Here is a 72089-nt window from a genome sequence, read left to right as displayed (position 1 = left end):
GAAATATAAGTTATTACACCTTGATGTGTAATGAAGATGCTAAGGAAATATTAAATAAAAAATGGTATTTTATTAATTGTATAATATTAATATAGACAAATGATGTATCAAAATTTCCTAAAGTAGACCACCCTGGATACATATGTACTTGAAAAGCCTAATTACTTAATTGTCAACAGTAGATCATATCAATTCCAGAGTAGAAATCAAAAAAGAATCATTCAGAATTGATAAGGTAGCTGTAGGAGAATGACAACGGGCAAGACATCAAGGATACTGATAATATCAGTGTGATGTATAAGTCTTCTTTTGCTGCTGTAACAAATTACTGCAAACTTTGTGGTTTAAAACAGTACAAATATATTCTTACAGTTCTGGAGGTCACCAGTCCAAAATGGATTTTACTAGGCTAAAATCAAGGTGTTGGAAGAGCTGTATTCCTTCTTGGAAGTTTTAGGGGAGAATCAATCCCTTTTGTTGCCTCTTCTGGCTTCTAGAAGATCTATGCATTCCTCGGCTTGTGGACCCCTTCTGTCTTCATAGCCAGCAATGGCTGTTTGAGTATTTCTCACATCACATCATTCTGACACTGACTCCTCTGCTTCCCTCTTCCACATTTATGGACTCTGGTGATTACCTTAAGTTCCTTGGGATAATCCAGGATCATTTCCCTAACTCAGCATTATCTGATTAGCAACCTTAATTTGATTTGTAATATTAATCCCCCCTTATCATGTAAACGAAAATATTTATAGGCTCTGTGTTTAGGATGTGAACATTTTGGGAAACTATTATTTTGCTTACCACAAGTGATGAGCTATAAAAACTAGTATTGTTAGGCACAGAAGAAAAACTATAAAAGGCTGACAAAATGTATATGTTAAATATTAGTGCCTTCAAATATCTTGAGACGAGAAAGCATATAAATTCTGAGTTTAGGTTGACTTTCTTCTCATATTTCTTAGCTTTCCCTGTTTGTTTTCACCAGTTTAAGTTTTAATCTATATGGTTTAATGTATGATATCTAAAATTCCATTATTATTGATGGGTGGGACTCTTTGTTAGTCTTCTATCATCTTCCTCTGCTGGCCAGGGTTATTAATGTTTAAAGCAGCCAGAGAGAAAATAAAAGTATCATATGTGATCCCTCTAGTGTAGAATAGTTTGGAATATTCATTTATCAACTTCTTTGTCAACATTTTGACCTAATTAGTTGGCTACTTTAAGAGATCCCCAAAACTAATGAAATTACAGCTGCTCTTGATAATGATGTTACATTATCTCCAGGAGTTTATTTAAGCACACCTTATTTGTATATGGTTGAAAGCTAATATTCAATGTAAACTACATCTACTTTACTTCATAATTTTTATAAAATCAAGTTAAAGGGGATAAAAATAATTCAAGGTCTATGTCCTTTGTCAGGTTACCTTAACACCTCCCCTAAAGGTCTCAGCCATGTATCATATTAGAAGACATTCTGTATCTGGAAAACATGTATAGTTGTTTTTTTTACCCCACACAATTATAAACCATCAACCATTTATTATGTATATAATGGATATTATATTATCCATACAGAATAAGAGAATTTCAGGATTTAGGTACTGAAAGAGAAATAATGGAGTAACTAAGCTTAACCTAATTTAGAAAAGAAAAGATGTCTACATCAAGCTAAATTTAAAAAGTTATGCTTCACTTTCTGAGCCTATATTGTGTTTTATTCTCACTTCATCTTAAAAAAATAATATCATTCCAAAAATGGAACCCTCCTACACTGTTGGTGGGAGTGTAAATTGTGCAGCTACTATGGAAAACAGTATGGAGATTCCTTAAAAAACTAAAGTTACCATATGACCCAGCAATTCCAATTCTACGTATATAAGATGAACACTCTAATTTGAAGGACACTCTACTCAATATTCTGTAATGACCTAAATAGGAAAAGAATTTGAAAAAGAATAGATACTTGTATATGTATAACTGAGTCACTTTACTGTACACCTGAAACTAACACAACATTGTTAATCAAGTATACTCCAATATAAAAAAAATTGTTTTTAATTTTAAAAAGATACATGCACCCCAAGGTTCAGAGCAACACTATTTACAATAGCCAAGACATGGAAGTAACCTAAATGTCCATCGACAGATGAATGGATAAAGAAGATGTGGTATATATAATATATACAATGGACTATTACTCAGCCATAAAATGAAATGAAATAATGTCATTTGCAGCTTCATGGATGGGCTTGGATATTATCATACTAAGTGAAGTAAGTCAGACAGAGAAAGATAAATACCATATGATATCACTTATATGTGGAATCTAAAAAAAAAAAAAATGCTACAAATGAACTTATTTACAAAACCAAAATAGAATCACAGACATAGAAAACAAACTTATAGTTACCAAAGGGGAGGTGGGGAGAGGAATAAATTAAGAATTTGGGATTGACAGATACAAACTATTATATATAAAATAGATAAACAGCAAGGGCCTACTGTATAGCACAGGGAACTATACTCAGTATCTTTTAATAATCGTTAGTGGAAAAGAATCTGAAGAAGAAATCCCCACCATCACAGCTTACTCAGACATTGCATTAAGTTCTTGGGAAGCAGCAAGAGTTACAGAGGTCTTACAATCACACATATTTGAAGAGATCTGAGCTAAAGGCAGAAAAAATTAACTTGGATATTCTTTCTTTTCCTCTCTGTCCAAATGTCACACCTACACCAAGACAGGTAAGTTCATATACTCCTTTGTTTCATAGTGAAGTTGTCTGACATTAGAGAGTGCAGATCTGAAGTCCTTTTAGATTTTTGCTTGGGTTTGGTTTAGGCTCCTGGACTTAGATTATAGACAACAAAAAGGTGAAAACAGTTATGTTTTCCCTTGCTGCCCTAGGTCTTGATAATTTATGGTTTCTGATATATAGATGCCAGAAAGGAAGATTTAGAAGAAATCACACTTAACATTGGCTTTCTGGAAGGCACAAGTATCATAGGCCTCCTGAATTTGGTAGCATAGACTTGTGATTTATTAGATAATAGAATGGCAGTGTGACTCTAGGGACCCCAAAAATGGCAAACTTTTGTGTGTGACTCCAGTTGCTCATTATGGATTGTACAAAAACACTGGGGCAAGATGGGACCTTTGGAATTGAGAGGTAATTGAGAAAATATTTTAATACAGGGAAAGGATCATTTATAAAATCTCCATAAATTATATTTCCTATTCTGAGTCAGGTTTGAGACAGAGCAAAGCCTCACCTATGAGTAAGCTGGCAGACATATGAGGTCAAATACCTATGATAAGTTTTTCTTAGACAGAATGTTCTTCTCTATTGTACCCCAAGGTCCCAAAGGGCAATGGTTTTAAGAGCCAGTACTGGTGTTGCTAACTAGGTAGTGAAATGAAGATGTTCTTAAAACATGTGAAATATGTTTGAACGGAAATAAAAATACTTAATACCTATGTATCCTTGGTCAATTTACTAATTTTCTCTAAGGCTCAGTTCCCTCATCTAGAGAATAGAAAAAAAACAAAAAAACAAAACAAAAAAACTATTGTTCTTATACAATTTTTTTTAATAATTAAAGTTAATAACTATATAAAACAGTATGGATATTCCTAAAAAAACTAAAGATAAAGTTCTGAGTACTTACCCAATACATATTTGTTCCAATTTATTGCCTCATTTTTTTAGAACAAGTGATTAGAAAAAGACATTAAAGTAGGGTTCAAGGATTTCACAGGGTAGAGAAAAGAGTCATTTGAATAAGTAGGAGGAATTTAGGATAAATGAATTTTTAAAAAAAAGAGAAAAGAGGAGAAGGAGGAGAGAAAATGAAGGAAGAAGAGATCATAGATTGGGTACAGCTGAGGGGACGATTTGCCAGTACAGTAGTCTGATTCACCTATAATATAATGAGTATTTGGCAGAATAATTGGAAACCACTCTGGGATGAACGTCTGGGGCCAAATTGTGAAAAGTCCTCATGGTATATACATAGGCAAAAAATATGTTTTAAAATCTGACTGTGTTCTCTGAACAGGAAACAAAATAATACTGTTATTTCCTTTTTCATTTGGCTTCAGAGAATGCTTTGGGTCTCTCAAGACTGCTAGCAAACACCCTACCAGGTAAAAAGAATAGGCTCAATACAATTTCGGTAAATGAATGAACAGATGCTAATGGAAAGAGATTTTCCTTTAAATAAAAGTAGGTTGCACCGTGACAAGATGGTATCTTATTTAAATAGCTCTGTGATCATAAACTGTCCCAGAAGTAGTAGGAGCCCAACCCAAACACCTACACATGGCTATTTAAATTTACATTTAAATTAATTAAATTAAAAAATCAATTCCTAAGTTGCACTGGCCACACTTCAAGTGTTCAATAGTCACATGTGCCTACTGTATTTGAAACTTTAGATTATATAACATTTCCTTCATTAAAGAAAATTCTATTGGGTAGGGCTGAATTTATAATAATATAGCTAGTCTTATGAATGTAGGTGCATTCCATTATGCCCCATAGGAACTCCTTTTATCCATTTATTTGTTCATTCATCCATAGGGTGACCGACTTCTCCCAATTTTCTCTAGACTTTCCCTGTTTTAAAAGGGAAATGACACAAATCTCCCCAGCTCTTGTGGAGATTTACATTGGGGATTTGACAGTGATTAATTCTTGAGTATGTCCTTGTCTACTTCCGTGCTGGTTTACTCTACAGTACGAAGAGTTTACATTGATTTCCTACCTTGTACTTTGATCTTTCATTTTGTTTGCTACTGCCTCATTTCTCCATTGTTCTATGAGAAATAGGGCTTTTCTCCAAAGACAAGATTGTGCCTGGGATGTAACATCATCTTCAGCCTCTTTCTCATGGGGCTTTAAATTTTTGCATATATTTTATACAATGATATATTAGTCTTTTCATGAATAAACTAACGTTTGTAGATTTGACCATTTTCTGGTGTTTACTTGGAATATTGCATAGTCATGTGCAGCTTGAATAATTGCTCTTGTAAAGAAGATTGCCCAAGTGATACCAAAGTGCTTTATTCCCATGGAAATTAAGGCTTCAGAATTTCTATTTGACTTTGCCTCTGTAAATGTTTTCAGTCTTTCTTGCATCAAATCAAATTGAGTTTTTCTCTGTTCCATTTTGATGTGATGGTGTGAAGTGTTCTATCACTGTACCATTTAAGTAGGCAATTTCACAATGATTCCATGTGTTCCACTTTGGTCACAGGTAAGACTTTTCTTTATAATACCAATAACACATAAGGTGTTCAAACCCTCATAACCTATATTATTGGAGAAGAAGAAGATTTTGAGATGTCCTAAATCACCAGAAAGTGAACTGCATATTGGAATGGGATGGACAATGGCTGAGCAGAATCTGGGAATATAGACTGACCATCAACAGTAGGGACTTATTTAGAGTAGACTAAGTTGCAGGATAATAAAATAGAACTACATATGAAGTGGCTTAATAGGATAACATTTTAGTTTTGCTTTCATAACTCTCTTAGGGGGTCTCTAGGTCTATAAGCATTGGGGTGTGGCTAGAGTTTATCATCAACTTATTTAGGCACCCAAATAGGTAGAGGTTCTTCCATCTTCAATTATCTTCCAAAGTCACCATATTTGCTCTGGTTATCTATTGCTAAATAAAACACTATCTCAAAACTTAGGGTCTGAAAAAAAGAGACAAAAACACTCTCACAATTTACCAATAGCCTCTGGATTCACCTGGTAGATTCTTCTGCTGGTCTCATCTGAGCTCACTCATGTGACTGTTGTCATCTGTAGTCTCAATTTGGTCTTCATTCACATGCCCAGTAGCTCAGATGGAATAGCTAGAGTAGTTCAAGGCCAGCCAGAAATCCATGATGGCTACATTCAAATATCTGACAGCTCAGATGGGATTGCTGGACCAGGTGAAAACTGGCCAGAAATTTCTCTTTCTCTACATTGTCTCTCCAATAAGGCAGATGAAATTCTTTACATAGAAGCTCAGGGTTCCAAGAGGGTAAATGTTGAAGTTATCAGGACTCCTAGATGCTAGGCCTTGAAATGGGACACACCATAGCAATTGTATTTTATTTACCCAAGAAACTCACATGACCAGCAGAGATTCTCATCCTGATGAAAAGCGTGGCAAGGAATTTGTGACCAGATTTAATACCCCAAGGCAATTGTCTCTATCCAGCTAATTGAAGGGAGAATGACCATGGGAAGGACATAAGAAGTTTTAATGAGTAGGTCTGAAAGTGGCATGTATTATTGCTATTCATTTTCTGTGACCACATATTCATCCCATTGCTGTCTGCAGATCCCCTTTGCAATGAGAATTATCAGCTTCTTCCACTATGAGGTCAATCATATTTCTATGAATCTTAAATTTGGACTTGGCTATTGGATTATATTTTGTTTTATTTTTTTGAACAAGGGACACAGGGAGAAACCTGAAAAATGAGTGAGCTTTGAGTTTACCTTCTCTTGCTGCTCTTGAAAGATCCTGCTTCCACTGCTATCTGAAGTCCCAGATAATCTGTTGGATGCTGAGAGACAGATGGCTCAGAATTTCCCATTACCCCAGATAACAGCTAAACAACTTCCAGAAGGAGATCCACAGATGAATGAGTGAACCCAGCAAAATCAAGAAAACTTCACAGTTGAGTCTCATCCAAATTATTAATTTATAGAATCATGAGCTAAACAAATGGTTGTTTTAAGCCACTAAATTTAGGAGTGCTTGGTTATATATCGAAAGCTAACTGAAACATACTCTATTATTTAGAACTCAGTTCCACCTAACTACAAATGAATCTGAAATGTGTATATTTTAGTTGTGTGCCAAGGACGAAGAGGAATCTGGTTTAGATGAAGTTAGCAGTCTGCCACAACGCAAACTCCTGTTCATCAGATATCCATTTGTACCCTTCTTTTCACGCATTCAGATAAAATACACTCAGTCTCTTCACTAGTTCCATCCAATTACTGCATTCATCTAAAAACAACCAGAGTTTTCTGGTACTAACATGTTCTTTCCATATTGCCATGATGTGGTTTTTATAGTAGGCCTACTTATAAAATAAAAATGCAAATTATGTCTCCCTGCAATTTACCCACTTCTGATATATAATGGCAGAGCAAGAAAAGATGATACATAATAAAATTTCTTATTTATAAAAGTAATCAAAATAAACACATAATAGTCATTCATCCATAGAGGTGATGCAATTCTGCTGAGAAAACATTGTGTGACCCTGATTTTTTTTTTATACCTTGGATTTTCTTTCTATATGAAACTTGCTTGTTCATGGTTTTCTGTGGCCACTGGCTCCATATTCTGGGTAGTTCTTTCTTGTCCATAATTTGTATGGTTACGTTCGAAGTGGTCCATTAGGAAATAACTTGTACCAGTTTTACTCTATTTACTACCCAGGTTTTTACCATCACAGATTTTTTAATATCAGGCTCATGGTTTGTCTCAAAAACACCTCAGTAAGCTTCTGATCTTTTTTGCTTACATTTAGTACCATATGCAGTGATTTTCACTGAATTTATTTCTAGGAAAAAGTTCTTAGAATTATTTTTATATTTGCCTCTTTTTCCTCATTGTCTGTCTCATTTTAATAGGAGTCATTCAACTTTGAGGTCATATAAAACAATATGACTGGATAGAAAACTTTCTTTTCTATGTTTTGGGATCCAAGGGCAGTTAAATTTTATGCTTCTGCAAAGCTGTTAATTCCTTGACTCAATCCTTTATAGCTCTGCTCTGAAAAAGCCAATTCTTATCTAGCTAAGTTATTTTTGTTAAAACCCTGCTACATGCAGCAATTAAGTAAACCCATACTAAAATTTTTTATCAATAGGTTCTATCCCATCATTTACCCTTGAACTACAGAAATGGTAGAATCTTTGCCTTCTGAGTTACTGAAATCATAGTGTTACAAAGTGTTTTAAATCAATGTATGTCATGAGAATTCCTTCAAGTCTCTGATATCATTTTAATAATTGCCTACTATATGACAACCAAATATTAATACTGATTTATGTATTAATTAGTGTAGGCTAGGTAACAATGCCAATTAGATTCAAACTTATTCTATGCAATAAAAATGTATTTCTTGCTTACATAAGAATCTTGGGTAGTATCCAGGCAAATAAGGCATCTGCTTCACATATTCAGAGACTCAGGATAAAGACTGTATTATCATCTTCAACATGTGACTTTCTACCTCACCATCATTTTCTCTGTCCATTCAGAAGAAAGAGGAAGTAGCATGAAGAACTTTTTATGGGAAGTTTATTTGGGGAAAAGGGAGAGAGAGTCAGGCAACTTTTATCTTTCATTGGCTAGATCTGGAGGACATGATTACACCTAACATCAAAGGGGTTTGGGAAATGTAGTCAAGCTGTGTGTCCACAAGGAAGAGCCGTATTTGATAATTGCTAATCTCAATTACAAAGATCCTCACTACTAGGGAAAACATAGGTCAGCTTAACACTTGTTCATTCGGTTTTCAGAACATCTGTCAAATACTGCTTGCCAGGCTTTTCCTTCTCTGGCATAAGCTCATGGTTGCTCAATCTACTATGCTATTTGCCACGTAATCCTCCTCTCTCTACTTTTCTTCCTGTGTTAATTGTAATCCTGTACTTGAGGCAGTCAACTTCTTACAAACCTTTTTATCTTGGCTTAGTCCAGAAGATTTTGCTAAGAGTCCATCATATGAGTTTATTTATGGTTTTACAGTAATTAATTTATCTTCCTGCTTGCACTGAGGGAGTATTTGAACCGAACTTATTCAAATTGAAATGATATCCTGACACACTGCTTTCATCCTCCTTGGTGAAAGCAGTGATGATCTTCCTGAGCAGAAGAATCAGTAAATGTTTTCCACTCATAAACTATGAATTAACCTATCTTGTAACACAGATCATGTGCATTCCCAGACTACAATATTAGCAGTCTTGCAGGACAATTTCACACCATTGGGGTTTGCTGGCTACTTACTGAATCTTTTAGCAATTTAGGATTAAAAAAAAAATCACACTAAAGAACTGGCCACTGGAGTCATAGAGTAAAGAAAATATGGCTTTGTCAATGAGATTTTTTTCTATTTGCAACTGTAAACCAAAGCAACTGAGTGAAATAATGTAGAACCTCTCAAAGTCAGAAAACTGTGGGAGGTGGGAATTTGTAAAGGGATAATTTAGGACTCCAGGAGAAGCCTAGCCCCATAGATCGTTCACAGCCACCTAATAACCCTTCTCTGCTTGTTAAATACCACTATTTATGATAAACAGGATCATTATGACAATGCAGCCTGAATTCCACATAGGGACAGATGCAAATTATTGGCACTTAATTCAAATTTCCTCCAGGCAGAGACTAAAATGGTAAACTCCAGGAAAATGAAGTCTTAAGGAATGGGCGAAGAACAGGGATCTAATACTTAAAAAGATAAATTCAAATTCCTCATTCTGGCTCAAAATTACAACTGAATACCTCAGAAATTGATCAGAAATGAACAGAACAGAAACCCATTCAGTTTTTCTGTAGGTTCTATTGTCAGAGACAGCTCAATTCAGACTGTTAGGGTATGTGATTGCTTAATTCTTAAAACAATCCCTAAACCTTAAAACTTAAACAAACAAGAAGAGGCTTCTTGAACAGCAAGAACAGAATGATGGCATGCAGATGGAGGCAGTTATTCAAAAAGCTTTTCCAGGAAAGGAGACTCACCAAGAATGAAGTGCAATGGTCAGGCAGATTCTTTCCTAAAACACAACTAAAAGCCTCAGATTGTAAAACCAAAAAAATTAGACTTCAATGACAGCTCAGGAGTAGCTTGTTTTTCCTTTCCAATTCACAGTGATACCTGTTACGAACTAGTGGCCATTATGTGTTTACAAATGGAAGTTTTTATTACACTTGCCTTATACATTGTCCATATAAATATATTGAATATCCTGGGCTTAGTTTAACTTATCATTTAATAATAAGTTGTCATCCTTTGGGAAGTTACAGCCAGATTTCACAGAGGAGCCTCCCCATCATCCAGAGATCATGGGTATGAAATTGAATGCAATAACATCAAATTTTGCCTTCCTTTTAGGAGGAGTTAAGTATACATATTTATATCCTTTGACATATTAAGAGTCATTAATAAGAAGTATTATTTTTAATTGGGTGATTAAAGAATCAGACTGAGATTGATATTCATTGGCTGCCTTTCTCTTAATAACAGTTCCTTTCTCTTAATAACATTTTCCAGACATGCTGCTCTATTGAGATTAATCCTCCCGTCCATGTTCGAAAATGTGACTGATTGCCATAATCCAATTGAAATGCTCCATCCCATGATTACAAATCCAATTACATTTATGAAACTTTAATATCTCTTTACTGCTAGATTTGAATATGTGAGCATGTAGCCTTAGGAAACACCAGAAAGATATCTATCAGAAGTAAGATAGGAGTTTTCCAAGAAAGGATCCAAAACTAGCTGTTGAATAGAGATCAAGATGGCCAAGTAGGAGGACACTGGACTCACCTCCACTCACAAACACATCAAAATTACAACTAAATATATAGAGTGACTCTTGATGAAATCTACCTGGGGACTTGCATAACAGCTCTTCTACAACCAAGGCTATATAGAAAGATCCACATAGAACCTGGTAGGAAAGAAGAATAAGCAATCTGATTGGGACCCACAACCCAGAGGGGGACACAGATACAGGAGGAGAATATCACAGACTTGATGATCCAACATTTCTATTCCTGGATATATATCCAAAGGAGAAAAAAAGCACTAATTGGAAAAAAAATGCATGCACCCCCAATGTTCATAGCAGCATTATTTACAATAGCCAAGATAAGGAAGCAATTATGTGTCAATCAACAGATGAATGGATAAAAAAGAGATGTTTTATACATATATATATGCATATATATACGCATACATACACACACACACAATGGAATATTAGTCAGCCATAAAAGAATGAAATTTTGCCATTCACAACAACATGGATGGACTTGGAGACTATAAATAAGTCAGACAGAAAATCAAACACTATATGTATTCACTTATATGTGGAACCTAAAAAATAAAACAAATTAATGAAAGCAAAACAGAAACAGACTTATAGATACAGAGAGCAAACTAATGGTTACCTGTTGGTAAAGGGATGGAGGGAGGGGCAAGACAGGGGAAGGGGATTAAGAGGTACAAACTACTATATTAGTAAATAAGTTACAAGGATGTAATATTCAGCACAGGGAATATATCCAATATTTTATAATAACTTTAAATGGAGTATAATCTATAAAAATGTTGAATCACTGTGTTGTACATCTGAAACTAATATAACATTTTAAGTCAATAATATTTCAATTAAAAAATTTTTTAAAAAGCTGTTGAGCTAGGAAACATTGCTAAAACTCACACCTGATCACATTGTTGATTTACCCAAGTTGTAATTAAACGTTAAAATTTGTTTTATATATTAAGTTTCCATTATTTTAAAAAACTGATTTCAAAGTAGTTTCTGATATCTGCAACCAGCAGTATTCTAAATGGAACAACTGATGAGAAAAGGAGAATGGTTAATGGTTAGACATGAAACAGATATATTGTTAACATTTTACATAACCAAAAATATCTAAACTTTTAATTAATATTATTGATCATATCTAGATTTGCCTGAAAAAAAGCATCTAAATATAAATGTTGTATACCTGTTAAAGGTTTCTCTACCTATTTCAAAAGAACACAATTTTAGACAACCTTATGAATTACTCCTCTAGAGACCCAGTCATTTGAATAAAAAAATTGCCAAAAAGCCAAAAATATAAGTAACTCATGTAGATGAATTAACATTAGAGATGTGAATAAGTGCAAGCAATCTAGGTATCTGAAGAGTTTTCGTGACAGAAGGAAGAAACACAGAAGGGAAACTGAGACTTAGTGACAATTTCCAATTGACATGCATTATGTTTACTTTTTTTTTTTTTAATTGGGGTATAGTTGTTTTACAATGTTGTGTTAGCTTCTACTGTACAGCGAGGTGAAGTAGAGTTCCCTGTGCTATGCAGCAGGTTCTCCTTAGTTATCTATTTTATACATATTGGTGTATATATGTCAATCCCAATCTTCCGATTCATCTCACTCCCCCTTCCCCCCTTGGTGTCCGTACGCTTGTTCTCTACATCTGTGTCTCTGTTTCTGCCTTGCAAACTGGTTCATCTGTACCCTTTTTCTAGAGTCTACATATATGTGTTAATCTATGATATTTGTTTTTCATGTTACTTTATTTCTTACACTTGATTTCTGATATTCCTCACTATAACCCTCCAAGCAGGTGTGAGGATTTTCTTTGTTTGCAGATGCATACAACAAATAGTTGAGCCCTTACTTGTGTCAGATATTTTTAAGGACATATAACTGGGTACACAATAGTTATCAGTCCCTGCCTTTTACATACTATGTTAAACTTCAGATGGTTAATTACCTTGCCCTAGAGTACAGAGTTAGTATTTAAAAGAGCTGAGATTTAAAGCTAGATTTCAATGACTCCAAAGCCGAACATCTTTTTACTCCCCCTAGGATATCCAAAGAAAACCATGAAGAATATTGAAGTTCACCATAGTGTATGTACCCTAGAACATCAGAGGACTGATCTTAAGGCTACAAGGACTAAAGCATAAGCTTTAAGTATAGACTTCAAAAGTAGAGATAAACTATGAGAGTTAAATGCACACAACTATCCAGAAATGACCCACAACTTTGGCCTTTTTACCTAATAATTGAAAGGGAGTTCAGGAAAGAAATTTAAATATTATTATTTTTATCCACTGTATAACTTCACTTTTTCAAGGCAGTTGCATATATATTAATGCGTGGTAATTACAGTTATTCTTTCTTAGGAATAACACAAGTACTGAGCATTGTAATTAAACTTCATTGGCATTTTCATATAATGAGTTCACTAATATCCCCCAATGGCTGTTATAAATATGTTATTAGATGTATATGATTCCAATAGCTGTTGCGATGTTAGAGAAAAATAAAAATTTCATGAAGTTTTAAATTTTGGGAGCTTTCATTTTTGTTTTTGGATATTCAGTAAAGAGGGGAATATTATTATGCTGTATGTGAATGTTACTGACTCTGTAAAGAAAATAACTTCTTATATTTGCATTTGCAATTTAATTATATTATCAGTCTAGTAGGAGGTTCAAAGCAAAGCTAAAGGTTATCATCTTTTTCTGTTGTTCCTTAGGAATTTGTTCTAAAAAACTTACTAAAAGTAAGTAGAAACAACTAGTTCCTGTCCTATTATCTTTCAAGTATCATAGAAATAACCCAGTATTTTAGTCTCAAGGATTTATTTTACTTGGGTCAGATCTTATGTTCTTAAATTTCATGAATTTAATCTGTTCTTTAGTAAAGGAGAAGATCAATTTAAGGAAATAGAATTTTACAATGAAGACAATATATTTAGCATCTTTATTAATATTAATACACAAGGAATCTTGATATCTATATTTATGTAATTATAGCTTATATTAGCAACTGACATTTTATAATGCATTGTGAGTAGATTAATAATTAATTCTATAAATCTATTTGCTTATGTAGAAAGCTGCTCATGGGGGTTCTATTTATGTTCATCTAACTTCTGGATGACATAAATTTTCTTGCTGCTAGAATTCAGTTTGAAATAGAAATTCTCAGTGAATTGACACTTTTACATGACCTGGGAGTATAAGGGGTTTATTGTGTCAAGATGGTCCTTTAAGAAAAATGAATGTGCAAATCTTAGGTTTTACACTTAGTAGCTGCACCTTCTTAGACATGTGATAACTTTTTTAAGCCTCAGTCTCTTCATGTGGTAATGACCTTAAAGAGCTGGTGTAAGAATTAAGTAAAAGAAAACACATATTTGACAACGTCTGGGAGTAGGAAACACTCAATGAGTATATTTTCACATTTACACTGAGATGAATGAATTTATATATTTTTTTAAATTTCTTTTTTAATTGAAGTATAGTTGATATACAATATTATATAAGTTACAGGTGTACAATATAGTGATTCACAATTTTTGAAGGTTATCTCCATTTATAGTTATTATAAAATATTGGCTATGTTCCCTGTGCTGTACGATATATACTTATAGCTTATTTTATACATAATAGTTTGTACCTCTTAGTCCCCTACCCTTATATTGCCCCTCCCCCCTTCCCTCTCCCCTCTGGTAATCACTAGTTTGTTCTCTATATCTGTGAGTCTGCTTCTTTTTTGCTATATTCACTAGTTTGTTGGATTTATATTTTTAAATGATGAAATTTTACTGGGCTAAAGTGAAGAAAATAACAAATGTTTTCTTTAAAAGTTTGTTATTGAATTAACCCAGACAACAGAATTATTCTGCATCCTAACTAAATAAAATACATTATACCTAAGTTCAATAGTAAAAGAAATCCTTATTCATTTCCAGTTTGATAGCTTCACATAACTTATATGAAAGTATTCTATGACATACAAATGACTGTAAAATGTGAGAACTTTCATAATTATGAATAAAATTTTAAGTATATATGAACCAGAACATGTAGCTTTTTGACCGACCAGAGGTCAATGAATAAAAAATGCCCTTAAAAAAGAGCTATATTTTGCTTTATTTTTTTCTGTTCTAAGAACCATTATTTCTAGCTGCTTAATGTAGAACAGAGAGTAGTGGCTCCTTTTGCAGATGAGTGGGACAATTTATACATCTGAAATGTTAATATTGCCATTCTCTTGGAATCCACCTCTCTGTAGCCTTGAGCATTCTTGTCTACATTTTCTTAACTACTCCTAGATTGCTACTGTTATCTGTGTCAAGGATGTGGAAGTCATAGAATGAAGCCTTTTCCTTTTAAAACAAGTATTAATTGCTTTCTTTTCTATTTTAGACTTCATTCATCATGAGTATAAAGGAAAAAGGCAAAAATAAGGTCATTGATTTTTGTATTGAAGAACTATTAGTACCAATGATTTATATCACAGTGTTATTATTAGAAAGATATCAAATGATGTCTGTAAAATAATACAGAATGGTTTAGTCATTTTCAGTTTCTGGCTCTATGAGGGTGATGTTTTTAGGTAACATAAAGGCTAAATATTGTAGACCACACATACTTATCTCCTGTTTCAGGAAATCTTCTTTTCTAACTCCCCTAAGTCATCATGGAAAGAGAAAATAATTTTTTCACAGGAAATAACGACAACACCCTCATTAAGACATTGGATGCTGATTAATTCCCAGTGTCAGCTGGTGCTATTTGAGCTGTGCCTGAGTCACAGATTAGTTGTTATTAGTTATTAGCTTGTATCACTCATATCTATTTGACAAGTTGTACTGTGGATTGGTCTGCAGTACAGTTTGTCACCTTGAATAAATATATTCACAGTAATCCCTGATGTGGTAAAATGGTCTGTTTTGTATATCAGATTCCAATGAAACTAAATGCCATTCTCAGAGAGATGTGATTTTGAACTGGCAAGACATGAGAAATTGGCATTGGGAATAAGTAGCTTTTATGTCAAAGTTGTCAAACCAAATTTTTTTGCCATTTTTTGGCTGGAATTCTTCTTTATACCAGATGGCTTTGTTTTTTAGATGTTTGTGAAAATAATAGATAAATATTTTCCCCCTGAAATTTTTCTTGCACCTTATCCTGTGATGTACCTTGTCCAAGTTTCTAAACAAGTGAGGATAATTAATTTGATCTTATAAAGACTTCTTAGTTTATTTTGTACTAAATTAAATTGTATCATCATGCAACTTGATTTAACTGTAAACTTACTTTATTCATTTCTGTAGTAGTTTATGATGTGCTAGTCTATGGAAATGTAAAGATGAAAGGACATAGTCCCAAGTTACAAAGTTTGTGCACATGAAACACAGTAATTATAATATGTATGATAACTCTACAGTGGCACTCTGCATTGGATTTAATACATGTATGGAAGAGTAAGAAGATATAATTAGGTATGGAATGATGAAGAAATAAATGCCTTATCGGAGGGAGGTTAACTTGAGATTTGAAGGATGAAGGTGTTTGACAGTCATGACTGAGAGGGTTTAGAAGGGAACAACAGTTAGAAACATATTAAGGACTAAATGAATTCATAAATGAGTTAATAAAGAAGTCTCTTTTTTCTTTTAATATTCTTAAAATATGCATATTAATTTTATATAGATATAATCAAACTCCCTATTTTCATAGGGAAATAAAATTATATTTACAAGAAATGGCTTCTTTAGAATTGAAACCTTGGAATTTAATAGGGTTTTGGGGAACATTTATAACTGTAACTTAATTAATAGAAATTTACAAAAATGTGACATATATATCAATTATTACAATTGGGAGTAAAAATATCCACAACAATCCAACCATACTTGAGGTTAAATCAGAATTTGTCCAAAAATATCTTTATATGTATTATTGTTCTGTGTGCATGTTTATTTTTCTCAAAGGATAAAAATATCCTTTGAGAACAACGAAAGATCAATAAGGCCATAAACATTTATAAAATGAACAGGATATTGTATGGTCATTTATGAATGTATGTAAGTTATGCTTGCGTTATTCCTGGCAGAATTCATCTGAATCTCTTCATTCAGGCTGTGTCTGATTCAGCTGTTCTAGTGTTCAAAGCCAATTCTATAATCCTAGGCTTATGTGAGATGTGTAATGTGAACTCTAATAGCTGGAAGAAAGTGTCCATGTTATCCAAATATCAAATTTCTTATTTGTTCCAGCTGAGGGGTCACTTTCTAACAACTTTTCCCATATTCACCATAAAAAAATTAAAGAAAGCAATAAAGAACTAGGGACCTGTAGGAATTTCCACCAATTGTTTTAGCAAATTCCTACAGATAAATTTATTCATGATAAGAATCTGTTCGCCTGAGCAAACAGCCCATTTACCAAATAAAAGATTTTCTTCAGATTTTGTGCAATCCCAGTTAGCTCCCAAGCTAAGACTCTGTCAAGGTCATGTTCTCCCTTACTACAACAAGTTTGAGTTAAGTTTTGCTTTATTAACAGATTCCCTAGTGATAATCTGGAGAGTTTAATACAGGGAATATGATGAGTGCAGTGTGGGACATATTTGATTTGAAAGATCTGTGAGACATCAGTAGGCACTTGAAAATATGTGTGGAGAACAAAAGAGTTGATAGAGATAAAGATGATTTTTGACAGGGCTTTCATTAAATCAAGATCATATCATTCAGATGAACAAAGTATGGGTTCTGGTCAAAAAGTTGTAAACTAATAATGAGTACATTTTTTATAACCTCCCATACCAAACTTCACAGACACCTTTCCCCTATGAACATCCTCCACTTTATGAAGGCCTGCCATGTCAAGCTCATTATCAGTTTATCATTTCCATGATTTGGCTGTTAATCAGGGTGCTAGCAGCACATACATTATTATTTAATTGATTTATCAGCTGGGTATTATTCTATTATATATATGTAACATGATTTATAAAGCCAGTCATCTATTAATGGACATTTGGAGTGTTATCAGTTTTTTACTATTACAAACTGTGCTGTGATGAATATTTTTGCTTATATATTATATATATATCGGCTTATATTTGACAATGTATCTGTAGAGCAAATTTCTAGTGGTGAAATGCTGTGCCAGGTTTGTGCATTTAAAAATGTGATATATGTTTCCAAATTTCCCTTGAAAGGATTAAGAAATTGTACTGAGTGACATCAATGATGTTTGAGAGTGTTAGCCAGCAGCACCCTCAGAAAAAAGGAACTAGGGAAAACACAGATTACTGAAATTAGAAACTAAGTCAGTAAATAGAATAATGGAAGATAATAGCAAATTATCCAAAAGTTGGAAATGAAGTTAGCTTGTGTGATTAAAATCAAAATATGTATGATAAACTTACCATTTTTAAGGGCAGTGATTTCAATGTTGGTTAGTGACTGCAGTTGACTATGATAAAATTTTACTGGTCTGTACTAGACAAAAAATTTTTGAAAAGATTAAAGATGACAATGTCAAAGCATTTAGCTCTAAAATAATATATTGTATATTGATTTGATTTTCTTCTTATTTATTTGGTGCGAAAGTGTTGACATTAGGTGGCATTTATTTGCTGCCTTACATTCCTATTCTCATTATAATACCATCCTTCATCCCACTTTTTTTTTTTTTTACATTTTTCTTGGCCAAAAAAAATTCAAACAAAGAAAAATCACTATCACAGGAGAGAAAATAACACAGTATAAAATAAGTCATTTTAGAAGTCTAATCAAATGAGCAGGTTTTAGTGTCAGGAATCCATAATGTAACTTTGTTTAAAAATTATAGGGCACAGTTTCCCAATGTGGCTCTAAAGCCTCCTTCATCATAATTGAGATGCTGCTAAGAAATATCCCTGAGAACTCCCTCAGAATTACTAAATCAGCATCACAGTGTGTGTGGTCTACAAATTCAAAGCATTACCATATGATCCCTTTCACACTGTAGTATATAAACTAGTGATACAAAAAAAATATTAGTTAACATATATGAAGAAGGCGTGATAACAAAGACATCAATGTGAGACTCAAATAACATGATTTATCAATATCTTCTAGCACCACTGGTAGACAAAGGTAGAAGTGGCCCATATGCATATTTATATCTGGCCTTATTTTGGGACAAAAATAGATCATCATGCTTCTCTAATTACAGAATATATAGTCCCGAGATGGAAACAGGAAGCAATGCAAAAAGCACACCTTTTTTTACAATAATTTGAATATGGCAAATGAATCAAAATGAGTGTCAAGATGATCATAAGTGGAAAATAAAACACATTGGCCAAAGAGAAAACTACCATCTAGAAAAATTAAAGTTTACAGTGGAATTAGTTTTTGAAGTGCTTGTAGAAAATTTGCATGCTTATTATGGTCATTAGGAAAGAAAGTAATAGGAAGAGACAAATATGAAGGTAATAGAAAGAAATATGACCCAGAGAGACTATTGGGCCATTCCATATTTTGAGACTGGAAGAAAGAAAGTAACTCAAGAGAGTTGTAAAGCTCTCAAAAAAAAATTTCTGGTTATGCAATTATAATTTGCTTTTATGTTGGAAAAGAAGAGGAGGTGCCTAAAGCATTAGGATGAGAGGCCAGGGTGCTCTCCAGCAACTACAACTTTTATAAACTTAAGTGAAATGTATAAAAGATGGAAATAAGAACTAAGCATAACTAAAAACAAATATAAATGAGAAGCACACGTCTCAGAAAAACTAAGGGTTACAGAAGTTTAAGAACAACAATGAAAAAGTTATTTTAATCTCTGTTCTGACAATAAGGTGGAAAAAACTGTAATAACCGCACTTAGAACAATGTTCCACAATTAATGGATGACAAAGAGAGAGTAGAGCTATTCAATAATAATGTGTCCATCTGTTGTTGTTACCTGAAAAGAGAAAATGGACTATTAACAAAAGAATTCCCAGAGACGAAAATAACTGCTAAAAAACACCAATGTGTCCTAGAGCCCTAATTCCATGCTCTGAATGGGTTATATTCCACAAAACTGAGAAGAAAAGATGTGAACTGATATATAATTTAAAATACTATATTCTTACTCAGCTTGTCACCTTATTCTATCACAGTATTCCATAGTAAATATGCAAAGGAGAAACTCCAGAGCAAGCCTTAGAGTGGGAAGTGATTAAATAATTTTAATAAGAGCACCTTTGTAAATTACTGAGCCATAATCTGAATCAGGGTTGTTTTGATTATCCCCAGAATCTGTCCGTCTGTTCAGCGTTAGGTCACTTTGCTATGCTCAGTGGTTGTGACTGATATACTTACATTGTGTTTATATTCAGGAAAGTCATCTCTCATTGGAGATAATCATTAACATCTGATGTATTTTTGAAGAACCCGTATATCTGGTGAATACAAAATATCATGGAATACAATAATTTTTCTTGAAATTTGAATTTGTATTTCTGGATTTCTTATAAAATGCCAAATTTTCATGTGAGAAAAATAATCATAACTCTAAAATAACTGTTTACTTCCTGGGATTTTTTAAAATAAATATATTTTTATCCATAGCTCTCAGGTTCAATATACATTCTGTTTCAAGTGCAACAACTAAACTGTAGATTAAATATTTCCTTTTGTTTTAGCTTCCTTCCTGCTACTTCTTGTCTCTCTTACATATTCAACTTTATTGTTTTCATTTTATGTCAGACGTTTCATACAATTATTAGATTATAGCACATGGACAATTAGCATTCTCTGAAAATATTTCAAGAATTCAGCAAAAGATGTGATGTTTAGGATCTTTGCTTTTCCCATATGTCTATATGCATAAAAAGTTTTATTAGAAGAATTAGCTGTAATTTTGGATTATGTGCTATAAATACGTATATACTTATATTTATAAAATGAAAGACTTGTCCAACCCTGAAACTCAATCCATCTTACAGATATCAAATTGTTAAACAAAGTTTCTCTTAATTTAAAGATTTTGGGTCATTTTATTTTATGATTTCTGACTTTGTAAGTTTTTTTTTTTTCTTTCTGAAATGAACTAGTGTTTTCAGGAGATGGAAAATATATTAAATTCCTATTGCAGCTGTGACATATTAGCACAAACTGGTAGCTTAAAGTAGCATAGATCTGGCTTTCAGAAGTTCAAAATAGGTTTCATCATGTTAAAATTAAGATGTCACTAGGCCACTCTCTCACTTTGTCCCAGTGGGAAGCAGCTGCATAGCCTAGGGAGATCAGCTCAGTGTTTTGTGACCACGGAGAGGGGTGGGATAAGGAGGGTGGGAGGGAGACACAAGAGGGAAGAGATATGGGGATATATGTATATGTATAGCTGATTCACTTTGTTATAAAGCAGAAACTAACACACCATTGTAAAGCAATTATACTCCAATAAAGATGTTAAAAAAAAGAAAAAAAGATGTCACTAGGGCTTCATTCCTTTTTAGAGGCTCCAGAGGGGAATCTGTTTCTTTGCCTTTTGCAGTTTCTGGGTATTTCTCACATTCCTTAATTCATGATCTCATTTCATCTTTAAAGCCCACAAGGACCATTCAAGTCTTTCTCCTACAGTATTACTCCTACACAGGCTCTTCTGCCTCCCTTTTCCACATTTAAAGCTTCTGTCATTACATTGAACCAACCCAGATTACCTGGGATAATCTCCTTATTTTAAGGTCAGCTGATCAGTAACCTTAATTTCATCTGTAACCTTAATTCGCCAGGAAAGATACAGAACTCACAGTTTCTGGCAATCATGGATATCTTTGGCATGCCTTTCATTCCTGTCTGTAACAGAAGAAAATGATTGTTTTGTTATCTTCTAAAACACATATTCAAACTTTGTATTGAAATTATTTTAAATATAACATGATTTGAATGAAAATATTTAATAAACGTGAGTCACAACAACCGGAGGGAACAGGACTTACTCACAGAATGACAGTGTAAGTATCTCAGTTAACTCTTGCCACACAAAGCAACAATTTAACCAGTAAAATTACAATTTTTAAAAAATCTTTCAAAGTCCCTAGAAATTTGCTCAGAATAAGCAAATTTACATATATGAGAAGTATATTAGTGGTTGCTTAGGACCAAAGTCAAAGTGAGGCAGAGAGGAAATGGAGATTGACTGCTAAGTGGCCCAAGATTTCTTAAGGGGAATGAAAATGTTATAACATTTGATTGTGGTGGTGGTTCAATATCCTGTGAATTTACTGAAAATACTGAGTTATATAAACTGTGAGTTATACAGTATATGAATTATATCCTTCTATTTCCTTCTTTACCATGGTACAAGTCTTGCATATTGAATTTTATTGCCACTTATCTCTACACTATATTTTAACTTTTGATATAATTCATCATTTCTGGTTCTGATACAGATGATTTCTTATTTTAACGTCTACTATTTATTTCCAAAGAATCAAATTCAAAGTAGATTTTGACTTAAAAGAGTAGAGAAAAGGCAATAGTGATATTTTACTATAAAAATTAATAAGTTCTGGCCTAATACAAAGGCAATTATACTTTTTCAATTATGTGTGAGCAATTTAAGTGCATGTGAGCCAGGTTTGCAATTCCTTGGGGTAGAGAGAAAGTTTTGAAATAACTCAAGTACCTGGACCCACACAATTTTCACTTACTTTGTCCATAAAAATCCCTCAAATGGATGCTACAATATTTTTGTTGTCAGTGTTTTGTTGTTAGAAGAACTACATATTAAATAGGTAAATAAAGTGAACTATTATATAAAAATATTTGGTAATGTTCATTTTAATACAAGTAAGTATCTCATCCAAATAATTTTCAGTTTTTGTTAACTGATATTAAGCTACTTTTTTTCTTACGATACTGGAACAATTCTTAGCTGTTCATATGATGACTTCTGAAGCAAAATTTTCTGTAATCAGCAAAAATAGCATAATTTAAAACCACATGATATGGCAAATAATACTGAACTAATCTGAGAACTGAAATAAATATGAGAACAGAGGTTAAGAATTATCAGATAATTTCCCAGCACCAATTATTTGGTAGTATTTTTAGAATATTCGTTTTTAGAGTATTATTAAACTGGTTTCTAGGTCAGCATTCCACTTTTCATTTAATTAAAAGATAGTGAGTGATAAAACTATTATGAGAAAATTCTTACATTGCTCTTGGTAGTTTTTTATATTAAATAAAAAATACTGAATAGTGATCAATATTGGATTATTTTTCTAATAACCTACTTGTTTATAAAAGATATTATAGAAGAAAAAATAATTGTAAACACTTTCAGAAGAAACCTACCAAAGAAGTTTGAATGAATGTTCAACCAGGAAAATCAAGTGATTATTATTATTATTATTATTGGTTTACTATAGTTAACTGGTCAAATTTACTAAAAAATCTCAAGAGCATAGAGCAAAAAAGAACAATAACAGCTGAAACCTCTCACTTGAACATGAATATTAATCATTTATCCTTTCTAAAACCCACTGAAAAGGTACTTAAAGATGAAAAAGGCATTAGACATCAATAGCAATAATCACATCAGACCAAATACTTTGTATTTTTTTAAATAAGTAATTCAAATACAAGAATGATAACCGACTTAAGAATGTGAAGAAAGGTATAATTTAACTGACTGCAGAGGAAGAAAACAGCGTGGACTCTGTCAAATCGCCCCACAAGATCTCCTTAGAAGCTCAGCTTTTATGCAAACCAGGCCCCAGAGACAGCAGAGGGAGGACACTAGTTTAAAAGCAGAAAGATCATTTGAAACTTTGTATTCTGAACAGTGGGAAAGTCAAGTAAGCTGTGGAAAAACCCTGATCTGCTGCTTTTCTATCTTATGCAGCCAACTATTATTATGCCCTCCCCATGCACTCAACTCATTTTGCAACTTCCCAGCTAAAGACCAGAAGTAAATTCTCTAGAGAAAGTGAACCAGAGAGGCACAGCAGACTTGTTTCAGCAGAGGTTAGAAAAAGGCATGGGATTGAAAGGCAGGGAATTCAGAAAGGGTGTCCATCTAAATGGAGGAAACACAACCTCCTACCTTTTCAGTTTACTTTCATAATGCAGCTAAATATATACCAACATTTACACACACACACACACACACACACACACACACACACACACACACACACTACACTCAAAGCAGGGGAGAGAACTTTTTTTTAAAGAAACTGAAAGTTCCATCACCAATGTCAGTATTTGCCAAATTGCCATCTCTACTACTCTCTCTTGTGCCCTCCTGGAGTAGCACACGTATGTAGGAATATCGCTCTCAAAAAAAAGTAATAATTCCAGACAGGAAAGAGGGTATGCATTTTCTGTATTCTTGCGTGGTTTTGCTTAACCTTTATCAAGTCCACAAATCCTATCTGTACCACATTTATTATGAGTGTCTCATGTATCACTTCATGTTGCTTCTCAATTCCCTTTGAAAATGCTGTCTACTCGGCCATGGAAGAAAAACCTAATCTGATTCTTTACATGTCTATGAAAATCAGTTCTATTTAGGTGCTATCTGTTGTATATAGGCTATGAATATAGGCTAAGAATGTGACTTCTCTTTGGTGGACTCTGTATAGGAATACATGTCCTCAACATAACTTCCATGTATTTTAGGGTCAGCAGTACACCATATACAGTGACAATATCAATGCTATCCTATCATGTTTGTTTCAGGACTCAGAAAAAGGGAATATACTAGACATTAATATTTCCATGAAAACAATTACCAGGGAGAAGTCAATGGAAAAAGTGCTTTGGCATGGAACACATGATTTTCATGAAAATTATAATACACTGAACTGCAAGGGGAATGGAATCTGTGAAGGGAAAGTAATCACATATGTGTAGCTAATTGTCTCACTGTTTAAACCCTATGTTGTTTCTTTTTCTCCTTTCAACATATTGCCCATTCCCTCTTGTAGCTACTCAATTAAAGGAGTCTTGAATGATTACTACAGTAGCTAGTTATGGCCCCCAATGAACCACCCACCAGATGAATGGTGACACTCATCCAATTGCGTAGTCCTCTTCCATGATGAATGTTGCACGATCCTATGACTTTGTTTTAATCTGTAGAAGGTGGTGATCAAGCACTGTGTCAGTTTTGCTTATAAAGCTTAAAAGCCTGGACACTTCCATTTTTGTGCTCTTGGAATCTCTGAGTTACCATGTAAATAGTTCAGCTACCATACATACAAGGAGAGGCTATGATGCTACATAGACGGGGAGAGAGGCCCAGTTGCCCAGGGTCCAAGTGGTCCAATGGAACCTCCAGATGACTCCAGCCTCAGCTGCCATTTGACCGAAACCAGAAGAGACTCACTGGATGAACCCTTCCAAGCCCAGTCAACCACTGCACTTTGAGACAGTTAGTAATGTAGCAATAGATAACTGCCATAAATCCAAAAATCATGTTTGCCTTCTTAGGATCTTAATCTCTTCCCAATTACTCTATAACAAATATATCCTTACCATTTAGACTTAATCTGTTTTTTTTCAAAAATCTGCATTAATACAATGATACTACACTAGCTAATGTGTAAGTGGGTCACTTAGCTAGCAACTCAGTTTCCTTATCTCTGTAATAGTGTTCATTTTAACAATGTTTTTGGCATAAACACCAAGTATGTCTAATTTAGGGATTGAAAGGTGGAGAGGGAGGAAAGGGGGGGCATTCAAGATTTTGACATGCCCATCTTTCCTTTTCCCCATGCCTCTCCCTGCAGTTCTACACAGAAAAAAATTACTATTTGGTATATACCCAGGATAAGCCCAGGTAAAACCAGACTCAATGGTTCTGACTTGATTCCAAACATCTACTGGGAGCAAACATCCTAGTGTAATATTTTCTAGTTACAGTTAGATTCAATGCTTGAATTCCATCCAACTTAGCAAATATTTATTGAGAATTTATATATGTTGGTCCAGATTTGTATTGAAGAGGAGATTCAAATATGAGTATGGCACCATATATACCTTCAAAAAATTTCAATATATAACCTAATATTTCCTAAACCAGGAAATATGACTTTTTCCTGGTTTAGAAAACCAGGAAATGATCATCATATGACTTTTCCATATATTCTTAGCTTTCCAGATTGCCAGAGTAGACTTATAATCTTAACTGAGAGTTGGCAAATACACTTGATGATGTTTTCACACGTCCTTATAACTATCAATACTTCTGCACAATAGTTAAATTTTTCCAAGTACCATTACAGCAGAAAACATGAAAGGAGCACAGTTACTGATGTTAACTAATAATCAAGCTAATGGAAATGGATGAAGTCTGTAATGAAGCTCACTGTCTTTTGCACAAAATCACTTTATTTTTTTAAAATATTTTTATTTATTTTTGGCTGCGTTGGATCTTTTGTTGCTGTGCGCGGACTTTCTCTAGTTGTGGTGAGTGGGGGCTATTCTTCATTGCGGTGCACGGGCTTCTCATTGCAGTGGCTTCTCTTGTTGCGAAGCATGGGCTGTAGGCATGCAGGCTTCAGTAGTTGTGGCTCGCAGGCTCTAGAGCACAGGCTCAGTAGTTGTGGCACACAGGCTTAGTTGCTCCACGGCATGTGGGATCTTCTCGGACCAGGGCTCAAACCCGTGTCCCTGCATTGGCAGGTGGATTCTTAACCACTGCGCCACCAGGGAAGCCCCACAAAATCACTTTAAATATTGATATGAAGATTCAAAAAAAAGATGGGTAAGAAATACGGGTAAGCACAAGAATGCATTAAAAACTTTCAAGCAATTCAGATATGAGTATGAAAAATTAGATATAATTATTATTGTATAACTCTAACTTCCATATAGTATAGATGTTTCTTGGCAGTCAGCCTGGGGACGGGCAGTTAATGGGATGTGAGTCATCCCTCAACGATGTATTATTTGACCAAACACATATAAAAATAATTGCTGAACCCTAAGATACTCTGAGTTCCATTATTTTTCTCCATGAGAATTTTGGCAGACTCCAAATTTTGGCAACATTTTCTTTAGCGGTCAGCACAGTTAATGACTGAAATCACCATTTGAGTCACGTTGAGTCTACAATGCCACTGTTCCCCATGTGGCCACTTTCTCTCCTGGGTCTTCACTGAAATCCCCTGCCACTGTTGTGCCATCTTGGCATTTCATTTACTTGATGCAGTTTCTCCTTGCTCTGTGCTGGAAGAAAATCTCTTCTTTCCCCACTCTCCCCACAGGAGCAACAGACCCCACCAGTTCTCCCCTTTCCTTTTAAAGGAGAAAATAACTTAAAAAGTCTCTTTTTGCCTAGGGAGAATAGTTACTTTCTGCTTCTTTTCCCATTTGCAGGTTAAAGGGACTAAAGTATTTCCCTTTTGAATGGTGGGATAAGTTCTCTCCTCTCTGTCTCTCTCTTTCTATCTCCATCTCTCTTTCTCTCTGTGTCTTTCCAGTTCTACCAAGGAATTTCTCTATCTGCCTCACGGCATTTTCTTCTTGCACTCTCTCTCCCATCTGTTTCATGTATTTATACACATGAATATTTCTTGTGTTCTCATGCACTTTGTGGCAAACATCAGGCCAGGTACATTCATATATATTAGTCTCAATTAATCCACACAACAATCTCGGAGAACTGTGTGTAGGATTATTCTACAGAGAATATATAATATCAGAAATAGAGCAATTGAACATTTTATGGTGTGCAGTCTGGCTCAAGCTAGGAAGTATGCAATCTAGTATGAAAGAAAAATATATAATTTGTTTAAAATCTTAAGGATGTGAATGGTTCAAACCAATGTCCTTTGATAGTTCAGAAAAGGAGACGTCCATCTAGGCTAAGCTGTACTGTAGCTATCAATACAGCTTGAGTTAAATCTTAAAGAATTGGTAAGATATGATTGAAAGAAGAGGGCATTGAAATGAAGTGAGGTGTGGCATAAATTGAGTTGGGAATGAAACCACCACAAAGAGTAAAGGTAGCATAGTGCAGTGGGAATAGGCTGTTGCCTTAATAGGAAACTGAGCAAGGATATGGTGCTATTTGTCAGAGGAGGAACTAAGATAACTTATTTATCAATCTGACCCTTCCTTATCTTATAGCTGAAGTATAAACAATTTTATAAATACTAATTCTCTAACACTTCTTGGGCAGCATTATGATCATGGCTCTACTCATTATTTTAGAATATTAGAAAACATTGTCTTTACTAAATTGTTTTTTATTTTGTTTTGTGTTCTACCTAGTCTGATGAGGATGGAGAATAGCTGAACTGTTGGGAAATCTGTATAAAGTATTTGCCAGAAGGAGACAGCTTGTGAATCACTTCACCCACTTGCCCTGCACAAACTCATCTTCTATTCAGCCCTGTTCACATAGCATACAGCCTCTGCCTGTCCAGATGATAGACAGGTGGATGGATCAATCTGTTCTGTGTGCTGACCAGGGCAGGTTTCCACAGAAAAGAAACTGGACAGCAGACCTTCAGTCCTACGTTACATATTCAATTATCTCTTCATCTGCTCTCTCTGAGAACCCAAACTTCTTAAAAATTTTGCCTCCCACCTCACAAATACACACAACACACTACATTTATAAAGGATGTGCTTTTTTCTAAATATAAAATATAAACTTATTGAAAGGAGTGGGAAAATAAAGTGTGAAATAACAAATGGAAAAAATGCTGAGACACCATCCCTTTAAAACTGTGTAATCCTATTGTAATATCAAGTGAACAATTAATTTTTTTTCCACTCATGCTACTCTTTACCTTTAGCTATTGGGAAGATAAACTTGGTAATAAAGATAAAAATCTTATCTGTAGCTGAATTAAATCTGGCAATTATTTTTTATTTCCTGCTAAATCTTGACTTTTAGACTATCTTTGACCAATTAGTATAATACAGATAGACTGCTGTCTTTCTTGTTCTTAGCAATGGAAGATCTCTGTCTTTAACAGAGCCCTCAATGCCTCTAGCTCTTAAGAAATACTTCTTTATGATAATATTTTCAAAGTATTACTAATAGAGACAATTTTTCTGAGCCATGTCTAATAGTATTTGAGAAAAGTTTGAGAGCAGAGGACTGATCAGGTTTTTTGGGTTTTTTGTTTGTTTGTTTTTTGTTTTTTTGTATTTTTCATAATATTCAGTGTTGAATTTAAATCTGTGTAATGTAGTTCCACTATAGTAATCATTTAGTACCTTAGTATCTTAGATAGTTGCCGAGGTAATTGCATAAGGCAGATTGTTTCAAAATTATTTTGAAATAAATACATTGAGGTAGAATGTATTAGCTAAAGTATAAATTTCTACATCTAGATTGATCTCAAAATTTTCAATGAAGATGGGGGAGCATGATCATTCCAGGTGGGGGTTTCTCAACCACACCAATATTGGCATTTGGACTTGATAATTCCTTGTGTTGGGAAATTATACTGTGCATCATGGGATGTTTAACAGCATCCCTGATCTCTACCCACCAGATCCCACTAGGATTCCCTTTGTAGTGACAATCAAAAGTATCTCCAGACACTGTCAAATATTCCTTGGAGGGCAAAATTGCCCCTTTTTAAGAACCACTGATCTAGATAAGAATATGACAGTAGATGTCAAGTCTGAAAATTATCATAAGGGATAGTGAGCATCCCTTGAATAGCAACTGTAGGCCCATCTCTTGTGCTAGGCATTTTATGTACAACTGTCATGTGGAAAATGACTTTGATGCACTGGTGTCCTCCACACAAGCTATCCCAGAGGAACAGAACAGATTTTGGGGCCAAATTAAGATACTCAAATTATACGGTTAATTAATTCAACGTAAAACAGCTAGTGAGGAAACAGGGAAAATGAATGATATATGCTAATATACTTAATATAGGGTCCAAGTATGTAGACCTGAATCCAAGGTCATGCAAAGTTCTTAGGTACTTTGTTTATTTCTGCCATATCTCAACCTTCCCTGTTGATGAAGCAGTTAGTAAGATTAAGGTTGAGGTTTGTGCATGGGGGTTCACAGATAGAAAGCACTGTATGGGAAAGAGGTGACTACAGACATACCTCCCTAGTTAGCTGCTAAAGAGTTATGGGTTTTTTCTGCATTGTCTGAACAGAGTACATATGGATCCACAATTAAACTGTACTGGGTGTCATCAATAGGTGACTGATTTAAGAAAAACATAGCTAGTATCTCAGAACTATCATGATAGAACATTATTCATTCCATTGTTTTCTTTCTAAAAGTTACACATTTGTTTGTCCCATCATAATTTTATTTTCTCTTTAGGATGTCTTGCCAATGACTAACTCATTTATTATTTAGGTTTCTCACAAGCTACTCGATTTTTTGTTATCTATACTTTTTAATATAGCCTATGAGTTAGGTTTATTAAAAGCTACTAGATTTATTTACTGTCTATGCTTAACATTTCCTATAAATTTCATCTCCTCTGTAAGTTTTCTTTTCTTTAAACAAGATTGGATAATCTAAAAACAAAAAAGTCTTACATTGTAATTACTCCAATAATAATAACTAATTTTGGTGGAAAATTAACTCACCTTGCTTAATGTTGGCAAATAGTACATTTTGTATCGGATTTGGGTCCATCTGTATCTAAACTAATTTTTGTTTGCTTTGCTTCTTTTTACTCTGACGCATTACCTTTTTGAACAAGGATCACTAAAATAAATCCTAGTAATGTTTCTCTGGGATTCCCCCCCAAATACTTTTTCCCCCATGTGCATTAATTATGAAAGCTTCTAGAAGCAAACAAATCCACAAAATTAATACAACATATGTATAAGAATGAATCTTATAATTAACTCTTCCATGTTTTCTGAATATATATATACCAACACAACCTCAGCCTTAAAGTTTTCTTCAGTTCTACTAAGTTTTAGACAAACTTTTTCCTGACTGTAGGTCCCACCCTCCCTCTTCTAAGAGAATTACTCTAGAAAACTCATCATTGTAAATTCTTTCTTTACCTCTTTAAGATGTAAGTCTTCTAAAAGCCTGGGGCCAGTTTTACCACCCAGGGAAGTCTTTGTCAAGGACTTGGGAGCCATACCTTTGAAATGTAATCATCAAGGAAGATAGTGCCCCTATTGCTAGGTTTCTGTGGGGGGCGAGGGCTGGCGGTTAGGAGTGTAACATGGTGAGCACTCTACTCCAAGTTGTAAAACTGCTTCCTGTCATGAAGATAAGAGTTTGTTTTTCCTCTGGGTAAGTCTCATTAGCATAAACAGATGGTTTCAGATTTCCTCAGCCCACCCCATCCCAGCTATTCAAAACTCTCAGCAACATGGATGTACCTAGAGATTTTCATACTGAACGAAGTAAGTCAGACAGAGAAGGACAAATATTGTATATCATTTATATATAGAATCTAAAAAAATGGTACAAATGAACTTATCTACAAAACAGAAATAGAGTCAAAGATGTAGAAAACAATCTTATGGTTACCAGGGGGGAAGGGGGGGAGGGATAAATTGGGAGATTGGAACTGTCATATACACACTACTATATATAAAACAGATAACTAATAAGGACAGGGAACTCTACTCAATACTTTGTAATGACCTAGATAGGAAAAGAATCTAAAAAAGAGTTGATAGATATATATGTATAATTGATTCACTTTGCTGTACAGCAGAAACTAACACAAAATTGTAAATCAACTATACTCCAATAAAAATTTTTAAAAAATACTAAAGAAAAACTTTAAAAAACCCAAAACTCTCCTATCCGTTGTTTCAGCAGAGTTGAGCTCAGACTGAATTTTGGTCTCTTTCTCCAACTGCAGTAAGCTTGAAGAAAATCATCCTTGCCTGATCAAATAGATAGCTTGGTAGACAGATTAGATTAGATTAGATTAGATTAGATTAGATTAGATAGATGATAGATAGATAGATAGATGATAGATAAATAGATAGGGAGGTAGATAGATAGATAGAGAAATGCAACATTATGCCAGGAGTTCAACATTCCCAAGTTTATGAACATCAGAGGTAAGGTTAACAGCATTCATTCTATCCAACTGCTCTCTGACCAGGAAGTTGATGGAGTGACTCAGGGTTTGCCTCTCCTTCAGTGACTGCATGTCTTCAGTCAAAATCTTGTGGATGTTCTGAGAAGCAGTCCAAGGACCAGCTGATATACTGGCCCCCACACAGAGGCAGAGTTGCACAAGCCATCCACAACAGAGAAGCTCACCACTCCTGGCTTGTGCCCTCAGAATGATGCCCAGGACGAAGGAGATCTTGAATGATGAAGCCCTGAGCACTGCTGAGCCCAGCATTAACCTGGCACTACCAGCCATCCTGCCATGAGACCCCTGAAAGGTGTGTCCCAGGCCTTTCTCCAGCAAATTTAGGCTAATGAGGCTCAGAAAAAGTTGCTGCAGATGACTGGGCACCCACACAGAGCAGAAGCAGTGGTTACAGCTGCTCAAGTGTCTGTGGAAGCTGGACCACTGCCATGCAGTGTCTTCATGTTGGAACAGAAGCCAGTGCTCATCAGGGAGGTGGCCTGGTCCATCATGGGCGGCTACTGCACCTCCATGAGCCCTGCGCAGGTGGAGAAGCACGCGCAGCTTGTTTCCAGACTGAGTTGCTCCCAGACTGCCTCAGCCTCCACCATATCTTCCATTTCCATCTCCACCAAGCTGGAAAAGTCTGCCAATTTCATGGGCATCACTGTGCTGCTAGGTTTCTTTGCTCATTGGCCATTGCCATGTGAGCAAACATCTGAGCTGGAGACACACCAACCTGGGTCCAATTCCATGCCTGTGTTTTAGTCCTTTTTGCCAATGTGATACAATTTGCTCATACCTTGATCAGAGTCCCTATGAAGGTCAAAGGTTAGAAGTGGGCTCTGGGCTGTAGGTCCAAGAAGGTGTTCCTCTAGTCATGGTGATGAGTATGCCTCATGGGGTTCCTGTAGAAATGTTGATATTATACTGGTTCCTCTTGGTGTTTAATATTATGAAAGATGGCAGGCTAGAAATGTAAGATTCAACCTTAGTTTGAAAGTTTTACTTCTCTTATTACTTAATTGAAGCTTGTTATGATCATCTAATCCACATTATGTAAATTAATTATTACTCAAACTCCAAAAGTCAAATACCTCAGGAGGAAGTAAGGTTTTTTTTTAAGTACTTTTTTTTTCTTTTCTCTACTCTTGTATCCAAGCTGTATATCTGCTACTATAACGTAACTTCAATTCACCTGTCTGTACTTCTGATCAGTATAAAGGGCTAGGTCAACAATTAATATCTAATATGAAAATATCATTAAATTTATCCAAAATATATTCTATCATGATGATTTTCTATAAAACAACAAAAAAATTATTTCATATGAATGAAAAAATGTTGTAGTGTGACCCCCTTCTATTCAGAACCCTGAATCAGTACATCTGTCTAAAGCCCTAATGAGTGCTTAGAATTGGGCTATACACTAGATCCTGGGCAGGCTGCTTGTGCTTAACCAAGTTTCAGAAAATAAAATACACTATTGGAACTCCTCTTCCTCACTAGTATATCTGAATACTGATTGTAGCATTGAGATGAACTCTTCAGTTATTTACAGTTTGTATGTCTAGTTTTCCCCTCAGGGATTTTCAGTGTAATACCATATTTCTATCTTATAAATTATATAGATAAAAATATTGGCAAGAAATGGAGAATGTCCTTGGCATCTGCCACAATAGTGGGAACACAAGACCTTTGCCAAAGAAGATTTAGAAGAAAGCTGCCAACAAAAAAATAAATCTGACATTTCCTCAAAATGCTGAAATCCTGCCTACAATAAAGCAATTAATCATCCAGGTCTGCACTGAGCACCTATTTAGTTGCATTCACCATTGCACTGGGCATAGTAAGCAGAAGTGAAAAAAAAAAAAATGAGGTAAGTCCTCCACTGAGATGCTTAAAATTGAATTCATGAAACACAATGCATATTCAATAATTAACCTCATTTGTACAATCCTGAATAGTTCAACATTAGTTACAAGAAAACAGACATTAGCATTCTCTGAAGTAATTTTCTGAGACAATAACTTTATTGCAGTTTGGAGTATGGACTGAAGTGAAGAAAAGATTAGTTGAAGAGATACCTCCCTATAAAGGAGACTGTTGCAAAGTTCCTGGGAAGAGATAATGAAGGCCTGAACTAGGGCACTGGCAGTGGAAATGGAGAGGAAAAGTCAGATTCAAGACATATTTATGAGGAAGGATTAATAAATGAATAACTAGATGTGTGAGATGGAGAAGACATCAGGAGTCAAGGTTGGCTCTAAAGTTTCTATCTTGGGAAACTGGGTATCTGTGATACTTCCTGAGATAAGACCAATTGACTGTCTTCAAGATTTCCATGATGTGCAGGTTCTCAGGCAGTTCTACTGTGCTCATAGGGTGAATTCATCCTTATACCTCAGTTACTGTAAGTGAGGCAGGATCTGTCTGTTACAGCAAAAATGATGGCTTCAGTTCCAGGGTCTCTGCTTAAAAGTGGCAGCATATTTTCACATTGCCAGAGCTTGAGGTAAGCATAGAGCAGAAAGTTTCACATCATTTGACATGCAGTCTTCATATTTTATTATTTTTCTTTCCTTGCCATGCATGATTCCATAGATTTGATTCTTTAAATAGATTTGCTAGACCTATGTCATTTATTTTATGACTGTAGGGGCAGATTAAGCCAAGGCTGTAGTTTTACAATTATATGGCTACTATTATATAATAATTTCTACTGAAAGGCATTTGTTCGTTTTAAGGATTACTTATAGAACAAACAAGTAAATAATTCATTCAGATTAATTTATGACAGTAGAGGAACAAAATGAAATTTTTACAGCACTGGAGTAAGAGGATATTTCAGTGTAAGTGTCACTTCTTTTGCAAAATACCTATGCCCTTTGGCTCTCAGCCATCACCAAAATCCACTATAGCTTCAATTTCTTCTCTGAGAATTATTTTTATCTTTCTGTACAAAATGGAATCTAGTTTCCATTGGAGGTGCTTGGGGTCTGCTAGGACACTAAGCATGAAGTTGGAGTAGGCGGCTGCCTTAATCCTCTTTGTCACTTTTAAGCTGTCCTTCCAGCCTCCTTATGTCCCTTGACCTTTTAATCTCATGTCACAAACTAAACTATCTACTTCACTCTCTCTTATCTGTCATCTTCTAACCCTTAGGGTACTCTACTCCTTTAAGATTTTACTTCCTGGCTCAATCACTTTTTCTCTCCAATACCATTCCATCAATAATCAATATCTAGATCTCTGATCCAGAATCTCCTCCTCTCCATATATTTTGTCCTCTATTCACTCACTCATTCTCATTGTTATACCATAGGTCTGGTGATCACTAATAAAAGTGATATCTCAACTTCAAGCCTCAAATTTCTGACACCATCTCCTTTATTTTATCTCACTCCCTCAGAACCTCAATCCACAATCCTCTGCTCAAAAATGTCACATCAATTGATATAACCACTTTTTAACCATGCCATGTCCTCTTTAGCGTTCTTCTTTAGCTTTACCTTTCATGGATTTCATATTAAATAATTACTGTGAGCACTCACTCAATTCTTTGCTCCCATCTTGTTTTGGCATTTTCACTTAGCAAAGTCATAATCCTGGTCAAACCAAACTCTTTCCTATTCTGCATCAGCAACCGTGGAGATGAAGATGTTTGGAGAAAAAAAGCACAAACACACGGACCAGGCTCCACTAAATACTGAATCACTAATGACAGTGGGATGTCCAGCAATAATACAGGATTTCCCTGCCTTTCTCTTTCCCACTTTCCCATCATTGTTTCATGATGTTCAGTCTTCATTCAGACTTCCTGTACTTCCTCATCCTTTCTCACATGTAGTGAATTGGCATCATAATTCACTGAAGCAGTCAGAAGAAAACTTGCCGATGTTCCTAGGACATATTTAACAACTTACCTACATCTCTGCCCCTTTTATGGTCATCTGTGCTCCATTCATTTTCTTAACTAGTGCTAATCCTGCCTTCAGTGAACTAAAGCCCACCTTCAATCACTCATTTTGGATTCAGCCTTTAGAAATTCTTTTTTTCATCTTCTCCTCCTTGTTTTTTATATACACAAAAATATGCTATAATTTCTCCCTTGTTAAACAAACAATACAAAATAGAACTTCTCTCTTGGCACCAAGTCCCCCATGAGCTACCATCCTATCTATTTTATGGCAAAAAATTTTAAAGTGATTGTCCCCATTTTATCTTCTTCCATTCTTTCTTGAACCTATGCCAATTAGGCTTCATTTTCGCATATTCAACCAAAATTGTTGTACTTAATGACACCAAATGACCTTCATCTTATTTGACTTTTCAGCCCCACTTGTATAGTTGAACACTCTCTCATCCTTGAAATGCTTTCTTCACGTGGTTTCTAGTACACTTAACTTTCTTCATTTTTTTTTTCTATTTCATTGGCAAATGATCTTCATTCTGTTTCCTTTGAGGTTTCTTTCCAACTTGACTGAATTAACATTGTAGTGCTATAGGAATCTGTATTTGAACCACTTGTCTTTCTATATACCATTGTTTCTTTGGCTATTTCCTCTAGTTTCATGCCTTTAAATATATGACTAGATGGTATTTGTGAAACTTCAGTATGTACAAAGTTGCATGCATTTGATTAGATGCTCTTTGAAGGTGGAAATTCTTAACTTTGTAACCTCCAATTATTGATTCTCAACTTTATATCTCTATCATTGACCTTTCCCATGAACTCTAAATTTGATTGTCCAATTTCTTACTAAATATCTCCAATCGTATGTGTAACAGACATCTCAGATTTTAAATACCCAAAGCCTAGCACCTGATAACAGTAACAGGTGTCATCTATATAATGCTTACTATGTACCAGAAAATACTCTAATAATGTTACATATATTAGTTGACTTATCCCTTATAATAAGGCTATGAAGTCATTGCTATTATAAATGAAGAAATAGAGATTTAAAGAAGTTGAATAAATCACCCAAGTTTATGCAGCTTGTAAGCAATCGGTTTGGCACAAAAAATGGAGGTGCCAGAGTACATGTCCAATATGCTGCTTCTCTGATCTTTTCCCACAAACCTCTTTTGTCTAGATTGTTCCCCAAATCAGTAGATAGAAACTCCTTCCTCCCAACTACTCAAGCCAAAATTTTGGAGCCCTCCTTGACTTAGTTTCACAACACTTAATCCTATCAAATTTGGTTCAGAATCTGTTTACTTCTCACTACCCCATTGCCATTACTTTGGCCCAAGCTACCTTTGTTGCTCATTTGGATGCCAGTAGTAGCTTTCACATTAGTTTCCTACTCCCACCTTTGTCTTCCATTAGTCTTTCCTCAACACAGCAATGGTATCGAGGCATTCTTATTAATATAAAAGATCACGACAGTTCTGTGCTCAGATCCTTTCAATGGCTTACCATTTCACTCAAGTAAAAGCAAACACTATTAATGTGGCCTTGAGAGGTCATAAGTAACAAATTTGAGGGAAAGTTACAGAGATTTTCAATGTACTCCATGCTCCCAGATGGCCTCTTCCAATATCAACATCCCATATCAGAGTTTTATATATATTACAATTGATGAACCTATATCGGCTTATCATAATCATTCAAAATCCAAAGTTTACCTTAAGTTTTACTCTTAGTGTTGTATATTCTGTGCATTTGGACAAATGCATAATGACATGTATTAATCATTATGGTATTATATAGAGTATTTTCACTGCCTTAAATATTCTCTGTGTTCTCCCTATTTAGCGCTCAACCCACAATCCCTGGCAACCACTGAGATTTTTACTGACTTCCAGTTTTTTACTGTCTTTTCCAGTTTTGCTTTTTCCAGAATGTCATACAGTTGGAATTAAAGTTTTTAGCTTTCTAAGACTGACGTATTTCACTTCATAATATGCATTTAAGTTTCTTCTTAATGGTTTAATAGTTCTTTATCACTGAATAATATTCCATTGTCTGAATGTATCACAGTTTATTTATCTATTAGTCTACTGAAGGGCATCTAGGTTGCTTCCAAGTTTTGGTAATTATGAATGAAGCAGCTATAAACATCCATGTGCAAATTTTTGTATGGACATAAGTTTTCAGCTCATTTGGGTAAATATCAAAGAGTGGGATTGCTGGAGGGTATGGTAAGAGTATGTTTTATTTTGTAAGAAACTGATAGTGGCTATACCATTTTGTATTCTCACTAGCAGTGAATGAGGGTTCTTGTTTCACATCCTCATCAGTAGTTGGTTTTGTCAGTATTCCAGATTTTGCCATTCTAATAGGTGGGTACTGGTACTTCATTGTTGTTTTAATTTATATTTTCCTGATGACATATGATGTGGAACATCTTTTCATTTGTTTATTTTTCACCTATGTATCTCCTTTGATGAGCTGTTTGTTAAGGTCTTTGGCCCATTTCTTTTAATTGGGTCGTGTATTTTCTTATTGATGAGCTTTAAGAGTTTCATATATTTTAGATAACTGTCCTTTATCAGTTGTATCTTTGCATATATTCTCCCAGTTTGTGGTTTGTCTTCTCATTTTCTTGACATTGCCTTTCTCAGAGCAGTTTTTGATTTTAATAAAGTACAGCTTATCAATTAATTTTTTCATGGATTGTATCTGTGGTGTATCTAACAAGTCATCACCATACCTAAGACCATGTAGGTTTTCTCCTGTTAAGAGTTTTATTCTTTTGCATTTTACATTTAGGTACATTCAGAGTTAATTTTTGTGAGGAGTATAAAGTCTGTGTCTAGATTCTGGTTTTGTTTTTTTTTTATATGTGCATGTCCAGTTGTTACATTTATCGAAAAGACTATCTTTGCTCCATTGTATCGATTTTGGTTCTTTGTCAAAGATCAGTGGAATAAATTTATGTGGGTCTATTTCTGTGCTCTCTATTCTGCTCCATTGATCTATTTGTCTACTCTTTCACCAATACTATACTGTCTTGATTACTGTAACTTTATAGTAAGTCTTGAAGTTGGGTAGTGTCAGTTCTCTAACTTTATTCTACTCCTTCAATACTGGATCTTTTGCTTCTTTATATAAGCTTTAGAACTGATTTGTTAATATCCATAAAATAACTTGCTAGGATTTTGATTGGGATTGTATTGAATCTACAGGTCAAGTTGGGAAGAACTTACATCTTGTCAATATTTAGCCTTCTTCTTCATGAACAATTTCATTCATCTCCTTTATAATTTTTTTTTTCTTTTTGCTCATTTTTCTCTGGTCCCTCAGACTCTCTTGGTTGTTGAATATGTCAGGTGTGCTCTTACTTCAGGATCTTGGTCCTTGTTGTTCCATCTTCTTGGAAAGCTCTTTCCCACATATCCACATAGTCTTTGATCACAAGTCATCTTCTCAGCGGGGCCTTTGTTAATGTCCTGTAGTACTCAAGACAACCGATTTAAATATTTAAACAGAAAGGGATTTTAAAAAAAATTTTATTGGAGTATATTTGATTTACAATGTTGTGTTAGTTTCTGCTGTACAACCAAGTGAATCAGTTATACATATAAACATATCCATTCTTTTCTTTTTTTTAGATTCTTTTCCCATATAGGCCATTACAGAGTGTTGAGCAGAGTTCCCTGTGCTATACAGCAGGTTCTTATTAGTTATCTATTTTATATATAGTAGTGCGTATATGTCAATCCCAATCTCCCAATTTATCCCTCCCCCACACACACTCAGAAAATGATTTAATGCATGGAAATAAGTTTAGAAAAAAATTTTTGAGAGACTGAGGAAGTAGGCTGTAGTCTATGCTTTTAGAAATGACTCCTAGAATTCAGCTTCCACTACAACTCTTGATACACAGGGATGAAATTGATGACTAAATCTAGAACTTCGTAGCCATAATTTTTCCTTAGAAAAGAGCAAAGACTCTGCAGAAAAATGGTCTTCACCTAATTTCTCCCTTACGAAGCTCACCCAAATGCATCAAATTGGTCCATTTTTTTGTACCCAGAATTTTAGTTTCAAGGATGTTTGGGAAATGTAATTTTTAGCCTTCTAGATGCTATTGTACAGAGATGCACAATAGGAGATGAAAATTAATCATCCATGCTAATAGATGAATGCAGTACAGCACACTTTAAAAATTTTCATGCCCCACTAACACCAGCATCAATTATCTTTTTTCTCTATTATTTCTCCAAAGCACTTATTAAACTCTCATGTATTGTATATTATATTAATTGATTTTGCTTGCTTACTGATTTTCAGCATTAGAATTTTTATCTGTTTGGTTTTTATCTGACATCCAAGACCTCAAATGATGTCTGTCAAATAATACACAGGTTATTCAGAGTATTACATGAGATAAACCTATGTGTATATATATAATAAATTCCTCACATAGATCATATCTCATATTTATCAAAAAATAATATTTGTAAATTTTGCTTTTCCTTTTCCTGTGTTCAATATACTATAGAAGAATTCGTTACACATCTCCTTAGGCATTCATTCAACTTGTCCTCAGCTGGACAACTCCTTCCTACCTTGCAATAAATAACTATGATTTTTCATTCATCAATCTTCACAAAAGATTCAATTTAACTCTTCCTCTGACTCTGTCTTCAAAAATTTATTATTACCACTTAAGTCTTTTGTTACACATTTCAATCTCTCCAGAAGATAGGGAGAATAGTTTCCCAACACCTAAGGTGACACAGTCATATTTGTAACAGATTCAAGCCAAAGATTTCAAGCCCAGTACCAATGTGCGAGATGTGGTATTGTATAAATTGTGACTGAGTCCAAATTCATCTGGAAAGAGTGCATTTATGTTAACAATATTTGAAAAGACTTGGGAAAGAAAAGTGGCAACCATCATTTTTACAAGCTCTGTATTGTTTTCCAAAACATTATCACATATTTTTCATAAGCGAAGGCTCTATAATTCCCTGGAGCTTGGGTAGTGGCTAGATTAGCCAGGTTTGTATAGACAAAAGGTAAATGCCCTAATCTATTTTAGGCCAAAAGTCTAGCAGGTTAAGACAGTTTCCATCTTGCCAAGAGCTGAAAAAATGGAAAGAAAATAGAATGTATGGAATAAGGGATAATTTAAGCAAATTAAAAATTTTTTGATTTCTAGTTCTTACTCAGAGGAGTCTGAGAGTCAAGACAGATATGACCTGGAAAATCATGGAGATTATACAGGTCAGTGAATCTGTCCTCTCTACATGTTTTCAAAATCTGTTTTTCAGTCAGGTGAGATGATTTCTAGGTTTTAGTTAAGCCAACGCAGACCAGTATCATAAGGCATATTTTTCAGTATCTAGATGTATATAATCTTGATCCATAATATATTGTACCTGCACAATCATCACTATTTTTAACCTATTTATATAATAAATAATTTCTTTTTTATGAATCAAAATATTTTAACTTTTAAATCCTTATAAAAAGAATGGTCCTGGCTTTATGTGTTCACTTTATTTTGATGCTCTCCATTCCCTTCAACAGTTTCTTCTAAAGTAATTTTAAAAGAAGATAGCTTTGTGATTTTGAGTAAAAATTATTCTGAGTATTTCTCTGTTTTCTTTATAATAGTTTAAAATATTTATGATCTACAGGCTCAGTCTCAAATGATTGGAAAGAACAACATCTACCAATTTTATTTTTTACTTTGGTTAAAAAGAATACATTTTAATGTTTCTTTTGACCTCAAAAATTGTACATGCATACACTAAATTTGATATAAATTAGTTTAAATAAGAGGATTTTAAAAAAAGAAAAATGTATTCAGTAGTCTCACAAGCAACCTGGAAGAAATTCTGTTTTTATTCTTTTTTTAGAGAAGGAAATTGCAGAATGTCTTTGCTATAAGAAATAGACATCAGTAGTGAGATTCATGGAGTATTTGATATACAGTCCTATTATGTCACAAAGGTCAAGAGCAATTCAACAGAAAAAGAAATGACCCAAATTAAAAAAAAAAAATGGACAAAGAAATTGAGTAGCCATTTTTACAAAGAAGTCTTGTATAATGCCAGCAGATATATAACAAGGTAATAAACATCACTAATAACTAGGGAAATGCATATCAAAACCACAATGAGATAGCACCACATATCCATTAGGATGGCTTTTATTAAAAAAAAAGATAACAAATGTTGGCAAAGGTGTGGAGATGAGAATCCTTGTGCACATTTGGTGGAAATATAGATCGGTACAGCCATTATGGAAAACAATATGGAGATTCCTCAAAAAATTAACAATAGAACTACCATATGATCCAACAATCACACATCTGGCTATATATCCAGAGGAAATGAAATCAAAATTTCGAAGAGATCACTGCGCTTTCATGCTCTTCGCAGCATTATTTACAATAGCTAACATATGGAAGCAACCTAAATGTTCATCAACAGATGAGTGGATAAAGAAAACGTGGTATATGTACACAACAGAATATTATTCAGTGTTAAAAGAGAAGGAAACACTGTTATATGTGACAACATGGATGAAACTGGAGGACATTATGCTAAGTAAAATGAGACAGAAAGAGAAGGACAAAAACTACTTGATACCACTTATATTACAAATCTAAAATAGCCAAACTTATGAAAGTAAAGAGTAGAATGGTGGTTGCCAGAGGCTGGAAAGGAGGGGAAAATAGGGGGGTATATGTCAAAGGGTACAAAGTTTTGATTATCCAGAATGAATAAGTCCTAGAGATCTACTGTATAACATAGTGTCTACAGTTAAAAACACTGTATTGTTTACTTAAAAATTTGCTAAGAAGGTAGATTTTATATTAAGTGTTTTTAAGTTAAAAGTAAAAACTAAAATTTTTGTATAAATAAATAAGAGGTTGAGAGAAATCTTTTGGAGGGGATGGGTAGGTTTATGGCAGATATCATGGTGATAGTTTCACAAGTCTATACTTATTTCCAAACTCATCAAGTTGTGTACATCAATTATGTGGAACATTTTGCATGTCAAAAATAAAAAGGAAGAGAAGAAATAACAACAGTATTGAGGTTTATGGAGTGTCTGATGTACATTCCTGTTAAATCATGATATCAAGAGATTTTATATTTCTCTCAGGTTAAACTAATACTAGATCTCTAAGGTTATTAGTTTCTAAGGTGAGTGAATAACAAATGTAGGGGAATACCTACATTTTAAATTCCTACATTTTTAACAATTCAATCCTTCATCCCTCATTGAATATATTTGACAATGATAATTGACAACAATGATACTTCATAATAGTGGTCATTGGATAATCTTAATTTTTCTAGATATTATATTTCTCAGCCAAATATTTGGTCTTTAATTTTTAAAGAACTTATGCAAAAATTGCTCTTACCTCCCCCCCCCACCCCCCGCCCCAAGCTGTGATATCTCCACATGCTGTTTATTTCCTCATTAATCTTAGCTGGGTGAGTCTGATTAGTGGGACTTAGTCTATGTGTTTGCAAAAGCACCTGGGAAATATATGTCTGTTTGTTGCTGTATTGTAATTTTAAGTCCTAGTTTGTAAAGGTAGGACTCATTATATGGGAAACTAACAAAATGTAACCAGATTGTTAAAAGATATGTTGGGATGTTAATCAAATTCAATGGCACATGTCCACTACATGTTCTATACAGTAAAGGATAAGCAACAGAACTACTTGGATAACTCTTCAAAGATATCTGTATATCTATCTGTCTATCTATCTATCTATCTATCTACCTATCTATCTATCTATCTATATCTATGTTCAGTTATCATCACAGGGCTACTACATTAAAATCTCAGAAGCTATGCCTTAGTAGTATTTAGTGAAAGTGGGGAGAAAAATCCAATGTGCACTCTAGGGTGAGAGCAATGGTTCTCAAAATATAATACATATCAAGAACACCTAGGACACTGTGTTAAAGTTAATATTCCTGGATGCCATTCCCAGTGATGTTGATTCAGTAGGTATGAGGTTGGTTTCAATAATTTTCATTTTTTAAATGGACTCGGAAGAAGTATTTTGATAGATCTAGTCCAAACTGTGCTTGTGATATTCTGTTGAGCACAAATATAAAGTTCATTTGAAAAGTGATAAAGAATGGGATTAATGTATAATTTCAGGAAAAAAAAAATATTTGGACAATTTAATGGCAGCATGGAAAAAGTGTCAGTCAATTCAGGTATCATAAATAATACTTATCTCCTCAAATTTGTAAGTATATGAACTATACTTGGAATGAAAAAAGCCCATTACTTTTATCAAATTTAATTTCTTTTATCACACATAAAATATTCTATTTTTAAAAGTTTGAAATAGTAGAAAAGTATATAATATAAAAATATATTCCCTTTTCAAACCTTTCCCCTAAACTAGTGTTGTCCCAATAATTATAACTATCTGTGATAAGTAGAGACAAAGGAGTAACATCCATGACATTCTACATGTCTGCTAGCTATCTTTACAATATTTAATTGGATGTTGGCACTTATAATATTATATTAATCTTGAAAATTGATATACATTATTAATTTCCTTTTGAAAACTAGAAAAAATTTTATTGTGATTCAACTGAATCTCTTTCTCTCGATCTTCTTTATGCTTCCAAAAGTGATCTAGAAGTTTATTTCTCCACTCAACATTTTAAAATATAATGTCTAAATTTTATAATACTTAAATTTTAATTTCAAGATTCAAAATTGTATTGAAATTAATTATTTGTCTATACATTTTGCTGTCTTTTTTTTTCAGCTATTTTTTTCTTTAGCCCCAATTTTCCTACTTTTTCAATGTCATCCTGGATGACTTAATCAGCATAGTAGGGCAAGAAATAAATAGCAAATATATAGATTAAAAAGAAGAAACAAAACTCTTATTACTTGTTCATGGTATGATTGCTATTTAGAAAATACCAACAACAAAGTTAAATGACATTATTTAAACCAAGATACAAGTTACAGTTGCAAGACAGTTGTGAGAAAATTATAAATTTTGAGACTTTAAAACGTCTTCTGTAAAGGTAGAGATATATAATATTCAAAGATAGAAATATTTAATATAAAAAGGGATCCATTTGCCCCCAATTTAACTATAGAGTAAAATTTCAATGAAAAATCTAACATTTTTCATAATGGAAATTACAAGTTGGTGGTAAAATGTACTTTAAAAAGTGAGAACTCAAAATTAGCCAAGGCACAATTGAGAGAGAAAAATGAGAGTCTTTCCATTAATAAAAACCAAATTTATCAAAAAGTTTTAAACAAACATCACTGACAAGCATAGGTCAATATTCCAGAACATTGCTCAGAATTATTCAGAAGAGAGAACTTGGAAATAGTACTTCATTTATGGAAACTGATATTACACCACAGACAAAGCATGTATGATAATCTGTGTATGAGTGGGATAGTGTAGATAAGTGCTGATAATTAATTATCTATATACAAACAAAAATAAAATTAAATCCCTACTTCACACAATAAACAAAAAAGTCAATTTCAGATGGATAATGAAATTAATTGTGATAGTAAATCATTAGATGATCTAAGAAACTATAAGTTAATATTTTTTTTTTCACCTTTGGGTAGATAAGAAATTCTTAAAGAATCTAAAAAAATTTAAAAACTTAAGGGAAATAATAGAATCAATTTCATTAAAATTAAGCACTTTTATTCATGAAAAGAAACTAAAAGAAGATAGTTTCAAAATACATCATAAAAAGAACACTGATGCTCATAGTGTAAAAAGAATCACTATAAATCATGCAGAAAAATAGATATCTCAATAGAAAAATGTGACAAAGGCAGAAGCAGGAAATTCATAGAAGCAAGCTGGTCGGCAAGCAGATTTAAGTATGATCAACTCATTAGTCATTATGGAAATGCAAATTAAAAATATAATGAAATGACATTTTAAAAATGTCCAGGTAAGAAAAAGATGACTGTGTCAAATTTTGACAGGTAAATAAAACAGTGGAAATTCCTACACACTGCTGGATACAAGGTAAATTGGTATATCCATTTTGGAAAATAAACTCAGTATTACCTAATGAAACTGTATATGTGTATCATCTAGTGGTCAGTGATTTCACTTTTGAATATATACCCTAGGGAAACCCTTGCATATATGCTCCAGGGGAATGAGTAAGAACAAAAGCAGTGTTGTATAATAAGTTTGAATAATAAGTTCCATAATAAACCACAGATGGGAGAATAGATAAATCAATATTCTATATTTGAACACTGGATTGTTATAAAGCAGTAAAAATGAATAAGTAGAAAGTAAGATGTGTGTCTTTTTTCAAACCACCAAGCAATTCTTGGACACCAGCTGTGTGTCTTACATTTCCATTCACTTCTGACACTGTTTATCTGGAGATAGCATCAGATCCCGCAAGTGAAGGTCTTAGTCCCACAATACTGTCCGCACTTCAGACACCATGTCCAGGTTGTTACCTGTGCTTCTGACCAACTGGCTATAAATTGAAGGTTCCCACAACCCCTTCAAGGATTCAATTTGTTAGAGCTGCTCACAGAACTCGAGGAACTAGTTTACTTACTAAGTTACAGTTTATTACAAAGAATATTAAAGGATAAGAATAAACAGCCAGATGAAGAAATACATAGGGAGAGGTCCTGACCACAGGAGCTTCTGTCCCTGAGGAGTTTGGCATCAGCATGTGGATATATTCTGGTTGGTCCACCAACTTGGAAACTCTCCCATCCCACTCCTTTAGGTTTTTTTATGGAGATTCCATTACAGAGACATGATAAATTACATCATTGGTCATTGGTGACTCATTCAACCTCCAGCCTCTGTCCTTCCCAGAGGTTGGGAGGTATGGACTAAAAGTTCCAATCCTCTAATCATAGTTGGTTCCCTTGGAAAGCAGCCTCCCTCTTCAGGGGATTTCCAAAAGTCACCTCATTAACATAACAAAGGCACCTTTATTATGCTTTCATCATTTAGGAAGTTCTAAGTGTTTTTGGATCTCTACGCCAGGAACCAGGTAGAAGACAAAATCTATATTTCTCATTATAAACCACAATATCATACACACCCATAAACATAATGAATCTCACCAATGAAATTTTGAAAAAAAGGAAGTTTCAGAGAAATACATATAATATGACTCAATTTATATAAAATTAATTTTTTTGCCATTAAGCCTTATATCTTTTGCGGTATATTTACGTGCATGATAAAACTGTAAAGAAAAAAAAAACAATGATGACTAGAGTTATGCATTTAGGATGGGTTCAAAGGGTTCCTCAAAGACACTAGTAATATTCTATTTCTTAATTGTAGAGCTTAGTGCATAGATCCTACTTTTATTGTTATTCTGAATGGTATATATCATATCACATATGACATATATATAAAAATCAGTTATATATATCTTTATGTATTTATAGAACATGTAAAGAATGAACATACATATATGTGTATGTATATACATACACATATATGAATGCATATACATACATAATGGGTATGATGTATACTATATTTAAATTTTTTAAAATATAATAATGTATATTATATTTAAAAATATTAAGCCAAGAATAACAAAAGAAATGTATATCTCCACTTAATTTGGGATTGACTAATGACTAATGTTAATCTTATAGGGATTCTGGTAAATAGAGATACAAATTATTTATCTTTTGAAGTCAGTGGGGTGGCCAAAACGCTGTCTTACTTGTATACTCTTTCCATTTCTGAGAGAAGATATGCACGTCAGAACGATAGACAGGTAAAGTGTGGGTAATGGAAACCTTGTTTTTCATGCAGAGACAGTGCAATGTATTAGAGAGAACATGAATTTAAAATCAAGCTGACCTGGATTTCCATCCTCACTCACACTCTTGAATATATTTACTTTCTCCTTATGTTTCTTCATTTTTAAAATAGGTATAACAATACACAGTATCACAGAGTTATTGTGAGGATTAATTATAATAACTACCAGTACGCTTCTTACATGGTGGAGTCTCAAAGAATGTTATTGCCATCTACCTTCTTCATAAATGTGTGAAAACAACAGTAATAACAAAAGTAAAGAGTGGTATTTTGACTTCAGTTTGGAAGTATATTCCATAAGAATCGACTCAAGGAACTTTCCATAGAAGCTTTTAAATAAGATGTTTCTGAAACCAGTGATCACAGAAAAGATAGCAAAGACTACTTATTTTTTAGAGATTTAAAAACAAAATTTCTATTTATATCATTTCCCTTCTAATGTTGAGGTCTTTAGTGAACACTTCCAGTAAAAAGTTCAATTTTATGTGAGTAGGTAGCCACACTCAGCATTCCTCTTCATAATAATGCAAGAAAATATTTTGAAAGAAAAAAGAATATATTTTTTTCTTCTGACATCATCTCCCAGAGTAACCCTTCTAATAAGTATATGTCTATAAATAAACTAAAGCAGTCTAAATTTGACAGTGTCAGATGTCCAAAGTAATGCAAATAGCTCCCAGATGACTAACCAAATAAGTCTTTGTGAGTCTAACTGCTATATTCTGAGATAAGTTTGCTTTGTAAATCATGGGATTAAAACCTAGTTTACTTTTCTGTGGAGAATAACGTGAAGAAACCAAATGAATACAAAAATGGCCTGAGACTGTTAACTTAAGGAAACACTGTAAGTCCAACTTAGTGTTGCAAAGCATGGTGGAGCTCAAAATTTTGTCAGCAGAACTAAATCTCTCACCTGAATTCTAAATTGGCTTTGTACAGCCCCTATTCCACGATTATGGGTAAAATGATCATTTTCTAGCTCATCACTTATTCTTGGCCCATGGCACAAATTATTTTACATTCTCCCCACTTTTCTGCCAGCAATAGGCTTGAACTTTTGCTTTCCAATGGAGCATCTGGCCAGTGAGCTCAAATGTTGTTATTCTCTAGACCTGACCTTGGAAATCTGCTTTACTTGAAGCGGGAGACTTCAACAAGAAGTCAGATGGCATTTTCCCATTCTTATTATTTTGATGCTCACTCACGTGGAGGTTGTTTGTCCCTTGCAGAACTCCTGTCTGAAAGCTCTCTAGAAGCTGTGCTTAGTTAATATTCAACTTTTATTTCACTTCCAATTGGTTTACTCCTCTGTTATTTCTTTAGACCTTGAGTGTCAATCAGGATAACATTGAATGCCTTAAGAGGATAAGATAAAAACTCACTCTTCAGCTGAAATTACTGATATAGCCTTAAATTCAGTAGTCTTAATAATAGCACTCAAAGAGATGGTCAGATGATCATGGTCATGATCAAAAGGAACATGATGCCAAATATTACAAACATTGGATAGTTAGAACTTAAACAAATTAGTAGTATTTAAAGGAGAGGAAACAAGACTTCTGAGGTTCTCAAACATATTTTTCTGTCAGTGAAAGCTTTAATTTACCAGTGGGTAGATAACCAAATATTAGTTACTTTTTGTTTTGGTTTATTTAGATGAGGAACTGAAAAAAGATGCTGAAAATAATAAACAGAAAAACATGACAGATTTCAGCTTGCAATCTCAAGTGCCTTGTATCAGGAAGTGCTAGTGATATGAAATCTGAGGCAGTTTTATTTTATGAGACCAACCTTTCTCCAATGAAAAAAAGCCATGGTATAAACATGGGATTTGGGGAATTGAAGAACAAAAGCTGTAGGATCCTTCATTATTTGGCTCTTCAATAGTGTCAGCAGTGTGAAAGAATATATCCCATTTGCCCTAAGCTAAATGGGTTTCTGAGTGAACAAGGATGAATGTGAAATTTGATGTCACTCCAGACACTTCTAAACTGTTACAATAGAAACTGAAAATATCTCAAAATCATCCCCTCCATTACAAAGGCACATTGCAGCCTCCAGAAAGAGATTATTTCAGCTGTTTTAAGGGCATACATATGTAGTAGATTGGTAAAATAACAAATAATAACAGATGGAAAATTCTTTAACTACACTGATCCTGCATAATACAAGGTGACTCCAAATATGTTCATACGAATTCGAAGCAGAACTTCCATTTTTTATCTCCTTAACTTTTTCAGTCTATGCAAGAATGGAAATCAATAAAATTAGTTTGATGTGTTCTGTAGAAATCTGTGGCTTCCTATGAGAGTTCTTGATTATGACATTTTATGAATTTCATTAAATATAATAAACTATTAATTATATATAAAAGAACTGTGGTGGACAAAATAAGGGCCTCTTAAAGATGTCCATATCCGGATCCCTAGAATTTATGAATAAGTTACCTAACATGGCAAAGGGGAATTACAGATGGAATTAACTTTGTTAATTAGCTGATCTTAAAATAAGAAGATTATTTTGGATTATGTAAGTGGGCCCAGTGTAGTCCAAGGATCCTTAAAAGTGGAAGAGGGAGGTAGAAGTGGAGGTCAGATTACTATGATGTAAGAACCAAACCTGCTGTTGCAGGCTTTGATGATAGAGGAAGGGAGCCATGAGCCAAAGAATGTCAACAGCCTCTGGAAGCTGGAAAGGGCAAAGAACAATTCTCAAGAGCCTCTGGAAAGAAATTAGCCCTGTTGGCACCTTGATTTTAGCCCAGTGAGACTTACGTCAGACCTCTGACCAACAGCACTGTAAAATAATAAATTTGTGTTGTTTTAAGCCACCAAGTTTATGGTAATTGGTTACAGCAAATTGTTACAGCAATAGGAAACTAATACTGAACAAGAAACCTATTAGTGTTTGATTTTATTGTCATGTGTTCACTTACAAAGAATAAACTAGGTTATATCTGAAACTAAATCTGAAATGAACCCAGGTTGTTTTGGGGTGATGCTTACTAATCAAATGTACCCTTTTAAGACATTCATCTATTCATTCTACCCGTCAGTTCATCTGTCAGTCATAAATTGATTGAACACCCACTGTGTTCCAGGAATCATGGAAGGCACTCTGGATACAAAAATAAAATACATATGCACTGTAACTGACTTCTTGGAAGTTAGAATTTTACCTTTCTTTCAACTATTGAGAAAATTGTTGTCACAAATATGCCCCAAAATATTACAGATTTTAAAAATTAAAGTTAATGGCTTATGCTTGTAAAGTGAGTGCAGATTGGAAGGTTCTCCTATCCATTCCCCTTCAAGCTGTCATTCAGTAATCCAGGCCCCTTCCATTCTATGGCTCCATCATCAGTGAGTTTTCAGTTCCAGCTATTGGGGATGGGAGAGAAAGAAAGCATGGAGGATGTCATGACTGATTTTCAAGGTCAGGCCTGGAAATAACATACATAATTCTGGGCACATTCCATTGGCACAAGCATAATAGTGTGACCACAAATAAATGCAAGGAAGGCTAGGAAGAATAGTCATCCCATAGACCCAGGAAGAGAAATGGGGTTGGGGAGCATATTGTTGGTATTAGCTACTGTCTTCTCTTGTGGGGTGGATTCTCTACTTTTTTTATTTTTGGATGGGGAATATGTGCACCTCGTCTCCAAGTGGGCAAACCCAAAGTCTCTGCCCTTATTGCAAAAAACTCAAATATAAGATCTCCAGTAACATTCAGTCCTCTCCACTTATTAAATGACCCTAGAGCATAAGACAAAATTTATCTACCTCACCTCCCTCCCAATAGTGGAAAAGGTACAGCCTAACTACAATCAACACCCACATTTATATGGAAAAGAAATGAAGACAATCATGTCCACCTTTTATTGACCAGTTAAAATATTTGATACAATTTTTATGGGAGAAGTTATAGCTAGAACTTCAGATTAAAAAATATATTAACCTTTAAGATGATGTTAAATATCACAGCTACTGTGGAGATAAACATGGTTATAGAGGCTTAAAATGTTTTCCACGTGGACATTTAAAAAAACAGATTTCTTTCTACTTCTGTTAATTTATTTTAATTTGTTTTGTGGTACTGCAGGCTGATAGTATGAGGTCTAAAATATTCACATCACACAAATATCTATATACAAAACTCATTAATATTACAAGTAGTGTCAAGTCTAATATGAAATTAGCCTGGGTACGTGGGATCAGTGTAAACTGAGCTAACTAAACATCTTTATGAAATTTATAAGATAAGAAATCTTTCTAAGAGAGTAACCTGATTCTGTCCTTTTCTAAGTTTATTCTGAACAAAGTTTTATTTAATTCAGTGGATAAGTTTTGCCAACATGTTTCTGGCTTTAGAAATCTCCTAAATGAAGTTTTGAATACTTGTATTATGATTATATTGTTACAATGCTTATCACAATATATTAATATTTTGATAGTGTTCAATAATTATAGTTATTTATATATTTAATATTCCTGTGATGTTTTATTTGTAACCCTCTTTTTTGTAAGGTAAATGGGAATATGTGCTACTTGTAGAGGCAAATGAGATTGTGAAACTGTTTTTGAGGAGATATGGAAGCTGCTTGAGGTGGTTTTTTTATCCCTTTAGGCCCAAGATCACATAGTAGGTGTCAGAGAAAAGAGTCAAACCCAAGTTTGTTTGTCTTTGATGCGTATGGTGTTCTTTTTGTAATACCAAACTGCCTGGGAAAAATCTTTAAACATTGGTTCTTGAAGAATGAAAAATGTCAAAAACTTATTGAAAGCCAGTGTTTCAGATTCCTATATACATTTACAATTTAAAATGTTCTCAACAAACCCTCAAATTAGAATGCCTCTGTTAATAACTCTCAAACCACACTTGAGATTAAATGTAAACCCTGAACATGTCTTAGCTCAACTGCCATTTTTTTTTCTCTTTTTTGTCCAATTACCACAGCAAGTACATTCCTGCCACAAAGGTCTTACTCCCTGCTCTCTCTTTTTTTTAAAAAATTTATTTTATTTATTTATTTTTGGTGCGTTGGGTCTTGGTTGCTGCACGCGGGCTTTCTCTAGTTGTGGAGAGTGGTGGTTACTCTTGTTGTAGAGCACGGGCTCTAGGCATGCGGGTTTCAGTAGTTGTGGCTCGCGGGCTCTAGAACGCAGGCTCAGTAGTTGTGGTGCAGGGGCTTAGTTGCTCTGCGGCATGTGGGATCTTCCTAAGCCAGAGCTCGAACCCGTGTCCCCTGCATTGGCAGGTGGATTCTTAACCACTGCGCCACCAGGGAAGCCCTCGTATGCCTTCTTAATACTCATTTTCCCAGCTTACATCAGTTTCTCCTTGAAGAGACTTTACCTGACTTCCCTGACCATTACTCTCTTTCCTCTTTTCACATTATTCAGCATATGGGAAAAATTATCTGTCCATCTATGTATTTAATGATCTACCTACTTGCCAACCTACCTACGTATGCAATTTTCCCCGTAACTAGGACACCAAACCCATGAGGGAAAATATTTTTTTCATCTATATCCCAAGCATCTAGAACAGTCAAAACATATTTGTTTAATGGAGGAAATTTGTACAGATGAAAAAACAGGGGTTGTAGTAAAGTTCAGAAGTTCATTGAATGAATGACTATTGTGTTAGCTATTTAATCCTGTCTGACTCCAAACTCTTCTTTATTTACTATTTTACAGGCTTTTTAAGAGTTTAAGATTATTTTAAATAAAGATATTGATTTTACATTTCACTCAAAGGGATATGTTATGAATGTAGGAAGAAATGTTTTCCATATTGAGTAGGCTAGTGTTATGAACACACACACCACACAACCACACCCACGCTCACACTCACACACACAAATGGTATTATAGAGAAGATTCTGTGTTCTTTTGTTAGAAGATTGATGTTTGATTATAAAATGCATAGTGAGAAATTTTTCTTTAAAATTTCATGTAAGACACATGTTAAAAAATAGTCATTTAGTAGAGTCCATCACTCTGAATAAAAATTTCATATTGATAATGTGGTTGGTAAGTGGTATTGAACTTCAAAGAGGCTTGAAAACATGACAGATTAATACATTCATATAATGAAAATTCTCTTTCAGTGGTTCTATTTTTGTATCTCCTCTTGTTCTTACCATTTTTGTCATTTAAACTTTAAAGCTTCTGGTGGTATAGTGCCTCAGGATATGATTTTCTCTTTTATAAATAAATGATGCCCAGTCTAAAGTGACAAACTCTTGGTTAAGTGAACATAGAGATGATAGACTATTTTGACTCTTAAAAAAGCTGGCAGCAAACAAAATATATGCTGATGAGAAAAAATTAGTTCTATAGAAAGTATAATTGCTCTAGAATAAAACCTGAAATTTAAAAAATATTTTTAGTTATCCAAATATTTACTATGTTTTGTCAAATAAAGTGATACATACAATAATAAATGCTTTCTGCCTGTATGTCACAAGAACTGTAAATGGCGATACTAGGAAAATAAAACTAATAATAATAATAATGTGCAATAATAATATCGGTATTTTACATAAAATGTGAATTAAGAGTTACATGACAATGGAAAATTGAGCAGATACTTGTTGGATTATAGGTTTGCCATTACTGTAGGTTTTTTTTTTTTTAATGATTGCAGTGAAGGTTTTTTTTTTTTTAATGATTGCAGTGAAGATTTAGAGTGCTTTTGTAGGTTCTACCATCATGTCTTGGAATCATATCATTGTAAATCATAGAAATAGCATGGTGAGGTCATAAAACTACAGAGCAGAGTATTTCTTTTTCTTACAGGTTGTGGCTGAAGGCAATTAAATGGTTTGCTGAAATTTTAGAAATATTTTCTAGTTTTCTCAAATCAATTACTCTTTTAAATAGAAAAGAAAATTGTCCAATTACTTTTAAACTATAGAGAATTTAATGTTCTTTCAAAATGTATTAGCAATATCCATAATAGGTCTTCAGATTTCTTTCTGGCTGCAGTGTTCTGGATATTAAATCAGAATAGAGGGTGATATATTGAACAAAAATTTAAAGAAGCACAGTCCTCTTAGCAAAGATTGCTGAAAATATGTCTATATCAAGTATCTGTATATCAACTTATGTTTCTTTAATGGCATCTATTATTTCTTCTAACAGCCTTGTTTCAAATTGATCTCCATCTGATCTCCAATAGTACTTTAGCTTCAAATTGTTTGTTCTCTTACTTGTTTCTGCTCTGACATGTGTTTTTTCCAAAACCACCAGGCAGTTAACTCAATTCTGACACTATCTACATGGAGATAGCATCAGATCCCACAGGTTAAGGCTCAATTACACCAGATTCCCATTTCATACACCAATTACAAGTCCACGTTCTCACCTGTGCTTTTGACCAACTGACTATAAAATCAGAGTTTCCCATGAAACCTTCTTCAGATTCAATTAATTTGCTAGAGCAGCTCACAGAACTCAGAGAAACAGATTTCTTACTAGATTACCAGTTTATTATAAAATGATATAACCCAAGAAAAGTCAAATGGAAGAGATGCATAAGGCAAGGCATGCGGGAAAGAGCTTGGAGATTCCTTGCTCTCTCTCTCCCAGGGTGTCATTCTTCCTGCTTATCCATGAATTCTAGAAGATTCTGTTTTGTTGTCCTTTCCTGTTTCTAGAAGCCATCTGTATTCCTTGGCTCATGGCCCCGTTTCTTTCTTCAAGGCCAACACCAGCTGAGTCATGTCATATCACATCACTCTGACCATATTGGGCACACCTTCATAATCCAGGATACTCTACCATTTTTAGGTCAGCCACTTATCAAATTTAATTTGATCTGCAAACTTAAATCTCTTTTTCCATGTAAGGTAACATACTCCTATGTTCCAGAGATTTAGATGTGGACATCTCTAGAGGGCCATTATTATGCCCACTGTAACATTGACAATAAGTGTTTGATAATAGGTCTACTTATGATATTACATTGTACTTTAGGGAGAAGGTCTGAGCCAAACTGTTTGAAGTTGATAAGGCAGGAAGTGCTATGTGTTTGACACCATTTACTTCAAAGTTGGAACAAAGGAATTAAAAAAATGGTTATAGCAAATTAAATTAGCCAATGTATTTTTCTGAATTCCTAGATATTGGCTGCTATTTTTATTAATACTTGGATTTTTTACATCATTTTAAGTTTAAGTTATAAAATTCACTGGAGGGTAGGAGATTTCCCACATACCATTTGCCCTCACACAGTAGATTTTTAAAAAGGCACAGTAGAAAAAAAAAAAAAAAGATTAGAAGGACAACAGACTTTTCTTAGATAAAATGCATGCCTGAAGGCAAGGGAGCAAATATCTTTAAAGTACAAGTTAGAAGAATTCCTTCACACAGAAAGAAAGTGTTACCAGATGAAAATCTGTAATGAAGAACACCAAAAAAAGTAAAGATGTGTGTAAACACTAGACTTATTTTCCATATTTTAAACAATTTTAAGCTGATAATTGAAACTTTAAAGCTAATACAGCTGACCCTTGATAAATGCAGGGGTTAGGGATGTCCACCCTCTGTGCAGTCGAAAATCGGTGTATAATTTATAGTCAGCCCTCTGTATCTGCGGTTCAGTCTCTGAATTCAACCAACCCCAGATTGTGTAGTACCGTATTATTTACTACTGAAAAAAAATCTGCGTGTAAGTGGACCCACACAGTTCAAACCCATGTTTTTCAAGGGTCAACTGTATAGTAAAATTATATAATGGGATTTATAACATATAAGTATTATAAGTTTATGAGAATAATAGCACAAAGGCTGAGAATGAGCTAATGCAAATATACTTTTATAAATTCATGAAGTGATATGATATCACTTAAAGAATACTGTGACACATTATATATGCATACTCTAAACCTTAAAACACCACCAAATTATTAAAAAAAAGAGAGAGAGAGAGTTACAGCTAATAAGTCAACTGCTCTATCGGTGGGAGCCAAATAGAATTGGTTTGCTAAAGAAGAAAGCAGGACCTAAATATCATCTCTTATAAAACTACAATTAGGTCAGGAAAATGATACAATACAGCAAAAAGCAATAAAGTTAAAACATGTTTTGTTGCCAATGTCTGCCTTAGAGTGAGCAATCTGGAGATACTGAGCACAGACTTCAATCGTCCTCCCTTTGCAGAATTGTACCAGGCTCACTTTTTTTCTTAGATTAGGATCCACTGACATATGCACCAGAACACCTCAGAGCCAGAGAGCTCAACATGGAATCTTGGTTGGATTTCTTATGCCCTGCTTGTCATGTAGACACACTATTGCTATGTCATCAGCCACAATGGCTAAAGCATGTGAAGTTCTCATCAAAACCAGGTGTAAATCATAAATTTGCTATTACCATAGTATTGACAAGTTTGCACAAAGTGCTTCCAAATGTGTTTCAGATCCAGTGCACTGTCATTCAGTACATTTGTGCATGGCCAGAGGTCAGTGCCATGCAGGCACAGCTCCACTTCAGCAAAATAGCTTAGGCTAATTGCAGGCCTGCTGGAATGAACCTTCACTTCATAGTCCACTCCACTGACCCATGGACAAAGGCTTTTTATGACAAAAACTTGCTCTTGATTTGACAGCCTTAGAACATCGTGTAATCACTTATACAATCCAAATGCATGTACAGATACCTAACATTTGAAATAACTAATGACTTGAAGTTAAAACAGACAGCTAGGCATTAAAAAGACCAACACAAACTTTATGAAATGTGCTTTTATAGTAACTTTACAATTTTTTTCTTTTCCAAATCTAAAGTTTTCTGCACTTTTTAGTATACATTTTCTGTGTAATTAAGAACCGTAATCAATATATTATTAATCACATTTAAATCTGCTTCACGTCAATCCCCCTCCATATAAATAATATCTTGAGAGAATTTTGACTAATCTTCCAATACACTTGATCATCATCACCAGTATTATCATATGATTTCTTTTGCTTTTCTACCATTCATTTTATTTGTGATCCCTATATTTCACTATGTAATACTGCTATGTAACTTGACATAATTACAGTACTTTTATTTTGTCCCATCCAACCAAATCTACTGTTCCATCTACAATACATTATTTCTCATAAGGGTATAGTTTAGAGGTTATGACAGCTATTTCAGGATTCCAAAGTCTTGAACATACAACCAAATTCCTTGTCTAAGATTACATGATTTAATAGGTATTTTTTGCAGTAAGAAGGACCCCATGCCAGGGACCTTCTATTTTCCATAAAAAAGTACTCTAGTCCAGTTTAAGATTTGTCTTAAAATATCCACTTGTTTCACTACAGGTAAAGACTGGTTAGCATTCAGCTGTAGCACAAGAATTGTTCAAGAGATTCTCAATAGATAGTATCCTCCACTTCAACATCTCCGTGGATTAGGTGACTCATACAGCTTCCATAAGCACATACCTTAGGCTTCTGTGAGAACCACCAGCCATTTTGCCTAAGATATTTCAGTTTCCTTTAGAATTACCATATATATTATTCTAGTTCATTTCAGTATGTGGGCTTTCTTCCACCTCTGGATTTGAGCATTTTAATGTATACACTGATTACAAAACACAGTTTATTTGGACCACGTTATTCTTCCAAGCAGCTTGCCATCCTTGTCCGTATAGAATAGAATGCATTCAAGATGTCCTATGAATGCCAGAATAGCTTCCTTTTCTTTTTGTATGTATTTTCTCATTAGAAGAGAATTTTAAACAATACTCCTACCCCACCCAAAATTCAGCTAAAACTGTCATTTCAAATGGGCCAATTCTATTTGATCCACCAGACCTACTGCTGTCACTGGGTACTAACTTCTTCTGTGTTGAAATCAGTAACGAAATATGAAACCCCAGGGATCAGGGCATATAGATAATGAGTAGTAGTCCCCTTAAATGGGCTTTGGTTTCAGTATAACATAGTATTCCCCATAACCACTCACATGAAATTGCTGACTTTTTATTCTCAGGAATGTAGGACCTCCAAGTTATACCCATTCTTGTGTCAATGATTCAAGTGTATCAATTTCTTCTCCAACTCTTCCCAGCTTTCTACCCACAATGACAGGCCAAACAGTTAATATTATACCTAATGTTATGAGAGTGGGTCATGCAGCAGACAACCTTCTACCCCTGTATCTTAGTACCCTTTTTATGCCTTCGTCACCACAATTAATGGCCACACAATGTTCATTCAGATTACAAGTAGTCAGTGTTCTCTGGATTTGACTGGGTAAATATTCCTAACATGGGTTCTTGATATCCTGTGAAACAAGAACCAGAAGACATAGTCACTTTAATGTTTTTCCATATTGTCATAGTCAGATCTCCCACCTGTTTATTTATTTTGAAGTTGTAAACCCCTGCCAGAAGCATGTTTAATAGGCTGACTGTTATCCAGATCATTCTTCATTCTTTAAAAAAGAGGAATTTTCAGCAAACATTCATGTAAGAGAGACGTCACCAAAGTGTAAACATTTCTTTATTACGTATTGAAACTATTAAGCAGATTTTTTTCCTTTACCCTCAGCATTCCTGCATCCTGCAAAAGTAATTTTATGACACCTAAGGTACTTATTAGCCCTCCTAGGAAGTACTGTATTACCTGCCTCCAGGAGACTTTTACAGGAAATTTTCTCCAATGCCAGGCCATTTCACCCACACATTTGTAAAAGACTTGCGTTCCATAACAGGAGTTGTGTCAAGAAACCTTGGCCTTCCTATCAATCATCTTTCTCCATTACCACTTTAATTTTTTTTTATTGAAGTATATTTGATTTACAATATTTCAAGTGTATAACTTTAATATTAAAAGTAGGCATTTTGGTGTCCAATATTGGAGAAATTTTCTGTTCGTAAAATTCATTTAAACTCAGATAAATTAGGTATATCTGCCTTGTAATTTTCACATTCTTGGAAGTTTAAGGAGACACAGTTGTGGGTTCCCCTAGCTCCCTATAAAACCATCAAAATTTTGGTTGGTACACCAACAACTTCCTTCTTTCTTCATACCATTTTTATATAAACATTTAAGGACCTCCAAATGTAAGAGCCTGGATTGTTATTCTTTTTCTTATTTTGATTTCCTTTTGTAAATCCATAAGCTTCTTATCTTGAAGTCATATATGTGAAAGATGAGATGACAAATCTACAACTGCCTTTGCTATGTCCTCCTGAACTCCCAAAAGAAAAGTCACAAGTGGTGCCTACAATGGTGTATTAGTTTGCTAGGGCTTGCCCTAATAAGATACCACAGCCTGGGGAGTTTAAACAGCACTAATTTATTTCTCATAGTCCTGGAGGCTAGAAGTCATGATCAAGGTGTCTGCAGGTTTAGTTTCTTCTGAGTCCTGTCTCTGAGGTTTGTAGATGGCTGCCTACTTTCTGTGTCCCCACACAGTCTTTCCTCTGTGTGCACTCATCCCTGGTGTCTCTTCTGGGTCCAAATTTCATCTTCTTGTAAGAACTCCAGTCAGATTTGACTGGGTTTTACCCATATGATCTCGTGTAACCTTAATTATCTCTTTAAGGGCCCTATCTCCAAGTATAGTCAAATTCTGAGGTACAAGGGCTTAGAACTTCAACATCTGAACTTGGGGAGGAACACAATTCAGTTCAAAAGAGCTTATGAGTCACTTTTATTTGTAGCATCCACCACAATCTTAAAGATGTACATCACAGATAAAAGTTGCCTCAGAGCAAGTAGTTTGGAGAGAATAGGTATGAGATTCAATGTCCCCCTTCTGAAGGACTATATCAAATGTACTTTCTCTTTCTCTGGTCAGGAACTACTGATGTGTAAACATAACTTCTCAGAACCAGAGAGTCCAAGATAGAGTCTATCCCATGACCTTTTAATATCCTGGTCACAAAGGCATATTTCTGTATAGAACAAGCCCCAGTGGCAGAGGTCTCTGGGGGTCTCACTGAAAACAGTGAAAAATCATGGAGCTCACTGTTTTCAATAAACTATATTGACAAAGTATACAAAGTACCATGAAATTGACCTAAGAGGCAGGGTTACCAAAACCACTGTTAATAATTATATTCCATGCCTAGACCAAGGGTCAGTGCCATACAGGTACATCCCTTATTTCAGCAAAATAAGTCAGACTATTTCCAGACCTGCTACAGTGAACCCTCACAACACACCAACATAGAAGACAAATTATAATCACAAAACACCTAATTAACAATATAAATATAAAAAAGAAAAGGCAAAGAAAATAAGGAGTAAATAGAATGCAAATAGCAAAATGATAAATTTAAACTCACATAAAGCAATAACACATGAAATGTAAATGGTCTAAACTACCCAATTATAATAACAAAACTGTCAAAGTAGATGAAAAGCAAGATCCAATTATATGATGCCTTAAAAGGAACCTACTTTAAATATAAATGCATAAATAGGTGAAAACTAAAGAGATGAAATATTATATACCATGCTAACACTAATCAAAAGGAAACTGGAATGACTATATTAGTATCAAAAAAAGTAGATTTCAGAACAAACAATACAGTAGGGATAAAAACGAGTATTTCATAATAAGGGATAAATTTACCTAAAGGTCATAACAAATCTAATGTTTATATAACTAATAACTTTAAAATTAGTGAGAAAAAATCCTGTTACCTATGAGAAAATATAGATAAATCTTAGTTATAGTCAGATATTATTAAACCCCTATTTCAATAACTGATAAAATAAGAAGATAAAATTCACTATGGATATAGAAAACTTGAACAACACTGTCAACTAACTTTATCTAATTTGTATTTATAAAATACCCAAGAGCAGAATACACATTCTTTTCAAGTGTGTAAAGAACATTTACTAAGATATACCATAATGTGGCATACCTCAGATTTAAAAGGAATCAAGGCCTACAAAGTATGTTTTCTGAATATAATGATATTAAATTAAAAATTAGTAACATAAAGATATCTGGAAAATCCCCAAATATTTAGAAATAAAATAAACACTTCTATACAACCTATGGGTCATAGAAAAAATCAAAAGGGAATTTAAAAGTATTTGAACTAAATAAAGATAAAACACAATATGTCAAAATCTGTGAGATGCATCTAAAGCAGTTTCCACAGAGAAATTTGTAGCACTAAATTATATGCTATAAACAAACAAACAAACAAACAATAAAGTCTCAATGTCCTTAACCTCTGCCTTTAGGAAACCAGAAACAGAAAACCAAATTCAACCCAAGGTAAACATAAGATAAGAAACAATAAGGATCAGACAAAACAATCAGTGAAATAGAAAAATTAAAAAAAAGAGTCAGTGAAACAAAAAGTAATTTCAATGAGAAGATTAATAAAATTGATAATTCTTTACAGAGATTAAGCAAAAGAAAAGAGAAAGGAACTAAAATACTCATACCAGAAATAAGAGAGGGGCCATCTTTACAGATACCCACTGCATATAATAAGGAGAAAATAAGGAATATATACAATTTTATTACAATAAATAAAAAAATTGGATGAAATGAAAAAAATGCCTTATAAAGTGTAAGGTGCTAACTCTCACTTAAGAAAGTTCCAGGCCCAGATAGCTTCACTGGTGAATTCTACCAAATACTTTAATAAGAAATGATATCAATTACATATAAACTCTTCAAAGAAATTCAATATGAAGATATACTTTCCACCTAATACTATAAATCCAGCATTACCCTGATACTAAAAGCGAAGACCTTACAAGAAAACTACAGTTCAGTATTCATGATGAACAACACAAATATTATTAAAATTTTAAACAAATTGAATCCAACAATACCTATATTGAAAGATATTACATCATGACCAAGGAGGGTTTATCTCAGGAATGCAAAGTCAAATTAAAAAAACAAAACAAAACCTTATCCTGATTTAGGACACCTACGAAAAACTTACAGCTAACTTTGTATATAAAGGTGAAGGATTGAACACTTTTCCCTTAAGAGCAGGAACCAGACAAGGATATCTACTCTCATTGCTTTTATTCAACATCATCTAAGAAGTTCTAGCCGGTGCAATATGAGAAAAAAAAGAAAATCCAGTTTGGAAAGAAGATGTAACTGCTGCCTAGAATGCTATACCTCTAATGCTATACAATGCTAGCTTTTTCTTTTCCTTTGACCTTGATTGAAACATCAAAGGCTCAGAAGAACTTCCTTATCTCCAAGTCTGAAATACTTCCTAGTCAGTCCCTTCTCTGTCTCATCATTTGCTTTATTTTCACAGTAGGACTTGTAATTTTCTGGTTACAATTGGAATGTAGGCTTTGGAGAGGAGAGACAGATCTGCCCTTTCAGCGTCATGTGCCCAAATTTGAGAGGAGTTCCTGACACATTGTAGGCGGTCAATGGATTTCTCAAAAAAATGAATATGATGAATTTAATAAAAGAATTGGTGAAATTAATGCAAATGTGCAAATTGTCTGAACAAAATGTATATTAATTCCACTATTTAAAAAAGTGTTCTTTAGTCTTACTGCTTTCTGCTTCTTTTAATTTAGATAAAATGTGCTTTATTTTAAAATTTATATCTACTTAAATAGCTATGTCATTAAATGTTGCACTATTAAGTGCAAACACAGACTCGTTTTTTCCCAGGGCTATTTTATAAATTTGAATATTAAAGAATAATAATTGGGCTTCCCTGGTGGCGCAGTGGTTGAGAATCTGCCTGCCAATTCAGGGGACACGGGTTCGAGCCCTGGTCTGGGAAGATCGCACATGCCGCAGAGCAACTAGGCCCGTGAGCCACAACTACTGAGCCTGCGCGTCTGGAGCCTGTGCTCCGCAACAAGAGAGGCCACGATAGTGAGAGGCCCGCGCACCGCGATGAAGAGTGGCCCCCGCTCGCCGCAACTAGAGAAAGCCCTCGCACAGAAACAAAGACCCAACACAGCCAAAAATAAATAAATAAAATTAAAAAAAAAAAAGAATAATAATTTCCCTACTTGAAAATGTTCTAATTGATTAAAATCAATCCATTTATTCTTCTGCATAGGTTCCTTTTTAGTGAATTCAGTTTTCTTCAGGGATCAACAAATTTATGCAAGTTAATTTAAGAGATTGTTAAAAGTCAAGATTTGATAAAAACATATTTCATATTGCTAGACATCTTAAACCTACAGGAGACATATTAAAAATAATTCAAATCAACTATACTTCAATAAAAAATTGATTAAAATAATAATTGAATTATATAAGTTCACCATTATCACCATAATTTATTTTAAAATGTCATAGGACTGACTTTTACATTAAGATATTAAGGTATACAAATTTACTTGAATTTAGGTTAAATGCTCTAAGATTATTGGAGTACTTGTGTATTCTTTGAGCAATTTATTCCATAGTCATCTTCTCATAGTTTATTTTAGCACTACTAATACAGATCTAACAACTTTTCAAATCTCAAACCTCATTCTTTTTCCCATGTAGAATTTGCTTTTGATTGGAAAACAAAATAATCAAATGTGTTATAATTCTGCAAAAGATAACCACCTTTTTTTTTTTTGGCTGCTCATCTTGTGGGATCTTAGTTCCCTGACCAGGGATTGAACCCTGGCCGTTGCAGTGAAAGCCTGGAATCCTAACCATTAGGTCACCAGGGAACTCTCTTTTTTTTTTTTTTAAACCACTTTTGAGTATGTTCTATGAGCTCTTCAACTGTCTAAAACGCATGGACTTTGAGACAGTGCTGCCATTTAGAAGCTTTTCTTTTGTAAGTATCTACAATTCTAGGTCACAGTTCTGGGCTTTGTAAAAATCTGAAAGAGTTAAAATTATATTATGTTGTATAAGCAAATTCTGTACAAAGAAGAAATCACCATTTACAAGTTTTTATTTGTGTTCTATGCACTTATGTAGTTCATTAGCCAGTTAATATTTCTTGGGTTAACATAGGTTACATATTGTTATTATTCTAACTACTATTAAAATATTACATTGTAATACACTTCGCATCTAAAAGCAATACATGAAAGTAAGAACACTGGCCTTCTCTACAAAGATTAGAAAATTTAATACTGTTATTATCACTTAGCTAAAGGCGAAAAATAGATTCCAGTGTTCCTGAGTTGAGTCCATGTCTTCTAATTTTTCTAAGTTCTTTTTCATTAAGTTATTAATGTTTATATTTCAGAGTTGTACGTCAGATCCTTGAGGAAGACATTTATGGGTTGTAAAACTGCAAAGAGGTCTTTAAAAAGAGGTCTCTCAAAGAGGGGGAAGGGAATTTACAATGACAAGTTTCTGAAGTAAATGCTCTATGAAAAGAGAGGTCAGGACTTTGAGTTATGAAGAGGGCTGTTTGAATTTTAGTCACGTCGAGGGAAACATTCAGGACATTTTGGCCAGTATCATTGGTATGGACCATTGGTTAAGGCTCTGTTGGTAGCTTCGCTGGTAGTGACCACTCACAAGTTGAGGCCAGATCAGGAGAGAGACAATGGTGTGGGTATCCTCTGGGAACTTGTGTTGACAGACTATTTTTTAGACTTATAGTGAAGCACTCTTTGGGTACTTCCAGAAATAAGAAGGGCAGACAACTACCAACAATCCAACAATTAAACCAGATAAGAGCTATGCCAATACACTTTGTGTTTAAAAAGAAAAAGCAATTATTTCACAGACTTGGAACATGTATAGTAAATCACACTGTTCTGTGTTCTTCTATTTAATTGTGTGAGTTGAGTCATTCTCAGCAAAGTCATTTTTTTCTTTATAAAGTCATGATTTTCCAGTTACTATTATGTAAAGTGTCCTCTTAGCTAGATATTACTTGTCAATTAGAGACTAGTTAGTGGTACTTGTATGAGTAAACCAGACAATTGAACTTCCTCCATCATTTAAATAATTCTATCTCAATTATTCTGTTTGTTTGTTTGTAACACAACATGAATTAGAAAAGAATCATCTCTTTTTGCTTGAGAAGCAAGATCCAGACCAGAAGTAAGGAAACATTGTTAATTGTTGTGTAAAGAAGTAAGCCTTCCTTTGCAGAAATGGCTTTTTTGTTTAAAAATTGAACAACAATCTTAAATAGTTTTCTTTTTCACTGTGGAATTTCTCTGTGTATTTAACATATTCTTTAAATCTCCAAGAGAGAAATTTAAGATAAATTTTCTTAACTTATTTAACCACAACCTTTGTTGTCTTAAAGTAAGATTAATATATCTTAGAACCAGAGTTATGTGGCCCAAGTTTAGGGAAATGATGTAGTTCAAATCCTTAGCATCACTCCATAGAGAGAATTTTTTTTAAGTTTAAGTGGTGAAGCTGATACAGCAAGTAACTTGCAAATAGAAGAAAAGAACACAGACTTGCCAACAGCCAAGTCCTCTTCCCCCCTCCTGTGTTAAAGAAGCTGGTCTGTAATATAAAAGGAGGAAAGAAGCTCATTTTCAGAAAGAAAAGAAGCAAGAATCAGAACCCAAAAGACTCATTAATCATCAAGTTCCAATTCGTGACTTGTTTTTTTTGTTTGTTTGTTTGTTTGTTTTGTTTTGTTTTTCCTGTTTGGGGAATTCCTAAGTTTGTTCTACATGTTGCTGATTCAAATTTCTGCAGCAAGAAAATACTATATTTCTGCCTCTGATGATGATTTAATTTTGTTACTATGTGTTCCTTGCATTTCCATCTTATTTTTTTTATCCCTGAATCTCTTGGAATTCACATTGAATGGTTATAGATAATTTCAAGTACTATAATGCTTTGCCTTAAAATTTTTATGAGAAATGCCCATTGCCAGTCTGAAATTTTAGAGTTCAGGATACATTCCAACCAAATAAAATACATTCTACATTTCATTTATTCTAAGATGCATATTTTTCACATTTTAATATATGGGAAATTGGGATACATTTTGTAATTTATGATTTTATACAATTACTTTGGCCTGGTGACAGTCAAATATAATTGTGTCTGTGGATGTATGAAAAACAAAACCATCTGTATCCAAATATTTAAGTTACGTTCCAATGGTTTGGAAAAAAAAGCATACGGTTAATAGTGGAATTGTCTTTTACCACATAGGAACTACTGGTTGCTAGAGGTAATAAATCAGACATATTTAGCAACATGTCAGTGTTGGAACCAAAAGAAGATGAGGTCTCCATAAAGGCAAAATTAGCTTAAGGACACAGGACCAGTAGCTTCAGCCCTTTCACGGATTATTTTAAGCAATGCTTTATCACAGTGGTCTTGATGGCATTCAGGATGACATTGTGTTTAAAAGTATGGGCATGAAGCTCATGAGTTAAAAAGATTTTCAGAAATTTGTACTTTGAAGGTCAGAGTTTTAGGAAAACCTTAACCAACTTAATTTGTTTTTATTGCCTTGTTAAAATATATGCAAGAGTCTTATATGGTAACTATATAGTTAATTAAGTTGAAAAAAACTCTTTCAGAAAATAAAATAATATGTGATAAAAGAGATTGTCTCACAGTTTAGTTGGCAGGATTTTTTTCTTTGTTCAGTTGTTCGTAAAATAGGGTTGGTCATTAAAATTAATGATTACATTAGCAGCAATAAAATATACAAATTATAATAAAAAATAATGTGTTTATTTTTTATAAAATATGAATACTTTTAAAATAATATATTTTCTCAGTTCTTAGAATATTGATCAAAATGAGAAAATCTTTTAAAATATATATTAAATATTCTAATTTAGACTATTATAAGCTAAATAAAGGATTTTTTTCTTGTCCAGCTAATATACAAATTAAATGCTTCATCAATCATATCCCCAACTTATTTTCTCTAGAACTCCTGAGCTTCTTATAAAATTCTAAAATTTGTATATATGAGTAAATATATTTTTTTCATTGACTCTATTTCTGAGGTAAAAATCATTCATATCAGTAGCTCATATAATTTTCAGAGAAAGAATTTTGTAAGTTCTCAATATTAAAAAATCCCTGAAACTATAAAAAATAAATATAGAAAAATGTATTTATTTCTTTGGCAGGCCATCTAAAACAAAACAAAAGAAAGCAATAAATTAAAAAGCTAGAAAGAAGACAATAAAATACTAAATCAAAACTTCAATCTTGTAAATAACCCAATTTTGGAGAAAATATTTAAATTATAGATCAGGCAGGATACATAGAGAATTCTTATAAATCAAAAATAAAAATACAAATTAGAAAAAATTTGAAAAGCACATGTCATAAGAGGAAATACAAATGACCAATAACCATATGAAAATATGCTCAACCTAAATATTAACAGAGAAAGTATAATTAAAACAAAAGTAGTTGGAACATTTCATCAGTCAGATTAGCACATAGTTTTAAACATGGGATGATGCAAATGCTGACAACAGTGTAGAACAATGGGAGCCTTCATATACTGCTATGGAATTTGCAATTTTTACCACCGATTTGGAGTTCAATGTTAGTATTTGTATTCATTTTCTGTGGCTGATGTAACAAATTACCACAAACTTGTTGCCTTGAAACAACAGAAATTATCTCACAGTTCTGGGGGCTGGAAGTCCAAAATAAATATCACTGGGCCAAAATCAAGGTATTGGTAGGGAAATACACCCTCTAGAGGCTCTAGGAGAAAACGATTTCTTGCTTCTCCTAGCTTCTAGTGGCTTCCAGCATTCCTTAGCTTGTGGATGCATCGCTGTAGTCATTCAAGGTTAGCATCTTCAAATTCCTCTCTGCTCCATCTTCACATCCTCTCATTGGGTGTTTGTATATAAAATCTCCCCTTGTTCCCTCATTTTAAGGATACATGTAATTGCATTTACGACCAATCCAGAAAACCCAAGATAATTTCCCCATCTCAAGATTCTTAATTTAATGGCATTTGTAAAATCTTTTCCTTATATAAGGTGATATTTATAGGTCCTAGTTGATAGGAACTCCAGTCACTAAATTTAGGAGGCCAGAGTCCCTGGAATTACCTTTGGCTTCTCCATCCCTCATGTTCTGCATTTAATGTGTTGGTAAATCATTTTGGCTCTCCCTTCAAAATAATTGCATTCGTCCATTGCTACTGCACTGGTTTAAGCCATCATCAGTACTTACCTGGATTACTGTAATAGCTTCTTAACAGGTCTTTCTGCTTGTATTCTGATTTACAGGCATTCAGTTCTAAAACACAAAGACCAAGTCATCCTTTAAATTCTTAAGGCAGGTCATGGCAATATGCTGATTAAAAGCCTGCAAGTGCTTCTCTTCCCATTGAGTGTAAAAACAAAGTCACTACAGTTGTCCATAAGCCCAACATAATCTGCCTTACCCCAAAACTCTGACTTCCTTTCTTACCACTCTCCCCGTTCACTCTACTCATTTCACTCTAGCTACACAACCATCTTTGCTGACTCTTCATCATTTGAAGCATATCCTTGATTTAGAACTTTAAATTAGGTACTTCTCTGCCTGGAATTCACTGACACCAGCTATCCACCTGAACAACACCCTCACCTATAAAAGCCCTTACTCAAATGTCACTATGTGATGAGGCCAACCTATAGCATCCTATTTAAATCTGAAATTCCTTTCCTAGCATAGCACATATGATTCACTAGCCCTATTTTTTTCACCTTTTTTCCACAGTTCTTTCCACTTTCTAACAACTGAAAAATTAACATCTTTGTTATTTTAATTATTTATCATCTAATTTCCACTGGCAGAATATAACTTCCATAAGGGCCAGGATCAATTTTGTTTTACTGACATATCCCCAAAAAACTAGAACAATGCTTGGTACAGAGTAGGCTTTTAATACATGTATAAGTAAATGAATTGCTCAGTTCTACCACGTGCCCTATACTGGCATGTCATACTATTTTATGTCTTCTTTTTAATAATGTTTTTACTCTTTAATTCACAGTTGTAGCTTCTTCTTACATTTGAACATTTCTTTGATGTAAATCTCCAATGAATCAAGCTATCAAGGAGTAGCACTCAGGGAAATGTCTTTTTTTAAAGCTTCATAGGTAGTTCTGTAGTAAACTATTACTTCTTCTGTAGACTGTGTGAAATTCTAAGCTGATTTCCTCTTTAAATAACTATACTTTACATAGAGATATCAAAAAGTACTTTGGAATTTTTCTGAGGAAACTAAACATACATATTTGGACAAGGACATCAATGAAATTATCATTAGAAAGAAAATGCACAAAACTTTAAGATATAGAAAACTAGTATGTGTGGACTTTTGAATTTAGAACTTTTATCACTGATATTTTACTTTATATACTTACCTTATGTATATTATGTAAGATAATTCAATATATCGGGGATGTATGAATAAGATGGGTGTATACTATTTCAGACATAAATAATGAGGAGAGAGGTTTGTTCCCTTTCCTCAAGGACATCATAATTCCTTGAAGGGAAATGCTTTGAAGAAAAGTCTCGTATGAAGTGGGAGATCTTACAAGAGAGGTATATTCTGTTGCAACACCAAAGGTGACAGAATAGGTTTTATGTAAGGGTATGAGATAAGCCTACATATCAGAAAACTCATTGTTAAAATATATTAATTACAAGAGAGGACTAAAGACATTCTAAGAAGAGAGAAAATCAGTGTAATAATCATTGAATAGAGAAGGTCACTATGGCTTAATGATGAGATGTATCTATTGGATACATATTGGCATAGTGAGACAAGGAAGGAAATTTGGACCAGAATTACCTAATTGTGAAATTAATCTACTATAAAACAGTACAAGACTTTATTTTTTTCTTATAGTTTTAGAAACAATATTAAAGGTAGAATTTTGAGTACCTCTTCATTATAAATCCTTTTCTTTTCTCCATAAACATATAATTATTTCTCTGAACAAAAGCTTAATAATTACTGACAACTGTCAAGTCAGTAGCACATTTTTGTATTCTGTTTTTAACTGTCAACAAAGAATGGAGAGGTTTGAGCAATGATATTTCATGTAAAATTATATTTTTTTAGAAGTGCAGGCTCAAATCCAGAAGCAACCACCTTGAATTGAGAAAATAAACCATATCCTGGAACCAGTTTCTACTTACTTATTGTGTAAATTGTTTAGCACATTGCCCAGACATCAAGAGACATGCCACACAAGTATCAGTATATGTCAACATGTGAATGCTTTGAACATTTTCCTACTGTTTGTAAAAATTTAGCAGTAGGGAAGGATTACTGAGAAAAGGACAGTATTTCCATTGCAAAATACACAAACGATATTACAGAGTAAAGACCATTTCCCTCCCTCTCTCTCTCCCCTCCCTACCAATCTAGTGCTACTGCAATAACTGTCATATTGACAACACAAAGACTTTCAAAGTAGCAGAGGGTACTATCAGTTTGTTCCTCATTTTTTTGGTAAACTTAAATACTCTGTATTTTTGAGATCAAACGAGTTTAACTTTTTAAAATTATTGAGCTAAAGGATCTTTTGTTGAGCTCTTGCAACTCACAAAAGTTTTTGTTATAAAAGTGATAGCAGCATTTCCTGGAGGGTAGCCACTGGGATTAGGACTAGAAACCTACACAACCCTAGCTGATCCAACTCTTAAAAAATGGTTCTGCAAGTTACCAAAAAAGTATTTTGAAAGCAACTGGGGATACAGTTTTATGGGCACAAAATTGTGTGCAAGAGAATCGGCTTAATCAACACCCAAGGGGAGAAGGAGAACAGTGAAAACTTCTTTGCCAAAGGCACAAAGGAGAGTAGCATCACATCTCACCTTGCTGGAAGGCATAGGGAAGAGAAAGTGTGGACACTGATACAATGATTTTTATCATGAACATACACGGATATAGCAAAGCATGCAATTGCGTTAGTCAGGGTTCTCCAGAGAAATAGAACCTGTAATAGAAACAGAACCTATAGGAGAAAAATTATATATATGGAGAGAGAGAGAGAATTATATTTTAATGCATTGGCTCAGCAATTGTCGGGGCTGGCAAGTCTGAAATACATAGGGAAGGTTGATAGGTTGGACATTCAGGAAATTGTTAATGTTGTATTCCTGAGTATGAATCCCCCAGGGCAGCAGTCCGAAAACACAGGGAGGGTTCCTATGTTTCAGTCTTGAGGAAAATTCCTTCTTTAGGAAACCTGTCTTTATTCTTAAGGTGTTTGACTGATTGGATGAGGCCTACCCATATTATGGAGGATAATCTGATTTACTCAAAGTTCACTACTGAAATGTTAATTCCATCTGAAAAATTAACTTCAGAGCAACATCCAGACTAGTATTTGAGCAAACAACTGGGCAAAATAGCCTAGCTAAGTAGACACATTAAATTAACCATCATAGCAATTAAAATTAAAAAGATTTAAGATTCAAAATAATAATTCCTGAATTATACAGTTTAGTACAGCCAATTTGTCTAATAACACACCCATCATTTGAGTCAGCTATTCCCACTCAGCTCTATTATTGAGTCTTGGAACAGCCAGTAATTCAAAGAAAGTTTCTACTATTATCTATAAAAAGTCAGGGGTTGATTCCTAAATTTGATTCCCAGATTCCACCTTCTCACACTTGGATTTACAGACTCATTTTACCCAATCTCCCTTTTAGGTTTCTAATCTCTATTGTTTTAACTATTTCTTGACCAGAGAACACACCATGAGCCTTAAAAAGACCAGGCTTTTGTCTTTCTTCTTTACAGCTACAACCTAAACACA

Source organism: Eubalaena glacialis, chromosome 5 (assembly GCF_028564815.1).
Source record: "Eubalaena glacialis isolate mEubGla1 chromosome 5, mEubGla1.1.hap2.+ XY, whole genome shotgun sequence".
In the NCBI taxonomy this organism is placed as follows: Eukaryota; Metazoa; Chordata; class Mammalia; order Artiodactyla; family Balaenidae; genus Eubalaena; species Eubalaena glacialis.
This window is presented reverse-complemented; position numbering follows the sequence as displayed.